Below are 70,779 nucleotides of genomic sequence, written 5' to 3' on the forward strand. Positions count from 1 at the left end.
CGTCCGTTTTTCCCAAGTATACGAGAAACTTAGAAACGAGAATTTTTCGAAAAAATGTTGGCGATTTTTTTGTGATGTTCAGGGGTTCCCCCCGTAGTAGCCCCCGAGGGAGGCTTAGCTTTGCCTTGGGTAAAGCCAAGCGTACCTCAGTGTTCGTGCGCGTCCGAGCCCCCGACGGTCCGGAAGGTTCCCAAAAAATAAACAAGTAAATCATACTCCTTTATTATTTCGGGAAATCGTAAATACGAGTACAAACGATGTACAAATAGCTTGGAACTCTAAGGATAGAAGCGACGTTCCTGTTGTATGTTCCAAGCATTGGTGAAGACTTCGCCGTTTTCGTTCGCCAGCTTGTACGTGCCGGGCTTGAGCACCTCGACGATGATGTATGGGCCTTCCCATGGTGGTGAGAGTTTGTGGCGGCCCCTATTGTCCTGTCGAAGCCTCAGCACCAGGTCGCCCTTGTTGAGGTCTCGGCATCGAACTCTCTACGCTTGGTATCTTCGCAGGGCCTGCTAGTGTAGGGTCGAGATGGCGGACTAGAGGGGGGTGAATAGTCCTTTCTAAAATTAATTGCGCCGGCTAACCGAAACTTATGCGGAATTGAAACTATTCGCGTAGCCAAGACTTCACCCCTGTAACTATGACTCTAAGGCACCTCCAAAAAGATCCTACACAAAGCAAATGGAGTGCCAAGCTAGCAAGAGCTCTCCTAATAATTCTAATGCCAAGTCACACAAGCCTAAGCACTAGTACTTCACAAACCGGGGGAGCTCCTACACAATTCTAATGAGCAAAAGCACAAAACCAAACTTAAGCTCACTAGATGCTCAAGGACAAGGATACACAATCCAAATCCAAGAGCTCAACTTGCTTAGCTACACAATCTAAGCACGGGCAACTAATTAAGCTACACAAGCTAACTAGTTACACTAGGATCTCTACTTCTAGCTACACAAGCAAGAAGATGATTAGCAAGCTACACAAGCTAACTAATCACTAGGGAGCAACTACACAAGCACAAGATATAGATGAATATAAATATAAGGCTTATGATTTGGAGAATGCAAACCACCGAGAAGAGTAGACAAGATTGACACGGTGATTTTTATCCCGAGGTTCACTTGGTTGCCACCAAGCTAATCCCCGTTGAGACAAGCTCCAAGGTTGCCGCCGATCCTCTTGCTAGTGGTGACTCTCAAGTCACACTCCCCCACGTGGAGTGCTCACACCGAGCTCTAGCACATGATCCGGCCGGACCACTTGTTGCTCTTCACGTCTCGCTCAACTAGAGTTGCTCTTCGCGGCTCCCGCGGGGTGAGCACAATACCCCTCACAATCTCTTCTCCGGAGCACCGCACAATCTTCTTGCGGGCTTCAACGGAGCCTCTTGCCACAAAGCCGTCTAGGAGGTGGCAACCTCCAAGAGTAACAGGCACACCGGCTTGCAACACGATCACCTAGTGCCACTCGATGCAATCTCTCAAAGCAATCGCACTAGAATCGCTCTCTCACTCGATCGGATGATTACTATCAAGTTGGAGTGAGTAGAGGGCTCTCAAGCACTCTCACACATGGACACCAAGTCCCCAAGGTGCTCAACACCTCAAATGGCCGGCCACACCCTCTATTTATAGAGGGAGGCCCCAAACTAGCCGTTACACTCAAATCCCGTGAAAACAGAGATTTCGCGGACTGTCCGCCTCACAGAGACCGGACCATCCGCCATTCAAAACCAACGGCTAGAACAGCAATGATTATGTGTCAGAGTCGACCGTTAGAGCCCCGGGCGGACTGTCCGCACTCCTGGGGCGGACCGTCCGCGGTTCAAAACTTCGAACCAACCGATTTGCACACATCTCTGACTAAACATGGAAGTGACCGGCGGACTGTCCGCTCCCCAGGGGCGGACCGTCCGCCGTTCAAAAAGTTAGCACACACAGAAACCGCAGTGTTTCTGTCCCAGAAATTTCAGTAGGAGGCGGACCGTCCGCCCCCAAGGGCCGGACCGTCCGCAGTACATTTTGGACACCCAAGACAAAACTACCAAGTTTCTGCGCCCGTTTCAGCTTTTAAAGGCGGACCGTCCGCCCCCATGGACCGGACGGTCCGCAGTTCATTTTGGACCACCAACAGAGCCAAAAACAGTTCTGTTCGAGCTCATCCGAGATAACAGCGGACCGTCCGCCCCCCATGAGCGGACCGTCCGCATGTCTATTTCCAGCAGAAATGTACCTCGGTAAAACGGCCATAACTCTTAGCTCCAATGTCCAAATTTGGTGATCTTGGACTCTATGGAAAGCTTATTCAGAGGGCTACACAACCCAACTGAATATTTGATCCAAAACACAATGGATCAATGCAGTATTTCACTCCAAGAGCCAACCTAATCTCCGAAGAACACTGAGAAGCCTTTCTTGCTTCCCCAAGTTGATAAACATCAACTCCAACTCTTTCTCTTTTGCAAATGTGCCAACAACACCATGTGAACAACACCATGTGCATGTGTGTTAGCATTTCACAAACATTTTCAAAGGATTTTAAATTGATCTCACCACGCCACTCGATCCTAGCAACATCGTAATGTTAGATCGCTCAAGTGGCACTAGATGACCGATATGCAAACAAGTTTGCCCCTCTTGATAGTACGACCATCTATCCTAAATTCGGTCATGCACTTCTCTACACAACCTTTGACCGGTGAAATGAAATGCCCTACAAGTCATACCTTTGCCTTGCGCATTCCATTTCATCTTCCCAAATGTTGATGTCACACAAGCACCAAACTCCATCAAGCCTTTTGATCATCATCATGAGTCAACACTTGGCTTGATGTTTCTTAAATGATATGATCCACTCCATATCATCACATGAGCGGACCGTCCGCAGGTCTATTTCCAGCAGAAATGTACCTCGGTAAAACGGGCATAACTCTTAGCTCCAATGTCCAAATTTGGTGATCTTGAACTCTATGGAAAGCTCATTCAGAGGGCTATACAACCCAACTGAATATTTGATCCAAAACACAATGGATCAAAGCAGTATTTCACTCCAAGAGCCAACCTAATCTCCGAAGAACACCGAGAAGCCTTTCTTGCTTCCCCAAGTTGATAAACATCAACTCCAACTCTTTCTCCTTTGCAAATGTGCCAACAACACCATGTGAACAACACCATGTGCATGTGTGTTAGCATTTCACAAACATTTTCAAAGGATTTTCACTTGATCTCACCACGCCACTCGATCCTAGCAACATCGCAATGTTAGATCGCTCAAGTGGCACTAGATGACCGATATGCAAACAAGTTTGCCCCTCTTGATAGTACGCCCATCTATCCTAAATCCGGTCATGCACTTCTCTACACAACCTTTGACCGGTGAAATGAAATGCCCTACAAGTCATACCTTTGCCTTGCGCATTCCATTTCATCTTCCCAAATGTTGATGTCACACAAGCACCAAACTCCATCAATCCTTTTGATCATCATCATGAGTCAACACTTGGCTTGATCTTTCTTAAATGATATGATCCACTCCATATCATCACATGACCTCTTTGGTCCATCGATCTTGACCTTGCTCGCTCTTCACCGTTGCCTCGGTCCATCGGCGCCAAATCTTGCCCAAGCTTCACCGCCTCGCGGTCCCTCGGTTCAAAGCCTTGACTTGCCCTTCTCCATTGCAACCGGTCCATCAAGCAAAGCCTTGTCTTGATCTTCTCCACTTTGATCACATAACTCCATGTCATGTCTCATATGCAATGAGCTCCTCGATCACACTATATGAGCATAGCATCAACACTTAACCATTTCTCCTCCATGGCACATGTTGCTCATACTAGTGTCTTTGTGTGGACTAATCTCCTGTGTATCTCAACATAAACACTTATTAGTCCACCTAAGTTGTCACTCAATTACCAAAACCAAACAAGGGCCTTTCAATCTCCCCCTTTTTGGTAATTGATGACAACTCTACAAAGATATGGAAATTAATCATATTCCAAGCTAGCACTTCACACACGTGTAAATAGCTAACTTGGTTTGGATTTTATGTTTCTTATCCACCATTAAGACCGCTTGTAAAAGATTGGATAAGCACCATAAAAATCCGATTTGGTAGTGATAACCCCCCCTACATGTGTGCTCAAGAGATTTAGTTTTAAACTCACACACATGCATAAATATGAAATTTGTGGGATTGTTATCACTACTAAGTGATGCTAAGGTATATAGGATAAACCATTGAAGCGTGATACCAATTTGTGTTGTATATTTGAAGTTCATTCCTTAGCATCAATGAGTAACTAGACATTCATCAAAAACTCAAGATACCTCATAAGATCAACAAAATTAGCAAGGCTCTTGATTCACTTGTAAAAAAAATGTCTAGCTACAATCTATGCATGCTAGTTATCAAATCATCAATCAAGTTCTATAACTAGCATACATCACACACAAGCAATGCATATATAAATTTTAAAACTTATGCAAATGCAAGCAAGCACATGAATATGCACATAACAAAGTCAGTGTCCATGGGCTCAGCCTCATCCGCCGAGGGGTTCCCGCCGGGGGGCTCAGCGTTCGAGGGGCCCGGTTCCGCCGGATCCTTGAAATCGACAGAGGGCTTGGCGATATCGTGAGCAAAGATGTTCGGGGGGACGGTGGTCCACCCTGATGCGATCTTGGCAAATTCGTCGGCATCGTCGTTGTACTTGCGCGGGACGTGGTTGAGTTCTAGGCCGTCGAATTTCTCTTCGAGGCGGCGTACTGCGTTGCAGTATGCCTCCATTTTCGGGTCATGACAGCTAGACTCCTTCATCACTTGGTCGATGATGAGCTGCGAGTCACCGCGTACGTCGAGGCGCTTGACGCCGAGCTCGATGGCGATGCGGAGGCCACTGAGGAGGGCCTCGTACTCCGCCATGTTGTTGGACGTAGGGAAGTGTAGGCGTATTACGTACCACATGTGCTCTCCGAGGGGTGAGATGAAGAGGAGGCCGGCGCCGGCGCCGGTTTTCATCACCGACCCGTCGAAGTACATGGTCCAGCATTTAGCTTGGATTTGCGGCGGAGGCAGCCGAGTGTCCGTCCACTCAGCGACGAAGTCGGCCAATATTTGGGACTTGATCGCCTTGCGAGGCGTGTAGGTGAGAGTTTCTCCCATCAGCTCCACGGACCACTTGGCAATCCTACCCTCGAAGTAGTGGCGCAGCTTGCGCCAAGCCAAGACCACCGCGTATAGCAGCTTCTGGATCTACGGATAGCGTGTCTTGGTTTCAGACAACACTTTGCTGATGTAGTACACCGGCCGTTGGACAGGCAGAGCATGTCCCTCCTCTTATCTTTAAACAACGATCACCGCGCTGACCACTTGGGTCATCGCAGCTACGTACAGATAGAGGGGCTCGCCATCTATGGGTGGTGTGAGAATGGGGGCAAGAGTGAGTGATGCCTTTAGCCTGTCGAGGGCTTCTTGAGCCTCGAGGGTCCACGAGAAGCATTCGGACTTCCTTAGGAGCCGATACAGAGGCAAGCCTTTCTCGCCGATGCGCGAGATGAATCGGCTAAGGCACGCTAGGCATCCCATGACCCTCTGTACCCCCTTTAGGTCCCGGATCGGTCCCATCCAAGTGATGGCCGAGACTTTCTCAGGGTTGGGTTCAATGCCCCGCTGGGAGACAATGAAGCCCAAGAGCATGCCTCGAGGGACTCCGAACACGCACTTCTCGGGGTTGAGTTTTACCCCTTTGGCCCTTAGGCAATCCGCCTTCCTGGACACTTTCGGGGCCCTGAGGCAATCCGCGTTCGGGGCCCTGAGATCGGCTACCAGGTCATCTGCCTTCCTGGATTTTACGACGATGTTGTAGACATATGCCTCTACATTCCGCCCGAGATGGTCCCCGAATACGTGGAGCATACACCGCTGATATGTAGCTCCGGCGTTTCTGAGGCCAAAAGGCATCGTGACGTAGCAGTACATGCCGAAAGGTGTGATAAAAGAGGTCACGAGCTGGTCGTACTCTTTCATCTTGATTTGGTGGTAACCGGAATAAGCATCAAGAAAGGATAAAAGTTCGCATCCCACAGTTGAATCAACGATTTGATCAATACGCGGCAAAGGAAACGGAACCTTCGGACATGCTTTATTTAAACTAGTGTAGTCTACGCACATCCTCTAATTTCCATTCTTTTTCTTTACTAACACAGGATTAGCTAGCCACTCGGGATGGAATACCTCCTTGATGAATCCGGCCGCCAGAAGTTTCTGCAGCTCTTCGCCGATCGCCCGGCGCTTGAGCTCGTCGAAGCGTCGCATGCGCTGCTTCACCGGCTTGGAGTTGGGTCGGATGTCAAGGGAGTGCTCGGCGACCTTCCTCGGTATGCCAGGCATGTCCGAGGGGCTCCATGCAAAGATGTCTGCGTTGGCGTGGAGAAAGTGGACGAGCACCACTTCCTATTTGCTATCGAGGGTGGCGCTGACCTGCAACGCCTTGTCGTCGGGGTGATTCGGGTTGAGGGGCACCTTCTTGATGCCTTCGGCGAGTTCGAAGCTGCCAGTGTGCCGGTACGTGGAGTCCAAGGCCTCGCTTGCCATCTTGTCGAGGGTGGTTGCGAGGGCTTATGAAAGCATCTAGGCCCCTAATTCAAGTTTTGGTATCTAATGACAACGGTTTGTGGATTAACGGTTTCATTTGAGATAATGAGTATAGGTTGATCCACGGATGAAAGAGATTTGGGTGTGAACGTGTGGAGTTTTGGAGATGATGAGCAAAGCTTGGGCTCAAGGCAAAGGTATAAAATAGGGGGTTTGTATTTTACCGGTCACAAGGTGTTTAGAGGATGAAAAGTGACCGGATTTGTTGGATAGATAGCCGTACTATCAAGAGGGGTCGAGTACTCGTGTTTGACGGGTCCTTAGTGCCATTTTGCTCAAAATGTCTAGTTGCATGCATGAGGGCTAACGGCGTTTTGAAAAGATTTGAAAAAGACTAAGTTTGAGAGCTGACTGAGTAACGGAGGACAGTCCGCACCCGAGGGGAGGACTGTCCGCGCCCATTCCAGAGAGCTTGCAGAGGCTCTGGTGGGCTGGCGGACAGTCCGGACCAGGTGGGCGGACGGTCCGCCACTATATTTCAAAAATGTGCCAGAGAGGGTGTCTCTCTGGTGGGCTTCAAATTTGTACGACGGACAGTCCTCCCATGGGGCGCGGACGGTCCGCCGGCTAATCTCAGATTTGTACCAGAGAGGTTGTTTCTCTGGTTTGGGCTGAAAAGTGAACTGCGGACGGTCCGCCCTTGGGGCGCGGACGGTCCGCAGGCTAATTCGAATTTGTACCAGAGAGCACATTTGTCTCTGGTGAGTCAGATCTCTTAACTGCGGACGGTCCGCCGGAGTTTAATGGCTAGTTCTGACACGCATTAAATGCACTCTGACTCACTGGTTTATAACGGCGGACGGTCCGGTTTTTGAACCGCGGACGGTCCGCGACTTCGCAGAAAAGAGTGTAATGGCTAGTTTTTGAAGGGTTGTCTATATATACCCAATGCCCGGCCATTGGGTGTCTCTCTTGGCCATTTGGACTGCATTCTTGACACCATAGAGCTAAGACATCCCTCTCTCACACACACTTGCTTAGAGATTGCATTCTTGAGGGTGTGAGGGCTTCCTAGTGCATTGCATCAAGAGTTTGAGCTTTGTGGCACTAGGGAAACTTCAAGCAAGCGTCATCGACTTGTTACTCTTGGGAGTTGCCGCTCCCTAGATGGCTTGGAGAAGAGGATTTCGTGGAGCTCCTCCAAGGAGATTGTTGTGGAGCCCCGATTTCGATTGTGAGAGGTCTTGTGCTCACCTCACCGGAGTGGTGAAGAGCAACTCTAGTGGAATCGAGGTGTGGAGCGGTTTCTTGATTCAAGCTGGCTCAAGATCAAGAGGTTCTTGATAGAGGAGCGGTTGATTCTTGGAATCCACCTCAACGTGGATTAGGGGTGACCGGCAAGTCATCGACACCACGTGATAAATTCTTGTGTCAAGTTTGGTTACTTCTCTTGCTCACTTTAATTCTTGTTTTTACATTGAGCAATTTACTTTACTAGAGCTTGAATTGTATCTTGTCACCCTAGGTTGCAAACCCATCTAGAGATAGTAGTAGCATGACATAGGGCTTTCCTTTGTTACTAATTAAATTTCTCAAGTGTTGTTGGTTTTAGTTTTTAAACCGTCTATTCACCCCCCCTCTAGTCGGTGTTCTTGATCCTACAAGTGGTACCAGAACTAAGTACTCCATTAATTGTGGATTTAACCATCTTGGAGTAGAACAATGACTAGTAATCATGGGATTCATGTTGGGAAGCCACCGTTCTTTGATGGAAACAATTATGGCTATGGAGAGTAGTAAGTGATGGATATGTCATTTTGGACCCAAAGAGTTTGACACCCCTAGATGAGGAAAATGAGACACTAAATGATCAAGGGGTTAACGTGCTCTTTAGTGCTCTTGATGTGACTGAATTTAATAGAGTCAAGAGCCTCACAAATACAAATGACATATGGAAGAAGCTCATGGAAATTCATGAGGGCACATCAAGTGTGAAGGAGGCCAAGTTATATTTGCTTAAGGGCAATTTTAGTGAATTTACCATGAAGAAGGATGAGAGTATAGCCGAGATGTTCAACCGGCTAAATGACATTGTGAATGACCTCAAGGGACTTGGATTTGAGGTACCGGATGGGGATTTCAACCACAAGTTTCTTAGATGTCTTTCGGAAAGATATGACACAATTGTGACCTTACTTGTAAGGTCAAATGTGAAGACCGCAACTCCCAAATAAATATTGGGAGAAATTCTCACCCATGACATGTTCAAGAAATCTCAAGATGAAGCTCATGGGGGAGAAATTGATATGAAAAAGAAAAGTGTGGCATTCAAAGCTCAAGATAGCAAAAATGAAGAAGAAAGTGGGTGCCAAGAAGAAGAATCGGATGAGGAGATGGCTCTCTTTGTCAAGAGATTCAATAGAATGATGAGCAAGAAGAACTTTGGCAAGAGATGTCAATCATCAAGAAAAAATCCTTTTGTGGACAAGACTTGCTTCCAATGTGGTGAAGTAGGTCATATCATTGTCAATTGTCCAAATAAGAAGGACAAGAAAAATGATGAAAAGAAGAAGAAGTTCATCAAGAAGAAGAAGAATGGCCAAGCTTATTTTGTTGAATGGGATTCCGATGCAAGCTCCGATGATGATGATGATCACAAGCCATCCAAGGGAGTTGCCGGGATCGCCATCAAGGAGGCTCCATCATTCTTCTCTACACCACATTGTCTTATGGCAAAGGGTGGTGCGAAGGTACAACAAGACGGTGAACTTGATGAACTTTCATATGATGATCTTGTTGAAATACTCAATGATGCCGATGAATTCATGACAAAGGAAAAGGCTAAGTTAAAGGACTTGAAGTTGAAGTTTACTTCTCTTCAAGATTCCTATGAGGAGCTAAAGACTTCTCATGAGAATCTCAAAGAAACTCATGAGAAGCTTGAGGAAGCTCACAATATCTTGCTTAATCATGAAAGAAAAGCAACATTGAGCATTGGTGTTAGTTGTGATTTAATTGATGATAAACCTTGTGGCTCTAGCTCTACTAGTTCTTTTTGCACCAAAATTGATAACCCATCTTGCAATGAATCTCTTGTTATGGAAAATAATTTGTTAAAGAAAGAGATTACTTGCTTGACTAATGATTTGAGAAAGTGCTATGATAGTAGAGCCAAGTTTAATCATTGTTGGGCAAAGCAAAAGTTCAACTTGAACAAGCAAGGGTTTGGATACATTCCTAAGAAAGGGAAGAAGGCTTTTGTGCAAAACAAAACTACTTTTGTGAAGAGTAGCGGTAAGCCATATTGTGAAAAATGCAAGAAGGTTGGTCATGTTGAGAAGAATTGCACCAACAAGAAAGTCATATTCTTTGATTCAAGTTACATTCTTATGAAAATTTCAAATGGAAATGTTAGTGCAAAATTTATTGGGATACCTATAGATGGTGCTAAAAAAACGCCATTTGGGTGCCAAAAGTCTTGGTCACTAACGTTCAAGGACCCAAGAAAGTTTGGGTACCTAAAAAACTTACTTCCTCTTTGTAGGTGAATTACAAGTTCGGAGGAAGACATTGGGTGCTTGATAGTGGATGCACTCAACACATGACCGGAGATCCAATGATGTTTTACTCTCTAGATGAGAATGTGGGTGGCTATAGTGACATCATCTTTGGTGACAATAGCCGGGGCAAAGTCAAAGGAGTTGGTACAATTCCTATCTCAAGTGATCATTCTCTTTCAAAAGTATTGTTGGTTGATTCTCACAAGTTTAATCTCTTAGCGGTCACTCAACTTTGTGATTTTGGATATAAGTGTAGTTTCACTAAAGATGATGTTGTAGTGACTAGCTTGGATAGAAAAGATCACATCTTTATGGAATTTAGACATGAGGATGTATATCTTGTGGATTTTGCTACTAAAGAGGCAAACTTGTCCACTTACTTATTCACTCAATCTTCTTTGGTTTGGTTATGGCATAGAAGGGTTGGTCATGTTGGCATGAAACAACTCAACCGACTTTTGAAGCATGATTTAGTAGTTGGCTTGAAGAATGTGAAGTTTGAAAAAGATAAGTTATATAGTGCATGTTAAGCCGGAAAGCAAGTTGCAAATACTCATCCCACTAAGAGTGTCATGTCAACCGAGAGACCATTGGAATTATTTCATATGGATTTATTTGGTCCTACAATATATAGAAGTATTGGTGAAAATTGCTATTGTCTTGTGGTAGTGGATGATTACTCAAGATACACATGGGTTTTCTTTCTTCATGACAAGGCCGATACATATGACACATTCAAGAAATTCTTGACAAGGGCCGAAAATGAATTTGAGCTCAAAGTGAAGAAAGTGAGGAGTGACAATGGAAGTGAGTTTAGAAACACAAGAGTTGAGGAATGGTGTGCTGAGAAACGAATCAAGCATGAATTCTCAACCAAGTACACTCCGGAACAAAATGGTCTTGTTGAGAGGAAAAATAGAACCTTAATTGATATGGCAAGATCAATGCTCTCCGAATACAATGTTTCGGATAGCTTTTGGGCCGAAACAATCAACACGGCTTGTCATGCCTCTAATAGATTGTATTGCCATAGATTTCATAACGAAACCCCATATGAGTTGCTCATTGGAAGGAAGCCAAATATCTCATATTTTAGAGTGTTTGGTTGCAAATGCTATATTCTCAAGAAGGGAACTCGGTTATCAAAGTTTCAAAGCAAATGTGATGAGGGTTTTGTTCTTGGATACTCATCTTGTAGCAAGGCTTATCAGGTCTACAACAAAACACATGGCATTGTTGAAGAAGCATATAATGTTGAGTTTGATGAAACCAATGGGTCTCATAATGAACAAGAAAATCTTGATGATGTGAGAAGTGATGGTTTGAGAAATGCAATGAAAAATATGTCAATTGGTGATGTTAGACCAAGAGAAGAAGATGAAGATGAAGATGGTCTTTCTATCTCTATTAGAGTTAATCCTTCAACTTCTATCTCAAATGATCAAGCACAATAAATTGTACAAGATTCAAGTAATGATGATTCTCAAGTACAAGATCAAGTTGGTTCATCTAGTGCACCTTCTACATCAACTCAGGAACCCATTGTTCCTCAAAGAATTCATCATACTCTTGCAAAAGATCATCCGGTGGATCAAATCATGGGTGATATTAGTAAGGGTGTTCAAATCTCGCATTGCTTCATTTTGTGAACATTATTCTTTTGTATCTTTTCTTGAACCTAACCGTGTAGATGAAGCATTGAGAGATCCGGATTGGGTGAATGCTATGCATGAAGAATTAAATAATTTCTCCCGGAATCAAGTTTGGGATCTAGTTGAGAGGCCCAAGAATTATAATGTTATTGGCACTAAATGAGTCTTTAGAAACAAGCAAAATAAAGATGGAATGGTTGTGAGAAACAAAGCAAGATTGGTAGCTCAAGGCTTCACTCAAGTCGAAGGTTTGGATTTTGGTGAAACTTTCGCTCCCGTTGGTAGATTAGAAGCTATTAGAATTTTATTAGCTTATGCTTGCTCTCACAACATAAAACTTTTTCAAATGGATGTGAAAAGTGCTTTGTTGAATGGCAAGATTAGTGAACTTGTTTTTGTTGATCAACCTCCCGGTTTTGAAGATCCCAAGAAGCCAAATCATGTATACAAACTATCTAAAGCTCTTTATGGTCTTAAGCAAGCTCCACGAGCTTGGTATGAAAGATTGAGGGACTTTCTTATCTCTAAGGGCTTCAAAATTGGTAAGGTTGACACTACTTTGTTCACTAAAGAAATTGGTAAGGATTTGTTTGTTTGTCAAATTTATGTTGATGATATTATCTTTGGTTCAACTAACCCAAGTTTTTGTGAGGAATTTGGTGAAATGATGTCTAGGGAATTTGAGATGTCCATAATTGGTGAATTGAGTTTCTTTCTTGGACTTCAAATCAAGCAACTCAAGGAAGGCACCTTTGTGTGTCAATCAAAATATGTGAAGGATATCTTGAAAAAAATTGATATGGAAGATGCAAAACCAATCAAGACTCCTATGGCCACCAATGGGCATCTCGACCTCGATGAGGGAGGTAACCCGGTTGACCAAAAGCTTTACCGTTCTATGATCGGTAGTTTGCTTTATTTGACCGCATCTAGGCCCAACATCATGTTTAGTGTTTGCATGTGTGCACGATTTCAAGCCGCACCTAGAGAATGTCATTTGACTGCCGTCAAAAGGATCATGAGATACTTGAAATATACTCCTAATATTGGCTTATGGTATCCCAAGGGTGCTCATTTTGATTTGGTTGGTTTTTCGGATTCGGATTATGCGGGGTGCAAGGTTGATAGGAAGAGCACTTCCGGTGGTTGCCAATTTCTTGGAAGATCTCTTGTTTGTTGGTCTTCAAAGAAGCAAAATTCCGTGGCTCTTTCAACTGCCGAAGCGGAATATGTCTCGGCCGGAAGTTGTTGTGCACAATTGTTATGGATGAAGCAAACTCTTCTCGATTATGGTGTGAAATTTGATGAAATTCTCTTATTGTGTGATAATGAAAGTGCCGTGAAGATTGCTACTAATCCGGTTCAACATTCAAGAACCAAGCATATTGATATCCGCCATCATTTTCTTAGAGATCATGTGAACAAGGGTGATATCAAGATTGATGGTATTGGCACGGATGATCAATTAGCCGATATATTTACCAAGCCTTTGGATGAATCTCGGTTTTGCAAGTTAAGAAATGAGTTAAATATCATTGACTTCTCAAATGTGGTTTGAAAACTAGCACATGTGGCATATGGTTCTTTCATGCACTCTTTGTTTCATTTTTCTGAATTTTTGAGGTATTTTTGAGCCATTTATGAGTTTTCATGATTTTACTCGATTTATTTTTGAATTCTTGTTGTAACTTGCTCATATGAGTCTTTTAAAGGTTTCCATGCAAGATTTGAGATTTTTGGATTTTTACATGAGCAATGATGCCAAATTGAAGTTGGAATTGAGAAAGTTGGCAAAATTCTGGGCTGTCTGAAATTTGGTACAGCGGACGGCCCGCAGGTAAGAGGCGGACAGTCCGCCGAAGGACAGCGGACGGTCCGGTGTAGATCTGCGGACAGTCCGCCTGTGTTGGGAAGAATTTACCAGAGGCAGTTTCAGTCGGGTGGTAGTGTAAAAATTCAAAGGCGGACGGTCCGCCAGGATACCGCGGACAGCCCGCGACTGGACATAATGGTGGGGTCGGCCAGACTTGACTTATAATGGGTGTCCTTCTCACTCCCCCCACCAAACCGCACACATCATCCAAAAGCTCTCTCTTTCTCTCAAGCACGTGGGGGAGACGACAAGTTCAATGTTTTTTGGCATGATTCCCGGACGGTCCGAGAACATCCCCGGACTCTTCTCAAAGATTGTACATCATGTCCTCCCGGTATTTTGACGAATCCCTAACTCTTGTTCTTGGATTTCTTTATTGGAAAGAGTTAGGGTTAGATGCTCCGATCTGTTTTTGGACCATGGATTCTTGAAAATACATGGGGGATCTTGTTCCTAGTGATGAGGAAATGTTATAGTTAAAATTTGGTTATTGGATTTGAATCAAAACTCAAAACATGGGTGAATCAAAGTTGAGGGCGATTTTGTGTTCCTGCACAGAACAGATGGGTCGCGGACAGTCCGCCCGCTAAACGCGGACGGTCCGCCGTGGTGGTTCATGAACCGCGGACGGTCCGCGTTCAGAAGAGCGGATGGTCCGCCAGTGTCAGATTTTTCAGATGCCAGCTGAACTGACTTATATCATTATGGATTCGTTCTATTGCTTTAGTAATTGTTCTTATGGTTAAATCTTGATCTCAGGCCACCCCGGAAGATCATCAAGGCCACTGCTTCCAAAATCAAGAAGGCTATGACTTCCAAAAGACAAAGAGACAGTGATGACTCTGATGATGTGGACTATGCTCCCAATCTCAGTGAGATGGCTGCAGCATCTTCAGTAGGTGATGTTGGTGATGAATCCTCAGAGGAAGAGACTGAGGGAATTGAGGATGATGTTACAGATCTGATGGGGCTAGATCTTCCTAGCCGACAGTGGACTGCTGAGAGCTATGCCAATGCTAGAGCAGTGAATCAATTCAACTTGCCTCGGGACATCAACATCCTCTTCTTCAAAACTGAGGTACAAAAAGATGTTTACTTTGGTCATCTAGTTAAGAAGAATGTATTCAAACATCAGACCATTGACCTAGGCTATATGAGACAACAACAAGTCATGTCTGATCTAGTGGATAGATTTGTGCAAATGGGGTTAGCAAATTTTCTACAGCATAGGTGTGATTGGAATGAAACAGTCATACATCAGTTCTATGCCACTCTAGAGATCAACATGGTTGAGGAAACATTTTGGTGGACAACTGGCAAGAGAACATATTATGCTACATTTGCACAGTTTGCTGAGGCTAATCAGTTGGATTATGATTTCATCACTAGTGAGCAAAGTGTGAATGTTGTGTTCGAAAACCCCCTAGATGAGAATGACTACCCCATGTACTATGAGCCTGCACATCTTGGTATTGCTAGAAGCTTTGGGGGCACTCAGGGTTTGAGGCATCATCCTGCTATGATTAATAAGATTGTCAGAGTCACATTCCTGCCTAAGAGTGGCAACAAGGACAAGATTAGAGGGCTCTATTGGAATGTGATATCTCATATCATGAACGGAAATAAAATAAATGGCATTGCTCTTATTATGGATCAGCTTGCAGATTTAAGGCTTAACATGGAGATGAACCTATATTTTGCTCCATACATTATGTCCATTATCAAGGTCAAGTCTAGCTTCAGAGGGATATGTGAAAGCAAGCACACCCCCTTCAGGCCATTCAAGAATGACAATACTTTTCTTTTGAGACCTTTGACTCCTTTCTCTGGAGATGATATGGATGCTGAAGCACAGGGGCAGGATGATGATAGTGATGATGATGCTCATATGGGAGCAGCTGCAGCTCAACATGCCATGCCACCACCGCATCCTCCAGTACAGCAGCAGTGGGCTCCTCCAGCTGGCTACTTTGACCCTTACTTTGCATCCATGCAGGAGAGCATGTCCTCTCAGATTGTGGGGTTGGCTGATCAGATGCAGAATCAGATGAACCTCAACTTCCAGAACATGCAGCAGCAAATGTTCCAGCCCATGATGGCTCAGATGCAGAGGGTTCAGCAGAGTTTACACTCAGACATAGCAGCTCTTGATTCACGCTTTGAGGATTTGCCCTCTTCTGAGCATTTTGAGCAGCTTGAGCAAAGACAGGAGCAGCTAGAGCAGCGCTTTGATACATTCAGCACAGCCTTCACCGGGTTTTCTGACCACTTCTACTCAGTATTTCCGGCTCCAGTGCCGCCTCCAGAGTTCTACCCGCACCAGCCGTTCTACCCACCACCACCTCCTCCGCCGCCGATGGGTTGACTTTCTTGGCAATTGATGCCAAAGGGGGAGAAGGAGCTTTGGAGTGCTTGGATCTAGGGGGAGCTCATGGACTTCTTATGGACTTCATTCACTTTTGGCTTCTGCTTGCCACTCATGATTATTTGTGTTGAACTATTGTATTACATGTTTATGATTTGTGTCTTGCATGAACTCGGTTTGAGACTTGTGTTTGGATTTGAACATTTGGTTTGTAATGTGTGATGAACTATGTTGGTTTGTGTTACTCTTATCTATTCATGTTCATCTTGTGGTTGTGAGGTTGTGCTAACCAAGCTAAAATTTCATATATATATATATATATATATATATATATCTTGTATCTTTTATGCCTCGATTTCCACTTGTAGGGAAAGCTCCGTCAAAATTTTCAAATATATAAATGTGCTCTTGGTATTCATGCAAATTTATATGCACATATCAAGGGGGAGTTCTCTCTACTCATCGAACTTGGTGAATTTATTCATACCATATTCTGAAATTTTCAAGAAAAATGAGTAAGTTCTTCCAAAGTTCAATTCCAAGTCCACCTTATGCCTAGTGTATAAAGTTGACTTGAACACATTTATCACTCCAAAATTTAGTGTTGTCATTAATTACCAAAAAGGGGGAGATTGAAAGCATCTAGGCCCCTAATTCAAGTTTTGATATTTAATGACAACGATTTGTGGATTAACGATTTCATTTGAGATAATGAGTATAGGTTGATCCACGGATGAAAGAGATTTGGTTGTGAACGTGTGGAGTTTTGGAGATGATGAGCAAAGCTTGGGCTCAAGGCAAAGGTATAAAATAGGGGCTTTGTATTTTACCGGTCACAAGGTGTTTAGTGGATGAAAAGTGACCGGATTTATTGGATAGATAGTCGTACTATCAAGAGGGGTCGAGTACTCGTGCTTGACGGGTCCTTAGTGCCATTTTGCTCAAAATGTCTAGTTGCGTGCATGAGGGCTAACGGCGTTTTGAAAAGATTTGAAAAAGACTATGTTTGAGAGCTGACTGAGTAATGGAGGATAGTCCGCACCCGAGGGGCGGACAGTCCGCGCCCGTTCCAGAGAGCTTGCAGAGGCTCTGGTGGGCTGGCGGACAGTCCGGCCCAGGTGGGCGGACGGTCCACCCCTATATTTCAAAAATGTGCCGGAGAGGGTGTCTATATATACCCAATGCCCGGCCATTGGGTGTCTCTCTTGGCCATTTGGACTGCATTCTTGACACCATAGAGCTAAGGCATCCCTCTCTCACACACACTTGCTTAGAGATTGCATTCTTGAGAGTGTGAGGGCTTCTTAGTGCATTGCATCAAGAGTTTGAGCTTTGTGGCACTAGGGAAACTTCAAGCAAGCGTCATCGACTTGTTACTCTTGGGAGTTGCCGCTCCCTAGACAGCTTGGAGAAGAGGATTTCTTGGAGCTCCTCCAAGGAGATTGTTGAGGAGCCCCGATTTCGGTTGTGAGAGGTCTTGTGCTCACCTCACCGGAGTGGTGAAGAGCAACTCTAGTGGAATCAAGGTGTGGAGCGGTTTCTTGATTCAAGCCGGCTCAAGATCAAGAGGTTCTTGATAGATGAGCGGTTGATTCTTGGAATCCACCTCAACGTGGATTAGGGGTGACCGGCAAGTCATCGACACCACGGGATAAATTCTTGTGTCAAGCTTAGTTACTTCTCTTGCTCGCTTTAATTCTTGTTTTTTACATTGATCAATTTACTTTACTAGAGCTTGAATTGTATCTTGTCACCCTAGGTTGCAAACCCATCTAGAGATAGTAGTAGCATGACATAGGGCTTTCCTTTGTTACTAATTAAATTTCTCAAGTGTTGTTGGTTTTAGTTTTTAAACCATCTATTCACCCCCCCTCTAGTAGGTGTTCTTGATCCTACAGCTTCGTCCTCCGCTTGAGCCTCCGCGTGCTTGACACACTCGACGTCACACTCGTAGGCGTGCTCGAATGAGGAGCCGACGGTGACGACACCCCTCGGGCCCGGCATCTTCAACTTGAGGTAGGTGTAGTTGGGTATGGCCATGAACTTATCGTAGCAGGGACGACCAAGGATGGCATGACAGGCTCCCCGAAACCCCACCACCTCGACGGTGAGCACATCCTTGCGGAAGTTGGCTGCTGTACCGAAGCAGACAGGTAGGTCGATCTGACTGAGGGGTTGGACTCGCTTCCCCGGGGCAACGCCATGGAATGGCGACTTGCTAGGGCGGAGCTTGTTCAATCCAATCCCCATGAGCTCCAAGGTGTGGGCGTACAAGATGTTGAGGCTGCTGCCTCCGTCCATGAGCACCTTGGAGAAGCGGGTGTTGCTGATGATGGGGTCGACAACAAGCGGGTACTATCCCGGGTGTGGGATGTAGTCGGGGTGGTCCTCGCGGCCGAAGGAAATGGTGTCCTCCGACCAGTCGAGGTAGGATGGCGTGGCCTTGGTGACGGAGAAGACTTCCCGACGCTCACGCTTGCGCTGCCGAGAGGTCATGTTTGTCGTCGGCCCTCCGAAGATGAAGAAGGCGTTCTCCACCGGGGGGAACTTGTCATCTCCACCTTTGTCGCCAGCATCCTTCTTCTTGTCCTTGCCGCGATGCGTGACGCGGTTGTAGTATTTCCGGAGCATCTCGCACTGCTCGAGGGTGTGGTTGACCGAGCCCTTGTGGTAAGGGCACGACTTCTTGAGCATGTCGTCGAACAGGCCGCCACCGCCTCGAGGGGGGCCTCGAGGTCCTTTGCGGTTCGGGGCAGCAACGAAGGCCTCGTCGGAGTCTTCCGCCTGTCCCGGTCCACGCTGGTTCGGTGGGGCCGGCTTCTTTCCTTTCTTCCCCTGCTTTTGTTTCTTGGCGGGGGAGTTGGTCTTGGTGTTGCCGCCCTCTGCGGGCGCATCTTCCTTACGCTTGTTCACCTTGTCGTCAAAGATGGTACCAACTGCCTCCTCACCTGCGGCGTAGTTGGTGGCAGCATCGAACAGCTCGTTGGTGCTGGCGGGATGACTTTCGCGCAAGCTCGTGCACCAGGTTTCTGCACGTCGTGCCTTTGAGAAAAGCGTTGATGAACTCGACGTGGGTGACGCTGGGGAGCTCGGTGCAATTCTTGGAGAAGCGCCGCACAGTCGCGCAGGGACTCCTTGGGCTTCTGCCGACACCCTTTGAGGTCCCAGGAGTTCCCAGGGCACACGTAAATGCCCTAGAAGTTGCCCACGAAGATCTTGACTAGGTCGGCCCAGTCGTGGATCTGGTCCGTGGGCAAGTGCTCGAACCACGTTCGCGTGGCGTCAACGAGGTGAAGGGGGAGGTTGTGGATGATGACCGCGTCATCCGTCGCACCGCCCAGCTGGCATGCTAGGCGGTAGTCGTTGAGCCAGACCGCAGGATCGGTCTCGCCCGAGTACTTGACGAGCATGGTGGGCTGTCGAAAGTGTAGGGGAAAGGGAGCGGTACGAATCTCCCGGCTGAACACACGGGTGCCCGGAGGCTCCGGTGACTCGCCCCTGTCATGCTCGGGGTTGAAGCGGCCACCCCGTCGAGGGGTGTACTTCCTGCCATTGATGATGTTACGGGCGTCGCCGTCGCCGGCGTGCCCGCGCGTGTCGTGGAGTCGCTCCCTTGCGGGAGTCCTTCCGATGCAGTCGTGCACCAAGGGTGCCTTCGGACCGTCTACTGCGACTGCCTTGCCCTTTCCTTCTGGGGGAGAGTGCGCTGTGGCCTCGCAGCCCTGGTGTGCTGCACCTCTGTTTTTTGGGACTGTCGAGCGCATGCGAGACGCAGAGCTCTCGGCCTGCTGCACAACAGCCTGCTCGATGAGCACCTGTGCCTCGTGGCGCAGGTTGCGACCCGAAGTCGTAGATGGCTCGGGCATTGCTTGGAGTAGGTAGACCGCAGCGATGAGTTTCTCACCGGTCGTTTTCAGTTCCGGTGGTCTGTCGACGTTGTCGTCGGCTAGGATCCGTTCCCGGGTGACGCGCCCCGCCGCCCGGGCCTACGCGCCACACGCGGTGCGCTGCTGTTCGAGCACAGTGCGCAGTTCCTGTGTCTGCCGGCGCCGCTTGTCGAGCCTAGCATGAAGCTCTTTGAGTTGCGCCAGCTATGCCTGCCGCACAGCCAAGCTTGACGAAGAAGAAGGGTTCGCGACAGGCACCACTGCTTGGTTTGCCTGTGCGTCTGCCCCACCGTTCCTGTCATTGCCTGGAGCGCCGTCGTTTTGCCCGTCCGCGAGCTGGACCATGAAGCACTCCCAAGTGGGATCGTAGTCCCCCTCGCTGGAGTCCTCAGAGCAGGTGAGGCAGTAAGCCGCCGTGAGCTGGAACGAGCGGAAAGCGTCGGGGTCGCGGACGCCGGAGTAGTCCTCGGCCTCCTCGGCCGTGAAGTTGTCCATGAAGAAGCTAATGTCGTCGGCGATTGAACCCGCCGTCTAGGGGTAGGAGTCATCAGGAGATGATGCGATGAGGTCGCGGATCGAGAGGAGGTGATGACTCGGCAGATCCTCATACTCGGTGAAGTTGGTGCTAGACGAAGAAGCATAATTGACAGTGTTGCACATCCCGAAGGGAAAGGGCGACGGTGCAGTCGCGCCCTCCCTGGGAGGCACTGGGGCTGCAGTCGATGATGGTGCCGGCGCAGACGGCGTCGGAGCACATGATGACGAAGTGGTGGCTCCGTCGACCGCGACGCTGAGCTGCGACATGCCAACCTCAACCCACGTGGGGGAGTTGAGGCATTCCGCCCTGCGCCGCTCCACGCGCGCCTGTCGCGAGCGCTGGCCCGAGCGCCTGTTGTGCCGGGCTGGTGAATTCGGAGCGTCGGGGTTGTGTCTGGGCGAGAGGAGCTCCATGAGGTAACCGTTGCTGGTTGCCCTGAACTCAAGACTCCCGAACCGAATCTCGTATCCCGCTGGGAGCGGATCTGGTTGCCATCCCTGGAGATCAAATGGGAACAAAAGAGAAATGTCACGCAGCTGCCCCTACATGGCGCGCCAACTGTCGGCGTCCTGACCCGGCGGTCCGGACCCAACTAGTGATGTTGTTGCGTGTTCCTCGTCCCAGATGTTGATGTAAGAGGTAACACAGTAACACACGGGTTTATTCTGGTTCCGGCCGTGGGGCTGTACGTCCAGCAAGGTAAATTTTCTTTTGTGGTATATTTATGAATGTGCTCTGTCTATTAAATATTCATATATTGTGATTATTGTTCTTATTTGTTTTGTTGTAGTAATGGGTTGTCTGTTTATAGTATTTCTGAATCCATATATATGTTCATCTTTACATTGATTATAAACCATCTGTTCAGATTTGTTATCTTGGTATGCATGTGTCTTCTGTTCTAGAATGATAGGACAAGCTAATGTTTGAAAGATGTGTTGAGATAGCTTAAGAAGCTAAGATGCATTTTTCTGATTTCAAACACAGATATTCGAAAAACAGATGAGGAAATGGATGGTGATGGAGAAAACATTGGCAGCAACAAAGGTGGATCAATCGTAGATGAGTCTTCTTGAATGAACATTATGGTTAGCATGGCTGCTAGTACAATAACGCCGCTGCTAGTATGCTCGTACTCGTACATAAACAAAAGTCGTTTACACTAGTAGAAAACAAGCCATAGGTCCGCTTCAAAAGTACCAGTTTGAAGAAGACCGGGGTGGATGGAAGCCTAAGGAGATCTTTTAGCACCAGGTGATAACACCACCCTGTGCCAAAAGCTAGACATAGGTACTAATCCTTTAGTACCGGGTAATAACGCCACCCGATATCTTTGTCTAGCCTTTGGTACTCCACAGGTTACTTCAAAAGAAAATATCTCTTTCTCAACCACAACTGTTGTGTAGGTGAGATGGTAAGGAGCTACCCATGAGGCAAGAGGTCGTGGGTTTAAATCCTAACCATGGCATGCCGCGCCTCTTCCCAGGTTTCATATATTTTGACCAACAATACTTTGGGACCGGGTGAAACCTTCACCCGGTACTGTCGGCGTCCTGACCCGGCGGTTCGGACCCAACTAGTGATGATGCTGCGTATTCCTCGTCCCAGATGTTGATGCAAGAGGCAACACAGTAACGCACAGGTTTATCCTGGTTCCTGTCGTGGGGCCGTATGTCCAGCAAAGGGGTGTGCAAGAGCATTGTACTGTCTTGCACCGGGGGTGCCTGTAGTAGGGGGTACAAGCGAGGCGAGAGAGGGAGGGAAGCTCCCAAGTCTCTGCTAGAGGAGGAGTTGATTGAGGCGAGTGCCAATATCGGGGCTCAGAAGAGCGTTTGGGCTCTGTGAGTAGTGTTGAGTGTTGTTTTCTACCGGATGGACCGGCCCCCAAGACAAGGCCCGCCTCCTCCTTTTATAGACACAAGGAGGGGCTGTGTACATGCACAGGAGATCGTGGAAGTCGTCGTCTTCTCCCCGAATTACGGGGACGCAGTGGTCGAGCACTGTGAAAAGTATACTGTGGGGTATGGCGTCTGGCGTGGCAGTCGTCCTGGGCGTTGTCCTTGGCCTTGCAGAGATCGCGCCGGCGTCCTTGTAGCTCCAGCGGGCGGCGTGGTCGTTGCTGTAGAGGGTACCGTCCTCCAGGCGTGGTGTGGCGATGTTCCGAGGGTCCTGCAGGCCAGGGTCTTCTGGTCAAGGCCGGAGCCGCTTCCGAGGGTCATGCCCATGCCGTTCGAGGGCTCCACGGAGGGAAAAGTTTGAAGGAGGTATGGGGAGGTGGCAGCACAGTGGCTGGAGCAGTGCCGAGCACGTCTTGCACTGCGTCGCAGGTTCCCACAGTATCGCCACAGCGTCCGGAATGGCGGAGCAGTGACCGGAGTTGGCGGACGGGACTCCGGTCACAGCCACTGTGGGGAATGGCGGCCTGACGCCGTCTGACCCAGGCGCTGTGGAGGAGTGGTTGGCATTTAATGCCTCCGTACGGCGGGCGGGTGAGCGGAAGGGCCGTACTGTGTATGTGGGCCACGTATTGGGCTTCTTTGAGTCATTTCCGTTCTTCCAAATTGAAAGGAGGCTGTAGGCCTTAGTGGGCCCGGTTGCCTAACATGTGTTTGCGTTTTTAGGGTGATTTTAGTCCCCTAATTATGGTGCCCCTAATCATGGTACCCGACAGGTATCAAAGGAGGCCTTAGGCTGGGTTCGAATCCTAGCCATGGCACGCGCACGCCTCTTCCCAGGTTTCATATATTTTGCCCAAAAATACTTTGAAACCGGGTGAAATTTTCACCCGGTACCAAAGGTGACCGGTCAAAATACTCGGTGTCCTAGTCGCCCACATTTAGTTCCGTTTTCGTGGTACCATGTCCAAAATCAGTACCTAAGGCCAATTTCAACCAGGTTTCGTGGTACCGATAGGCCAATTTCAACCGGCACTTATGACTCTTTCTCTAGTAGTGTTAGGTGTGCGAGCAATTAGGCAATTGACTAGTGGTTTATCGATTGCGAGTTGTTGTAACGCTCTTCAGCCATTCTGATGCGAACTAGCCTGCTTTCGCCCTGTGAGCATGTCACGGCTCACGACAAGGGCAACATGCTTGTCGAGTGCCTAATTAGTTTTTGTTTCGTCTAAATTTAATTCTCTGTACAAGTGCCGCAACATTCTTTTCGAATGTTAAATTTTGGATCTCAACAAGGCCTAAAGCCCCCAAGTAAAATCTTCGTTAGTGTCTGGTGCCAACTAAAACGGGAGACGAGCAGGGGCGGAGCTGCCCATTGGCATTGGGGTCACAAGACCCCGATAAAATTTTGTAAATCCTATAGAAATCTACTATTTATTACTATTATTGACCCCAATATATAAACGTGGCGACCCCGGTGACATTTGTGGCCGGCTTCGCCCCTGGAGACGAGGAGGTGAGAGGAACCGTCTCCCCCTGAAATCATTCGATCACGTGCAATGCACTAGAGCGCGAACACCTCTCGGAAGTCTCGGCGGGGCCTACCAGTCAGGGGGCGCGCCAAGAGCCTGCCCTTGCTGCGACCTGCGAGGCTGCCAGCGAATCCTCGGTTCCCAACGAGCCAATCATTGAGCCGAGCACTGCAGAGTGCAGTCGTCCACCAGAGCAAAGTTCAAATTTTCCCGCTCGTTTTCTTCCCCAGCAGGCAGCAGCTTGCCTGCGGTCTGCAGCCTCTCTGCCCATCCGTGTCGCGTCGAAGCACCGGAGCCGCGGCGAGCACCGCGAGGGCGAGGCGTGCGCCGGCGGAGCGCACGATGCGCGCGCGCCTCCGGCCTGGTTTGGTTAGTTTTGATGGAAATTTTTTATAATTTTGACCATTAATTAGAGATATTAAATTAATTTTAAATACAAAACACCTCCACAACTATGGGTACTGTAGCAAAGAAGACTTTGACCGCATGATTGTAGGATGATTAGAACATGCCACTGTAGCATTACTGTATCTAATTATATATTAATTAGGCTTATTAGATTCGGCACTATATCCATCTTTAAAAAGATTTTAAAAATAGATTATATTTAGTACTCCATGTATATAAGATTTCGTGTCCGCGAAAAATTCACTGCAGAAACCAAACAAGACCGACGGGAGCAAGGGGACCGGGACGACGTGACAGGCGGTAGGCTTCCCCGCGGGCGGATTGGCCGATGCCGCGCGCGGCGCTCGCGCGGCGAGAGGAGGCAGAGCCGCAGAGGGAGGACAGCGCGGGGCGCGGGGTCACGCTGCCGGTGCAGCGACATCCAACTACCAGGTGATCCCGGGCGCCATGTGGCCCCGCGATACGGCCGCCACCTGGGTATCTGACCAGCCACGAGTCTCGCAAAGCTCGCAACTTGTGGGCCAACCGTTACCTCGAATTTTAAAACGGAGCGTCCACGCAGCACTGCTGCTCTGTCGAGCCTCGTAAATTCCCCCTCAAAACCCGGCACAAGTTTAAAATTCGAATTCGCTCGCAGTCGCATCGCATCGGCATCGCACGCCGTCCTCCCCTCGGCTCCACTGACAGGTGGGTCTGGCTGGAGTCCACGCCACCGCGGGGCACACCTGCGTCACGCGGGGTTTGACACAGGCCGCGGCAGGATTTGGAAAATTTCTCGTTCCAATTCTGCTCGGTGCACTCGAAGCTGTTGCTGTCGCCATTTCCCTCTCTTATCTCCGGGGGGGAAGAGGAGGTGAGCTGGGGGATTTTGTTGGTTAGCTAGCGGCCGCTCCGAACCCTAGCTCGCTCCGGCCGCCGGCGGGGCGATGGCGGCGGCGTTCCGGTCGGGGACGAGGCGGGGGGACGCCTTCGCGGCCCTGGAGGACGCCGGCTCCGCCACGCGCGGGCGGCCAGCTGCGGGCGGCGGCGGCGGGGGGAACAGAATCCGGCGGTCGAGGAGCCTGAGCCGGTTCCCGCCGCCGCCGTCGCCGACGCCCGAGGACGCCGCGACGCCGTCCTCGCGGTTCGTCAACAAGGTCAGGGGCGGGCTGCCCCCGGAGATCAGCCTCGACGACCTCGCCGACGAGTTCTTCCGGGCCAGGGCGGAGTCCGAGGACGACGACGAGGAGGAGGACGCGGCGGTCGCGCGCGGCCGGCCGAGGTACCCGGCGCCCGCCGAGAAGGGCGGCGGCATCGGCGGCGGCAGGCGGAGCTCCACCGCGCGGTACGCCAGGGACACGGAGTCGTCGCGGCAGCGCGAGCGCTCCGTGTCGCGGCCGCCGGCCGAGCGGCGAGGCGTAGCGGCCAATGGGGTGCGTGTCGGCACCGCAGCGAGGCAGCGCTATGCGTCGGTGGACCGGCGGGCTTCGATGGATCGGCATCGGTGGTGCGATTCGGATGTAAGTATATCACCAGAATACTGCTAGTTTTTCCAGTCTATGTTGATTTTTTTTTAAAAAGTTGTTGAATTTTCATAATGGCATTTAATTTAGGCTTTAGGGGTGAATTCAATTTTAGATTAAACTACTGAAGTTGCTTAGGGATAATTGAATCCTATTTTTGTGGGTGCCTGGGAGTTGCATTGCTCTGTTAGGAAAATAGAAATACACATATCTTGTACTGGCAAAATAGGCAAAACTTTCCATGTCCATTTTGGGACAACTGTGTGAAAGACAGCTAGGCGCTTGTTCACAATAAAATTTCTACCTGCTGTGTTGTGCAACTGTTTCTCCCTCAAAGCTCTGGTCATGATCATTAATGTTCAGTACTTGAGTTCTAAAAAAAATTATCATTAATGTTGACAGATAATGTTATATTGTTGATATCCTGAAATCAGATTGGAAGGGTAGTGAAATTGGGTAACTGGTGCATTTCAGACTTGATACCAAATTACCAATACAATATCTGATAATGTGCTAACATATACACAACACTGTGTTTCGTTGTCTATTGTTGCACCAGTTGTTTGGTACTTTGGTTGATTATACTCTCTGTTTGATTGTTAGCTTCAATAGCTGATGTTGTCTAGCATTCCAGTATGAAATTATTCCCTTAAGTTCAAAAGTCAAAACTGTTCGGCTGTGATTATGCTTACCAGTGTGTCAATTATACATCCAGTGTCTCACATTATTTTTTTCTGTTAGTATTATCAATTATGTTTGGTTACTAAGCTTTTTATGCTTTGCTCTGATCCAGCACTACGCTATTCCTGTTCAATTGCCCAAAGTTTGTTCCTTTCGGAAACCCAAAAGTACTTATATTTTAAGCTTGTTCCATTTCCGTGTTTGATGGAAATATTTATCACAGTTCTTATATGTACAATTTTATTATTTAATCCGGGTTTATGTTTTTTGGGTGCAGAATGATATGGAAGTTTCTCACCGGTATGTTTCTAGGGGGATACATACCAAAAGTAGTAGCGGCAATAGCCTGCAGAATTCATTCAATAAACCATCTAAAGCAAATCATGCTTTGAAGAGGTCTACAAGTCAAAAGGATTTCTTTCATTCACGAGATAGCAGCTCAGTGAGTACTTTTTGGCTTCTTTAATTCTTTGAACTGAATTTGAATAAGATATCAAATAACTCCCCCTTTATCAAAAAGTTGTGCTACAGTATCCTAGTACCAGCTTGTACAATTAACTCTAGTGTTCTATTCATAGATGCTTGATAGAATTAAATCTGTCCTTGTCTTGCTCGTGCATACTAAATTTGGCTGTATGGTGGGTTTTTGTAGCCTCAACTCAAACTTACGTTCTGTATGATTGAAATTTCAAATGTGCATTATTATCATGACTTCTGCAGAGCCATTCTTCACTTACTGATGATGAGTCTAGGAACTCTCATTCTTTCTATATCAGGAATCAGAAGGCAGCCTGTGCAGTTTATGGTCTTGACAAGGTGATTTCACAATCTTCATTCTTTTTTTATCAAAACTAGATAATGCAAATAGCAAGAGTTTATTGGCTATTGCTTTATATATTGTAATTTGATAGGAGCACCAAATTGGTGATGAGGCTGGAAATGTATTGTATGATGTTATGCGGAAAGAACTTAGGCAAGCTGTTGAAGAAATCAGGACTCAGCTTGAAAAGGTATTTTTTACATAGTGAAGCTCTTGATCGTCTATTCGCCTTTGGTTATCTCCCCTTAGCTTAGATGATTTCTCTAGCTTCTTATGTGTACAAAGTTTTGATCGATGTGATAACATGATGAATATGGCAATTGAAGAATGCTGTGTTTCAACCAGCAAATGCAAGGGACTTTTCTTTATGAGAAATATTTCACTGGACGGGTGGAGGTCTTCAATCTTCATTGACCACTTACCCTATCATAGAAAGCTTACTTGGATAGTGTGCTGCAGATTAAGTCTTTAGTATTGGGGCACTAATGCATCAAGTCTGATTTATATGTACAGAGATAGGAGTTCAGTAGTTAACAAGCTGAGACATACTGGGAGCAGAGTTCTAAGCTAATGATCCAGTTCCTATCTAGAGAGTAGACACCCTAGAAGAGTTTGCACTTTACTTGTGTTTCTTTTTTTTATGCTGATATGTCGAAATTAGCACAGATATATGCTTCTGTATGGTATGATCGTGGACAAAATGTTACGTGCCTTCATTTGGAGTGTTTACTTAATAAATTCCTTGCCATCAGATCGTCTTTCTATTTTTATGAAGAAGTATGATCTTAATTTCTGGAGTACTTATCCTAAAACTGTAATTTCACATCATCACTGAAGGATGTGCAGAATACTTCTGCTTCGTCAAAACAACATTGATTTCTAGGTATGTAACAGTTAGGTTGAGTAGAACAGTAGTAATTGTGCATGGTGATCCTGAAGAAGCATCTTTTTTTTTGCATGGTGTGCTCTGGAGCTAGATATCTAGAATCTATTGTTCAATTGACATCATGTCTTCTATTGAGAGCTTATATCAGCGCATCGGCTGCTTGTTAGGGGAAGAAAATGATTACATTTGGTCATTCCTTGCTACGCGTTCCAGTGTTCGCTAGAATTGTAAAGCTATGATCCAATAAATCTGATTGCCTTCTCTTTTATTTGCACATTCTCCAGACTGTGACAAAATCTGAACCTTCAGAAAAGGTTTTAAGCAGTGATGGACAACCAACACAAGTTATTACTGAGCTCCGAAGGAGCTATACTAATAAATTGGAAGAGGTATGTTTCTATGGAAACAGAATGTTTTTAATCTTTGTATTTATTCTGAATCTTTATTCAATATGTATTTTTGCTTCTTCTGTGCATCTTTCAGTCAGAAAAGCGGAAGCAGGAATTGTTAGCTCAATTGGCTGCAGAAGAACAACATGGTCATGAGCTCACAAAAATAGTTAGAGAACTGCTACCTACTCCTAAGAAGACTGCAAATCTACAAAGGCAGCCGCGGCACAGAAGAGTAAGCTATGCAGCACGGATACGGATACGCGTATCGGTATCGGAAGGATACGGATACGCGGATACGGCAATTTTCTAAAAAACCCGATACGCGGATACGTTTTACTATTTTCTTTAAATAAATAAATAATGGTGCATATTAAATTTGTGAAAGTAGTAAAGTAGTAAATTACCTTGCAATAGCAATTACTAGCCAAAGCAAAGACCAAAAGCAAAATTGACCGAAAATAGAAATAGGAGATCGCCTCAGACCTTAGTTAATAGACCAAGCCCAAATAAACCTATATGAGCCTACTCAGAACAACTATATAAAAAGAAAACTCTACTCTAAATTTCTCCACACCGTCCGCCGCCCCTTCCCTCCTCCTCCTCCTGCTCCCACCCCCGCCCCTCCCCTCCTGCTCCGGCCGCCGCGCGGGGCCAGTCCGCTCCGGATTCGGCGGCGGCGCGGCTCCTCTCCCTCTCCCTCGAGTGATGGCGGCGGCTCCTCCCTCTCCTCTCCCTCGAGCTCGGGCGGATCCGGCGGCGCGCGGCTCCTCTCCCTCTCCCTCGAGCGACGGCGGCGGCGGCTCCTCTCCCTTGAGCTCGAGCTCGGCCGGCGCTCGGGGAGGCTGGATCCAGCCCCGGCGCGGGCGGATCCGGCGGCGGAGAGGGGCCGCAGCGGTGCGGGGACGCGGTGGCAACGGCGGAGCGAGGCCGCGGCGGTGCGGGGACGCGGCAGAGCGGGGCCGGCGTGCGTGTGCAGCCATGCGAGGCGTCGCCGCATCGGGACATCGAGGCAGGGGAGCGTTGGCTTCTTGTTGGGCTGGACCGTATCCGAACTGGGCCGAGACGTATCCATTCGTGAGTTTCCGGCCCAACTAAACTGGGATACACGGATACGGCGTGGATACGTATCCATGTCGGATACATATCCGATACGGGATACGCATGCCACCTGCCGTATCCGTGTTTCTGAGAGAGTAAGCATACATGGTTGCCTTTTCAATTGTTTCCAGTCATTATTGTACACGTACAAATAAGAAACTTCATGTAAATGTCTTCCAGAGGAGCAATGATAGATCAAAGATGTCAAAACGACTTACTGAAGAGGCTGAGCAATACTTTGAAGATTTCCTGTCAAACGTTGAAGACACTGACTTTTCATCTTTTGATGGAGAAAGAAGTGACACAAGTTCAACCAAGAAGGATGTGTTACATCATGCTATGATAGAAACTCCAGTGGCTCTCCCAAAAGTAGGTTCACCTGCTGAGGCAGATGGCGTTGCCCTTCCCTGGCTGCAATGGGAAACTACCAACGATCTTCAAACCTCTCCATACAAAACCAAGGCTCAGGTAATGATGACACCATTGTTCTGTAGAAGTGGTAATCTGATTCTTAAATTATTAAACAATACTTTTAAATGGCAAGGATGTTTTATGAAATAGGTGAGCTAATATTTCCAATGTTACCTTCTCTCTGATTGCATGCTTAATTGCTCATTTTTAGGGAGAAAGTACAGCGTGCAGCACCAGCAGCCAGACTGTGAGCAGCCGTGGGAGCTGGAGCCCTGGAGACTACGCCACCTCAACTACCTCCAAAGACAAAGTAATGGCCGGGTTTGAGGGGGTTGGGGTTCGTCAAAGCAGCTGCCCTCATCTCGCTGGAACCTCGTCATTTCACATCGACGACTATCTTCACCTGCGGCAGAGCGAGGACCTCCTCTTCGAGAAGTGGAGGCAGAAGCAAAGAATCGAGTCTGGCGGCCTGTTCCTGTGCAGTAGACCGACGATACTGTAGACTATGGCCAATTATTTCTCGGCCTGGTCCCCTGGCAGGATGAGCGCAGTGTGTCGAATTAGGTAGCTGGTGAGGGGGTAGAGTTAGGTCAATAAATGTGTAGATTTACATTTGGTTACTATTTTAGTTCATACTCTCTCAGTTTTGTGAATCAGCAGTGGTTTAACCAGGACTGGATAGTGTTACCTCTGGACTCTGTAAATTTTTCCGTTGCTCCATCGCTATAAAAGTGAAAGTTTTTTTTATATAGTCTATGAAAGTGAAAGTGAAAGTTAAAGTGAAAGCTGGAGCCGGTGCCCTTCGAGCTCTCGTCCTGGATTTCTGGAGAGAGCTTTCGACGTGCCAGTAGCTTCATGGGCTGGAACTGTTCTGGGCCTCGTTTCGGCCCACGGTTCCATCCGGAACACGCACCCACATATAATTGTACGGCTCCAAATAATCAGGAAGAAAAATGCGCCAGGACTCCTGGGCTGTGTTTAGATGAGGTGAAAAGGGAGAGAAAAAGTCACATCAGTCACTGTAGCATATTGTAACACTTTTCGTTTGTTTGTGGTAAATATTGTCCTACCATGACCTAACTAGGCTCAAAAGATTCGTCTCGCAACGTACATCAAAACTATGCAATTAGTTTTTTTATTTAACTACATTTAGTACTCCATGTATGGGTTATTTACTATATTTAATGTTTCGATGTGATAGGAGATGTGATAGATGTGATGGAAAGTTTGGAAATTTGGTGGAAACTAAACACACCCCTGGAGGGATGGACGAAAAAAATCTTCGTCATGTCTTGGCCAGGAGAAATTGTTTCGGCGACGGCCTCCTGCTGCCAGCCTGCCACACACAGATACAGGTTCCCTCTGTCGGCTTCATCTGGCCCTCCTTATCCCATCGTACCCGCCACACGGCGCGCCGCCAGTGGCCCCGCGGATGCGGCCTCATCTCCCCCGGCCACCACCGCGCGCGGTTTAGATTTCCCTGGGGCCCCCTCTCGCCGCGCCGTCACATATTTTTCCGCGCCCCTTCTTGTGCGCCCCTCTCCTCCTCCCGAACCGCACGCAGACACCACAGACCGCAGGGCACCCCGTGTCGGCAGCGGAGCAGAAGCAGCGAGCGATCCATGGCGGCCCAGGCTCTCCTCTCCGGGCGGCAGCTGCTCGGCCGCCCCGTGCAGTCGGCCGTCTCCCGGTCCTCGTCGGCCAGGAAGGCGCCCTTCGTCGTCAGGGCCAGCTCCAGCCCGCCGGCCAAGGTCCCTACTACTAGCTCCGATCCTCGTGCTACCGATCCGTGAACGAATGAATTGTGAATTGAATTGAATTGAATCTTGTTTCTCTTTGCAGCAAGGCGCCGACCGGCAGCTGTGGTTCGCGTCCAAGCAGTCCCTCTCCTACCTCGATGGCACGTACGTGGCTGGCCCTTCAATGTTCTTCCGGTTACTCTGTTACTGAATCGATGACGCGCGCGTTCGATCTGAATCTCTGACCTGATCTGAAACTGGATGCTGCGCGCAGGCTGCCCGGCGACTACGGCTTCGACCCGCTGGGGCTGTCGGACCCGGAGGGCACCGGGGGGTTCATCGAGCCCAAGTGGCTGGCCTACGGCGAGGTGATCAACGGCCGGTTCGCCATGCTGGGCGCGGCAGGCGCCATCGCCCCGGAGATCTTCGGCAAGCTGGGCATCATCCCGGCGGAGACGGCGCTGCCGTGGTTCAAGACGGGGGTCATCCCGCCCGCGGGCACCTACAACTACTGGGCCGACTCGTACACGCTCTTCGTCTTCAACATGGCGCTCATGGGCTTCGCCGAGCACCGCCGCCTCCAGGACTGGTACAACCCGGGCTCCATGGGCAAGCAGTACTTCCTCGGGCTTGAGAAGTTCCTCGGCGGCTCCGGCGACCCCTCCTACCCGGGGGGCCCGCTCTTCAACCCGCTCGGGTTCGGCAAGACGGAGAAGGAGATGAAGGAGCTCAAGCTCAAGGAGATCAAGAACGGCAGGCTCGCCATGCTCGCCATCCTCGGATACTTCATCCAGGGGCTCGTCACCGGCGTCGGCCCCTACCAGAACCTGCTCGACCACCTCGCCGACCCCGTCAACAACAACGTGCTCACCAGCCTCAAGTTCCACTAGATGCCGCCGCCGCCGCCTGTTGTCGTTGTAGTGGAAGCGAGAGGTGATCGTCGATGTGCTGTTCATATGCTGGCGGGCTGGCTGGCTGATGGAAGAGGTTTGCATCGTGCATGATCTATCCATGGCCGGCCTGCTTGCTGCTTGTAACAAATTAGTAAATCCATCCTGTTAATTGAGACCAGAAATTGTATTGCACATGGTAAATCAATGTACAATTCCGATCGATTGGGGGTGATGTCATTGTATATGGTCATATGGTGGGCGACGAGCCGACGACGTCCATTTCATCTTACCATCAGTTCATGGTTGTCTACCCTCTATAGAACAAAAACAAAAAGATTATGAGCGCAGTGATTCAAGAAGAGCACGATCTTTTCTTGTGAAGATGTTCGAACGACTTTAGTTTATGGAATATAGAAAATAAAGCAAATATTATGATGTACAAGGGAAGAGATCGATTCCGTCGAAATAATCACTGCGTTCGGCAGCCTGGAGCTGGAGCTGGAGTGCTGTGAGAGAAAAACACTGTTACCTGGCTGGTGGCTAGAGGCTAGTGCTGGAGTGATGTGAGAGAGAAATACTGTAGGGCTGGAGGCTGGAGCTGGAGTCGAACACGGTGAATATGTATAGTTTCTGAGGAATGATTTTAACATGTGGTTTAGATTTTGGAAAGATACGTGTCCACTCGTTTTAGTGCCCTTCTTCAATGCAAAATTCACAAAAACACAGCCGGTGCGGTGAACGGACCCCACCGTTTTTCATTAAGAGGAAGCGACTACGGCTTCTCCCGGCCGCGGAAAAACCCCTGAATCCTGGCCCGTGCCCGAGGGAGCCAAGCCTTGCGGCGAGCACAGCGAGAGAATTTTTTTTACCCCACGGACCGGAAATTCGCTCGACACGGGAATCGAACCCCGGCCGCGGGGGTGCCACCGGACACCCTCGACCAACCGAGCTAGCGACCTCACACAAGGGGGAAAAATCAAGGTTATTCTCCCGTGTCATCGTTCCCCGCCTCCCCGGTACCGGTAGCTTCGATCCTGGCCCCACACAAATCCCAACAGCGACCATAGCGCCACTAACGAAAGGATGTGTGCATGTAACACCCGAGTGTTAAACTTGGGTTTAACTAACTAACTAGTGATCCAATTCTCTCGGTTACAAGTCGAGTCACAAATCGACTCAAAACTCAATTTCAAATTCGGGTGCCAGAGGAACCCGGATACTCCGGGTTTGAATCCGGAAATTCCGGATTTACCCGGATACTCCGGATCTTCTTCCGGATAGTTCGGACTTGACTTGAAATCCTATATCACGTGCTAGGGTCCTTTTTCTGTTTCCAAACGTTAAAACACCAACCAAAGGTTCTTTTTCTCTCCCTCAAGAGCTCTCCCTTTTCCCTTAGCCCTAAACTCCAAATCCTTCCCTCCAAATCCATTCCCAAGGCCAAAGAAGCTCAAATCGGGGGGGGGGGGGGATCATCTTCTCCAGGTATTCCACCATGGGGTGGTTTCGTTTATGAGTTTTTCTTGCAAGGAGAGCTTGCTCAAGGTACTAAGAGCTAGGGCAAAAAGGGATTGATCGATCTCAGATGTTTTAAGCAATTTCTTTTGGGTCAATCATCTCCATGGGAGTCCCTCTGCTAGGGTCTAGAAGGGTTTCGATTTTTGTAGGTTGGTTTTGCTAGAAATCAGAATTTCAGTTTTGGGGGCGCACGAGGATCTGCCGGGTTATCGCCTCATCTCGATCCACGACCTCGCGGCACAGCCACTTGACAGCTTGTACCCCGACTCCTCGGATGAGGGGTACGTCTTCGTGCGCGAACGCTCGCCCCAGACTTCTCCGGAGTTCGCGATCGCGAAGCACTGCTGGCGTTCCAAGCTGCGGCAGACTACTGCTTCGCCTGCTCCGACGACTCCAGCGAGGAGGACTACGATCTCGCCCGGAAGTTCTCCATGGTCGAGCTGGCGGAGCGGGGCAACGACGCGGCAAACGACACGGCAGACTCACCGACGAACCGACCAGTTGAGCCACTGACGAACTCCGCTGCGCCCAGAGCAGCTACTCCGACGAACCACGCCCAAAACTAACGTTTGGAACATTCAGGCTAAGCTACGTCGCTTCTATCCTTGAAATTCCAAACCCTTTTGTACACCGTTTGTACTCGTATTTCTTGGAATAATAAAGGAGTACAATTTACTTATTTATTTTCTGGGAACCTTCCGAACCCTCGGGAGCTCGGATGCACATGAACACCGAGGTACGCTCAGCTTTACCCTCGGCAAAGCCAAGCCTCCCTCGGGGGCTACTACGGGGGAACCCCCGAACGTCCCCAAAGCATCGCCACCGTTTTTCGAAAAAATTTCATATCTAAGATTCTCGTATACTTAGAAAAATAGATGCGAGGCGTAAGCGACTACGGTACGGGGCCGGCCGAGCCGCGGGACCGCCTACGCCTCCGGGATACGGCATCTCCACTCACCACCCTACGCCTAAGTTGCTTATGAACGCAAAATTCCTCGCATAAATTTATCTAAGTCACATACGAGAGCACGAAAACTTAGTAACAAAAACGGCACGCACGAACGCACAAGGCCTCGAGCGGCCAACACTGTCGGTTTACATTAATCTATCTTCTCGCATAGAAACATGTTCAAGGTAAATTGCTAATCCGACTGCATGGGCTCTACGAGCCACAGACTTTCTACAGGCCCTCCTCTCCGTTGCGTGTGCCCTCGAGGGCCACCCTTGGGGGCTACACCATCAAAGGCAAGGCGGCAAACGAGAACGGCGAAGTCCTCACTAATGCTTGGAACATATAGTAGCTACGTCGCTTCTATCCTTAGAGTTCCAAGCTATTCGTACATCGTTTGTACTCGCATTTACGATTTCCAGAAACAATAAAGGAGTATGCTTTACTTGTTTATTTTTTAGGAACTTTCCGGACCCTCGAGGGCTCAGAAGCGCACGAACACTGAGGTACGCCTGGCTTTACCCTCGGCAAAGCCAAGCCTCCCTCGAGGGCTACTACGGGGGGAACCCCCGAACGTCCCCAAAAAACTGCCAATGTTTTTTTGAAAAATTTCCGTATCTAAGTTTCTCGTATACTTGGGAAAAACGGAAGCGAGGCATAAGCAACTACGGCACGAGGCTGGCCGAGTCGTGGGGCCGCCTACGCCTCTGGGATACGGCACCCCCCTCACCACCTCACGCCTAAGTCACTTATGAATGTGAAATTCCTCGCAGAAGTTTACCAAAGTCGCATGCGAGAACACAGAAATAGAGTAGAGAAAACGAGGGCTCGAACGAACAAGGCCTCGATGGGCCACACTGTCTATTCATAAGTACGAATTACTTAATGGAGAAGTACTATTACGATAAAGTACTAACTCATTACATGGGCTCCGAGGCCCAGACTACCTACAGGTTATCATCCCCCCTTTGCGGGTCTTCAGCGGCATCGAATTCGGCTATGGGGGGATGTCGGCTTCCAGCTTCGCAGCCAGGACGGTGGCGAACTCCTCGGCGGCGGCGGCGGCGTCATCCATGATGGTCGATGCAGCATCCGCATCAGCATCGGTTGGGACGACGTACCCCGACGACACCCTCTGGAGGTCCATGATGTAGTGCGTCGAGGCCACGGCGAGGGCTCGCAGGACACCAAGGCGGAAGGTGCTCTTGGCGTGCTCGGCGATCCGACCACCTCGCGCTCGCAGGCGGCTGATCACCGAGCTACCAGACACGGCGCCCTCCCCCTCGAGCTCCTGGCACACACTCACAGCGGTCTGCTCCAGGTCTGTATATTCAGCCTGCGCCGCCATGAGCGCAGTGTTGACTGCCTCCTTCGCCACAGTCTCGTCCGCCACTCTCTGCCTCAGCTCTGGTCAAAAGAACCAAGATAAGTTGCGATAAATTAGGATCCGACGACAGCGAAATCTCGAGCACTCACCCGTGATATTCTTTTGCGCTTCCTCCTGCTGGACTCGGGCGGCCTTTTCGAGCGAGGACAAGGAGTCCTCCTTCTCCTTGAGGGTGGCCTCCGCATTCCGGATGGCCACCTCCTTTTCCTCGAGGGCTTTGCCCTTTTCCTTAATGGTCCCGGAGAGCGTGGCGACGGTCGCCTTCTCGCGTTGGAGCTCAGCCTCCTTGCCTTGGAGCTCGGCCTCCTTCTGCTGGAGCTCGACCTTCTTCTGCTCGAGCGCCGCCCTCACATGCTGCAGCTCGGCAGTCCGCGCCTCGGCCTCCTGAGCCTTCTGCTCCGCCGCAGCCCTCTGGACGTCGCGCTCGCTGGCGGTTCGTGCCAACTCTTCCTCTAGCGCCTACTGACACGCCCCCAGATCTATCATCTTGGTGTTGGCGTCGATGTTCTTCAGCACTAAGTCGGCGTTGTGCTGCCCAAGCCAGCTCATTTGGGAGTACAGCCGGTTCAGCTTGTCGCTCTTTTTGCGCGAGATGTCCCTCAGCCACTGCAAGTGGAAGAGCGTGAATGATACGAACAAAATCAAGGCCAAACACAAACGATTCCGGGGAGGGAGCCACCTACCTGGCTGATCTGGAAATCCGTCGTTCTATGGAGCTCCAAGGTGTGGTCGAGGTGGCCCAGAATCTGAGAGCCGGCCTCGAACTGCGCCTTCCAGATGGCTTTATCCTCCTGATCGCTGCGGAGAAACTCCAGAGGGACCCCGGACTGGACGATCGCCCCGTGACGGGACCCCTCGGACGTCCCCGCATCGAGTACCTCCTCGAAGGCCGACGTGAACTCGGCAATCCGGTCGGCGGCGCTGGTAGCAGCAGCAGTAGGGTCAATGTCCCTCAAGTCCCCGTACTCCTCGCTGCTCTCCGGGAGTTGCACCACTGGTGCCACGTTCTCCGGCGCCGCTTGTGCCGTCACCACCGCAACAACCCCGTCGTCCCGGGCCCCCGCAGACTCCGGGACGTAGTTTTCCTCCTTTGCCGGTGCCCCAGGCGCCGACTCCTCCTCCGCGACACCCTCGATCCCAGCCCTCGGGGGCTCGAGGACGAGGGTCTCCACCCCTATTTGGCTGGTGGGGCGTTCCTACGCGCCCCCACCAGCTTCCCCTTCTCCTGCGACCGGCCGGGCGGCGCTATCCGCGTCGTCCCGACCGGCCCCGACTTTGACGTCCGGCCGGGTGGCGTCATTTGCGCCGCCCCGGTCAACCTCCCCATCGGCGCCAGCCTGAGCGGTTGTTACAGCGCCGCCCTGGCCAGCGTCGCCCCCTGCTCTCCGGCGCTCGAGCCTATTGGGCCTTCTTGGCCCCTCGAGCCATCACCTCCTCGAGCTTCGCGGCCTCCGCCACAATGTCCACGACGGGCAGGGGCTGCGGTGCCGTGTGCGGTGTGTCACGCGCCTCGGTCTTGAGGGCCTTGGTCGGCGCAAGTAGGGCTGCATCCCTGGCGATGGCCCCGGAGCTGGTAATCGGGGAAGAAGCACTGAAGTCAGCAAGATTGGGGGCCAATTAAACGAATAAAATCAAAATCACTCACCCTAATCGGGCGCTCATGCTGCGCTTGCCCGAGCCGCTCCATCGGGCCCGCAGCACACTGACACCTCTCGACGACTGACCCGAGGGCGCCGTCCTCGGATCGGCCTGGAGCCTCGAAGCCGTCTGCGCGGGCGTCTCCGCATTCGCTGCGGACCCACCGCCACCCATCGACACCGCGGGCATGGGAGTCCCCTTACCCATCGCCGGTAGAGACGACCTCTGTCCTGTCACGGGCGCAGACGGCCTCCCGCCCGCTGCCGGCGTGGGCGACCTTCGTCCCGCCACTGGCGTGGGCGATCTCCGCTCCGCCTCTACGAGGGATGGATTCACCAACGACCCTGGTGTGAGCCTCGCCTCACCCAGCGTCACGGGCACCTCCTCGTCGCCAGCCCCTCGATAGACCGGTGGGGAACCCGCGCCTGTCGCTGCTTTGTCGTCGTCCGAGAAGTTGATCTCGGCATCCGAGGAGCCCTCCTTCTCCTCGGTGGACTCGGGCGTAGTGGGCCATGGCTTCCCCTCCGCGTGCGCAATTTTGCACGCCTTATCATGCTTTTCCTTCCGCTTCCTCTTCCTGGCGGCGGCCGCCACCGCCGCGTCCTTCTGCTTCTTCACCGCCTCTACGTGCAGGCGGTTGACTTCGCGCTCCTCCGGGACCGGAGGCCTCGAGGTGTAGCCCCTGCGGCTCAACCACTGCGAAACGCAACCAAGTTAGAATCAGGGAGTGGGGAGAGGAGGAGCACAAATCGGCAACGAATTGAAACTGGAACTCACCACAGAAAGGTACCCCGCCTCGGGGCGCATCTTGATCTTCCAACGATCCTCGGGGTTGTCGGGAAACTCCGCCACCGCGTTCCTCGCCCTCCGGGCAGCGACATCATGGGGGAGCAGCACGGGTGACATCCTCAAGCCCGAGGCACGGGCCTCGGGTGTGAGATCCAAAATCGACCGGCTCCTCTCCGTGAGAGGAATCACCCTCTGCCGGTGAAAGTTCGCGATGACGGCTGCCGCCGTCAACCCCTTCCTCGCCAGGTGCCGCAACGCCTCGGTGAGCACTTCGAGCCTAGCCTGATGTGCTGGGGGCGATACCCCCCCCAGTCCCACTTCTCCGGCCTCTCCCGGAGCACCTTATTGGTGAACACTGGGAGCCGGTTGCCGAAGTTGCGCATGTAAAACCACCCTCGAGTCCACCCGGCGTTGTTCGTCGTCATCCTGTTGGGGATGTACAAACTCCTCCGGGTTGGGCACAAGTGGAGCATCAGACCGCCGGCGCGGACGAACCTCTTCGGCTGGCCCCGCACGTTCTCGATGAAGAGCTCTCCGCGGAACAAATGGATCCACAAATCCCAGTGCGCTTCGATCCCAAGATACCACTCGCAGACAGCGACGAAGACCGCCGCCTGCGAGATGGAGTTGCGGCCGAAGTTGTGTAGCTCCACCCCATAGTACTCGCACAGCGCCCGCATGAATCTGCCGACGGGGACGCTGAATCCCCGCTTGTGGAGTCGCACGAGACTCACGACGTAGCCCTCGGGGGGATTCGGTTCGGTCTCCTCTGGCCGCGGGGGGATCCGCGCCGGCCGCTGCGAGTTGATGTTCACTGGCAGCAGCCTGTCGTCGACAAGCTGCTCCAAAACCGCCTCGGTGGCGGTGGACTTCCCCCACGACAACGGCTCCTGGACATCCGACATCGCTTCGAACCACTGGGGGTGCAGGAAGGCAAGCTTTACGGCGGCTAAGGTGCGCTTTCGCTCTCTCCTTCTTCCTCCTCTCGCTCTCGGCTCTGGGCTCAGGATGCAGGGGAGGCGGAAAAGGCAGGGGAGACGAAGGCAAAATGGCCAGGTGAGTCCAAACAATCCCCCCTTCCTTGTTTTTATTCATCAAAACGGGCGGATACGCCACCGTGGCCTGAATCCGCCGCATTCAATGCGGTAGATTTTGCCGTCGCTGATAGCTGGGCCCCACGACCGCAGAGTCTCCCATGCGCGCACTTGGCAATAATTACGGTGCGGTAACCGACGAGCGCGGCGCAACTGTAGCACTGTACTATCCGTCAGCCGCCACCCACGCCTCTTCGCCTACCTAAGGTAGCCGCCTGAAAAGGCACACCCGCACTGCACCGCACATACTGGGCTACGTCGGACACGACCAGCGAAAGACCTGTGTGCACGACCTGCGACTCCGCACCGTTTTCGAACCATGACAGAATGTACCTTTAGGGGGCTCTTCACCCTCGAAGGAACCTCATTCCGAGGCCTTACTGATCAGGGGTTCGAAGCCTGGCCCGTCGAGGGTTCGACAAACGCCCCAGATCACCAGAGTTAGGGACTCCATGGATGTGCCGTACAAGCTACCCTCGAACGCGGAGTTCGATACATCCTACGCAATGTTCAAGGCCAGTCGAGGGTGCCTAGCAGGGGGATCCCATCGAGGGAGAGCATCGAGCCCTCGGACCCTATTGAATGGGTCCGAGCCCCGCCTAGCGAACCTTTGCGAGTGCTTTATGTGATGTGTCCACGGACCACGAGCCGACCCTTATCGAACGGGGCACGGACGTCCACTTGAACTACCCGATAACAGCTCACTGAAGCAGCCATAGCTCGCGGCCCGGGCATAGGTAGCATGGTGCGCTTCACCCCTCCTCCCTGCGGAAGGGCGACGAGGGTCGTAATAAAAGTCGAGGATTCCCCGAACGCCTTTACGTAGGCCGGGGCTCGAGGGCTCCTCGCACACAGCGGCTCAGGCCGCACCCTCGAATGGATCGACGACCGTCGATTATGAAGTTCCATGTATTTAACCAAAACTCCCACTCTTGACGCGCGCCTGCCAGATGGTTCAGCTGGACACTTGGTCGTTGTGCCAGCACGAAAAACGCCGAGAGGTCGGCTGAAAGGAGTGCCGATGTCGGCTGAAAAAGACACTGGGCGGCCACCTCAGTGAAGCAACCGAGCAGGGCGACGTTTATAGCCCTTGGACGAGTGCAAACACTCCTCCAAGGCCTCGAGGGCTACACCCGCAGGTGCGCTGACGCGCCCCAACGGAGGAAATTTCACACGTTCAAGGACCAAAATCCCCTGTAGGGGTGGTGCCAACCCATACACTTTCGGTCGTCCTCTCCGCGAAGGAGAAGAAGACTTCATTGCTCTTTACAAACAATGATTGCAAAGGGCTACCGGCTCGAAGCCGTCGAAAAGTACAAATGCGTTGCCACCTATGTGGCAATTTTCCCTGTCTTGGGGAGGAGCAAGCGCCGACGAAGAGCACCAAGTCCTTGGCCGACATCGCGACCAAGCTACTCGGGATTGCAAGGAGCAGCCCCCAGACCGCACGGGTCCGGCGGGATGCCCTCCTCGCAAGCTTTCTTCTAGCGTCTCCTCCACCGAAGACCTTGCGGGGGGTCGAGCTGGCGGACAGCACCCTCTGCACCATCTCCCCGGGAGCGACGTTGTCGCCAAGAGGGACGATGCGAAGAACGGCCACCAAACCTGGCGCCGACGCCGTGGTCAGGCATCTCAACGCCCCTTCAGGCTGAGGGACATCGCAGAGGCAGGACCCCTTGGGCCCAGTGTTCTTCTGCTAATCCCACTGAAGCTGAGGGATGGTGAGCACGCCCTCTCCAGCTTCCCACGCCCTCTCCAGCTTCCCCCCCACCGCTCGCAAGCATTCTTCTAGCACCAAAGCCTAAAGAAGCCAGGCCACCCCATCCGGAGGACGACCGTGAAAGGCAAAGGGAAACATTACTAGACTTAGGCGATGCTAGAAGTAAGAGCAGGGAAGTTGCAGAGGAAAAGGAGTCCCACGATCTCTATTTATAGCCGCATCGGGCGCCAAGCTTTAAGCCTGTCGCAAGGGGAAGGCTTGGACCACCTGTGATGGTGCGACACCCCACGAGCAAAAGATGCCCTCGGTTACCGTGCCGAGACGTGACCAAACAACACAAAGCCGAGCCCCTGGGCGCTGAGCAGCCCAGCATCAGCACTGGCCGACCGCCCTCGAACGGCGCGTTGTAAGGTGACCAGGAAAAGCAGGGCTGAGACCTTGAGCACGGGACAGTGTGGCAATAGCACCAGCTGCAGGGCAGCAGGCGCCATCATGGCCCTGGTCCGCTCAGCGCACTGACGCGTCTCGTCACCGAAACAAGACAAGAAGGCGTGCGCGTGCCTCGGAATACTCTTTCCGCAGGCGCATTACCCCGACCGGCGAGTTGTCACGTCCGCCAGACCAGCACCCGAATGCGCCTGGCGGGAACGCAACGCCGATCGATCACACCATGGGGTAAAATCGCCGAAATACCCTTTGGCCGAATCCTCTGACTCGACCAAAGGCTCGGGGGCTACTGTCAGGTACCATGATTAGGGGCACCCTAATCAGGGGACTAAAATCGCCCTAAAAATGAACGCATGTTGGGCAACCGGGCCCACAAAGGCCCGCAGCCTCCTTCTAATCTGGAAGAAAGGAAAGGACTCAAAGAAGCCCAGCACGCGGCCTACGTCGCAGTACGGCCCGTCCGCACCCTCCTCGGACCCGCTGGGTGATCTCCGCCTCGCACGAGGGCTCCCCGCCGAAGCCCTCGACCGCGCCCCACGCCTCCGCCTCGCTCGAGGGTAGCGAGCCTGCCCTCGAGAAAGCGGATCGTCTACGCCCTAAGGAGCTGAGCAGCCGGACCCCTGGGGTCCGACTCCATCTCATCGGACCAACGGTCCCGGACCCACTTTCCCGCTCGGGGACGGGTCCGGTGTCACAACGTGTCCCAGAGATGGAAATGCTCGGCACCTATGGCCAAGGACCCGGAACCCCGCAGATGGGTCCGGGACTCCCACGTGCCTATCCGGACCCCCGTGAGCTCTCGGCTCAGCCAGCTGCTCGGGAGGGGTCCGGAGACGCCATGTGTCACGCGGACGCGGGCGCGGGCACAAGCCTTCTGCTGGAAGCTCCCTCACCAACCCCTATTAAGTGCGAGTGGTTGAGGCGTGCTCTTCTGCCGCTGGGCAAGGCCACCCCTCGGCAGAAAGGACAAACGGCCCTTCCGCTCACCCGCCTGCCGTACGAAGGCATTAAATGCCAACCACTCCTCCCCAGCGCCCGGGTAAGACGACGTCAGGCCGCCATTCCCCACAGTGGCTGTGACTAGAGTCTTGTCCACCAACTCTGGTCACTGCTCTACCATTTCGGACGCTGTGACGACACTGTGGGAACCTGCGGCGCAGTACAAGACGTGCTCGGCACTGCTCCAGCTACTGTGCTGCCAACTCCCCGTACCTCTTTCGTACTTTCCCTTCCGCGGAACCCCCGAATGGCATGGGCACGACTCTCGGAAGCGACTCCGGCCTTGACCAGTGAAAGGATCGATGGACCAAGAGGGGGGTGAATTGGGCCTTTTTCAATTTCTAAAACACAATAAAGCAACCTTAACCTATGCAATGCTAGTAAGGCACCAATTCACCAACCGGATAACTAAACTACCTACACAAGCTAAGAGAGATATAAAGAGAAGTAAAGCCTAGCAAGGTAGAGCTAAGTTATGATCTCTAAGTCAAGCATATGAATAAATTGCATGAAAGAAAATGCTTGAATAAAGAGAGTGGACAAGAGACGACCGGATTTTTTCCCGTGGTATCGATGTGTTGGCACACACCCCTAATCCACGTTGTGACACTCACAAAGAGTCTTGTCACCTCCCAAGTCACCGAGACGAGGGCGCTCACTAAGAGTCTCCGTTCACCATCCCGGCGTGGTGGAGATCAAGCCACGTACAATCTTCTTCTCCGGGCTCCCACAATCCTTGGCAAGCTCCGCGAGAAACACCTCGATCACCAAGATCGCCTAGGTGATGCCAATCACCAAGAGTAATAAGCTAGGGCCTTCACTTGAGTAAGAACCGATCACCAAGAACGGATGCACACAAGCTTCTCTCTACTCAAGTCCTTAGCCTTGCTTCTTGAATGATTGAATGATCAATTTGATGGAAGATGAAGCTCAAGGTGGCTCTTGACTATTGTATTAGTGTATGGATGTTGCCTGGTGTCAAGAGTAGCAAAATGACCCATTGGAGGGGTATATATAGGCAGCTCACACGAATAGAGCCGTTGGAGAAAAAGCTGCCAGAAAACTGCGTAGCGCCGGTTAATCCGACGTACCTCCAATAGTCATCGTCGGTTTAACCGATGAATGTAAACTGCCCATTCTGAAAACTAGCCGTTACAACTTGGGCAGATTAACCGACGTATCATCGGTTTAACCGGTGAGTGTAGTTGTCCACTGATCAACTGAAAAACCAAGTCTCTAGACAACTGCACCGACGTTAACTCAAAACCATCGTCGGTTTAACCGGTGAGTACAACTTCAGAAATCCCTGGAAAAACCATCTCACTGGTCAATTGCACCAACGTCTCATTTCAAACAGCGTCGGTTTAACCGGTGTATAGAACTTGAATCTCCCTGGAAAAACCAACTCTGGACTAATGCACCGACGTTAAATTCAAACACGTCGGTTTAACCGGTGTATTGACTTATCCAGACTCTGCTGACTTTGTTTAACCGATGTATAGAAAAGGGAAAGCGTCGGTTAAACCGGTGTTAAAGACTTTTTCTGATTTTGCCTTTTCTGATTTGAGTCTTGAATGAAATCCAAATATTCTTGAGATATTAGTTGAAAGCCACTTATTTGAACTTCTAGGAACCTGAGTGACCATAGTGTGCATCCATTTTTGATTGACCATGTCCATGCTCAAGTTACTTGACCTTAACCCCTCTTAATAGTGCGATCACTACAAAACTACAAAACATATACTAACCTAAGTGTCCTTCTCAACCTTATGACACTTAGGACTAGAAAGATACTTAGTCTTGACATACATATGAGTTGAAAACCGAGATCGCCTTTTTGAACCCGTTTTGTAAAACTAATGTATCTAAACTCGTGTTGTAAAAGTTATGTTTTATCGCCTTATGTCGTTTTGTCCCATAATTTTAAGTATTTGTCGTGCTTGTACCATCTGCGCCCGCCTTCGCGTGGGACTTCCGGTGTTGTTTCGATCGGACCGTGGGTTGAGAAAGGATCGCCAAATTAAGTCGTTAAGCTAATGCACCCGATGTTTTCAAATGTCAGCCATTACGCTTAATTAGAGTTTTAATTTGGCGGTTCTGTCACAGTGCAGCTATGAGCTATCCATCTGCTTACAAAATCTGATCTTTTACCCAAGTTTGGATAGGATTAAAAGCATTGTTCCTTGGCATATACTAACACAAAATTAAATGGCTGTGTTTGGTTAGGGGTGAAAAAGCTTGGATGGAAACTTTTTGCAACTTTGACCACTAATTAGAGGTATTAAATTAAGTCTAATTACAAAAGCACATCCACAACCATGGGTTCTGTAGCAATATTGTACCTAATGAGGGCTTTGACCGCATGATTTGGTGATGATTTGAGCATGGTCACTGTAGCATTACTGTATCTAATCATGTATTAATTAGGCTCATTAGATTTGGCTCGCAAAGTTGCATCCATCTCTAAAAATGTTTTGCAAATAGACTACATGCATACAAGATTTTCTTTTCGCAAAATTTTTACTGTTACAATCAAACACTAGGTATCTATCATCATGCATCCATGATGAGCTTCATGACCATAATTCATACTTCCACTTATTTTGTCCATTTTCGTTCATAAATCAAGCCGTAAACTGCTCTAGCTAAATTATACCTTCCCCACATAATCTGCGCCATAGACGTGTCATCCATCTTTATCCCTTTTTTTTCAGATTGTATAATCTGCTTTCTCATTGAAGCAAGGAAATTATGTCCTCCAAATTATATTCGGGCGCTATTTGGATGGGCTAAAGTTAGGTGCTAAACTTTAGCACACATGAGTGCTCATGTATTTGATAGAGTTTTTAAGTCTTGTCTAAAGTTTAGACCATCCCATTAGCCCTCATGTTTGGATGGACAAGTGCTAAATTTTTAGCGTTTTTGAACATTAGTATAGCATTTGGATCCAAACATCCCATCGTACTCGGTTTCCATTGTACTGCACTGCAATTGTATGTTTTCTTTCAAGATCGTATCAATGCAATTGTACTACGCTGCAATGAATTGATTGATTGGGTGAACACGAGTTGATCTGTGCCCGTACGTCCCAACCCACAACAAACACTATCTGATCGGCATGCACGAACTGCTCCCTAGTCCCCCGGGCCCCCTCGGGCGTGCCCCGGCGAGGTGTAGTAGAAGGAGACGCCCCTGCCGTTGGACTCCTGGATCGGCCGCGCGTTCCTCCTGGCGCCCTGCACGCACAACCAAAAATTTTCTTGTCACCGTCCTCCGCATCTCTCTCTCTATATATGCAACAACTGAGGGGCGGTGGACGGGATGCACGGCCGCCGGCGAGGTGGACGAACGGTGCTCACGTCGTGGACGGCGTGCCGCAGCAGCCTGACCTGCCGCCGCGTCACGTGCCTTATCTGCAGGGGAAAGCACGGTGGCGCCACGTCACGGATCAACAACTTAGGGCTCCGACGACTACATACAGGTACACGCCGCTCATGGATCTCATCACTCACCTGCCGGGCGACCACCCAGGTGACGCCCTCCGTGCAGGGCGGCGTGGTGAAGGAGCCCGCGTACCTGTAGTACACGGTGCTCCGGCTCACCGGCCGACGCGGGTCCACCGTGTCGTCGATGAGCTCCTCGTGGTCCTTCCTCCTCGCGATCCTCCTGATGTACCGCTCCAGCTGCACATCCACGATTAGTGTTAAATTAAACATCCATCATATCGCTGATTTGAGGTGGAGAGTCTAAGAACTTTTGTAACTCTCTTTTCGCGGTAGCCATTCGCATGTGAATGATCAAGGCCGCCGGAGCTTTTTCCGTAATCTAAAATCAGATCGCCGATCTGGCTGCTGACTGACCCTGTGGATGGTCCTGTCGCGGCGGCGGCGGCTGAAGGTGTAGAGCTGCGCGACGACGGCGTACTTGCTGCCGCCGCCGGCGTCGCTCTGGTGCAGCATGTGGAGCTCGAGGGCGTAGCGGCGGCCGTTGACGGCGTGCTCGCTGGGCGAGTGCCAGTGCATCTGCCGGAGCCGGTACGCGACGCCGTCGATGACCACGCCGCCGGGGTTGCTGTTGAACCGCACCATGACGTCGTGGCCGCGGTTGACGATGGACGCGGCGGCGGGGCGGTAGGACCGGCCGAGCCGCCCCGGGCGGTCGGCGAGCCCGGCGACGGCGTCGGAGAGCCCGATCGGGGACTGCAGCCGCCCAGCCGAGCACGCCGCCCAGTCCCGCCGCACCAGCCCCCACCGCTCCGGCCCGTTCCCGGCGTCCCGCCGGTAGCTGAACTCCACCTCGTCGTCTTCACCCCGCACCGGCCGGCAGCAAAGAGTGCCACGACGAGCAAGGGTCAGAACTCAGAACGCGTGGCGCAACGGCTCGCCGCCGTCAGGCACCCAACCGGCCAGAACATTTTCCAAACTAATTGAAGCGCCACTACTCACGGTGCCGTGGGCGTGCGCGTGGGAACCCGAAACGCCTACCGGTCTCCTGCGCCGCGCCGAAGGGGGCGAGCAGCGGCAGCGAGAGGGAGACCGCGAGGACGGCGACGGCCGCCGCCGCCGCGCAGCTGCTGCTCCGAGGCGCCGCGTGCATGGCGTCTCGGCCGGCCACCTCCCTGCCGTGCCGCGCCGTGTCGACGAGAGAGTGTGTGTGGGCGCGCACGCTAGGATCTACCGGGATGAAGCAGGGCTGGTGTGAAGTAGCCGTGCGCGAGCGCGGGCGTCGGGGCCGGGGACAAAGCGCGTGACCCCCGGGAGCGCCAGGTGATTTGTGTGCCGCCGTGCAGCGGGGTGGCAAATCTTATTTTGGAACGGGCAAAAGTTTTAAATTTTTCTGGAACAAAAGATTAAAAGAAGCATGCACGCCTGATGAAGAGGAAACGAGCAAGTCCTTGATTCTTTTTAAATCGATTTTTTATTACATCTTTTTAAATCGACTGAAAAAAAATCCCCAACGAGAACCATGTATTGGGCCTCAACCACATATTGGGCCTCTTTCAGGTTGGCCCAACCACTCAGTACCCTGTCGAGCCCAACCCAACAAGTGGCTGGCTTCCCGGGCCCAGAAGAGAGACGACCGTTTGTCTCCGCGGTTCCACCTGTCGGCCGCACCGCCTGACCACGCCGCCCTCGAAGCGCTGGCGGCGGCGTTGCGGTTGAGGGTCGCGATCCGATGGCCGGGACTCCGGCGAGGCGCTGCACATGGGGAACCGTCGAACCGAGGAGGTGTCACCGGCGAGATGCCGCCGGTACGGACCAATCAAGCCCTCCAGAATTTAACCCATGTCGCGCTATTCTATCTAGCACTAGTTTTTTGCGCTTCTAATTTGAGTTTTATTCTGAACCTCTCATTAAACTGATCAACAAAAACAAACCGGCCCCCAGCTCCCACTTCGAATAACAAGATTTACTTCCTCTTGTCATGAATGGATGAATGATTGCCAGTTATTTACTTCCTGTTGAAGAAAGGTTACCACTTATCATGGCAAATACTGCAGATAGCTAGTCACTTCTGCTTCATATCTGAATTCAGTACTTCAGTAGCATTTGAACCTAACTGTTTGCAGGCATAATGTGAAACAATGCTGGCTGTTTGCCAAATACTACCCTGTGTGATAGAACCGTCCAGCTTAGCCTGTTGGATCCTATGGCAAGCCTGTTCTGTCGTGCCCTGTCGCATTGTGCGTGATCCGTTTTCTGAAATGGGCACGATTCCATGGCATGCCTGTAGCTGAAACGAGTAGTGGCCTCACCAGGGAGTGAATGGTAGTTGCAACTATTGAATGTCTAGCGCGCGATTCCTTTCACTCGCATTGGTTGCGCTTGTGCATGGTTTTGGTTTCTTCCAACCGCAGTCAAAAGTGGCCTAGACAGTCTTGGACCAAGTACTTCAGGAATATGGTCCAGCCGGCCACGCATGGGTGAGTTTACTTTGGTTGTTCCTTGAATGGCATCTACGGGTTTATGTGATCCAGTAGGGAAGGTAATTTGGAGAGCATGGCATCTATGCCTTTGGACTGTGGCTTCTGTAGTTTACTCTGTTCTGTATCTGTGTAGTCAAAGGGGACCATCAACTTATTAGGGTCAAAGCAATCTTGCTTTAGTTCCCTTTCACTTTTCTTTACGGGAAAAAGGTTCCTTGTATCCTAGCCGATGTTCCTTTGAGAAAGTGATAGCGGCTGGGACATGAACCTGAAAATGGACCGTGACATGTGCGCATGGAAATCCCATGCTGCTAACCTTTTGTTTCTTTCCATAGGCATACTGTTCAGGAACAGAAGACATAAACCATGTACCTAGTCATAAATTACACAAATTCAAAGTGACAATTGCAAGATAATTGTGTCAAGGCAAGCTTAATTTGGTGATGTTGGGCAGAGAAACTAACTCATGTACAGGATCTGGAGGCCATTAAGAATCAAACAAAGACTGACTGGTTGTTTGTGATGGAATTATTGCTTGAAATGGTAATATTATTTTGGTGTGCTTTCTTTTAGACTGAAAAGTATAAGTATTTGACGATGTGGAGTTGATTACTGGGTCGGTGGGTGTTTTGGACGAATCTTATCGTGTTTTACCATACAAAAGGTTTGTTCCCCTGATATATACCTTTGCTTTTATATGTACAGACCGAACCTCTTTAAGTACATAGTAGGATCAATGGTACTGACCGAAAGAGGGAAAGCATGCAACCCAATTTAAATAGCTTGGACCCTAAGGATTAGGCAAAAACATGATTAGGCCAAGATTGGACTTACTCATATATTTGCAGAATATACCCGTGGATATTTTTGTTTTGGCTCATGCTGATACTTTTTTTTTTCAGGGTTATATCATACAAAACAAAGGTTTGTGAAGATCATAACTGGGGCAAAAGGTAAATTTCTCTGCTGATATTTAGCTTTTCTACATTTACATTTGTTCAGTTAAAATTTTGGTGCATAGCCCATAATATCAGAAATCTCAGTTACGGGTTTGCTTTCTGACCTACTGTCCTAGGATCTCCTGCCACCTCTTACTTTATGACGAGTTTCTTTAGGTCTTGATTCTTAACTTTCCTAACGACAAATGTTAATTATAATCTCCAGAGTTTACGATCAAGTGGATGGTTCCTTTACGTTTCTAGTGACAATTAAAGCTTGCAAGCGTGATGCATCTACCGTGCACAGAGTCCACTAATTATTAGTAGTGGGCATTGGAGGATTTTGGTGCAAGACTTCATCATTCTCCTCATTGCATTTGTAACCTTCCTAAAAATTCCTTCTGATCAATCGCAAGACACATACAATTCACTATTTGATCCAATCTTTCCTTTGACCAAATAACTCGATTTTGTGAGGTAATTCTCATTTGGTACAGTAGTTTAGGCATCATACTGCCATTCCAATTTATAAAAAATATCGTCAATTTGTCTGCTGTCAGTTGACCAAAAACTACGCCTTTGGTGAGTGCTTTTATTTTTTTACAGACAATTGCAATATGCCTTCTAATATATCCATATATGGTGGCCATGGGCACCCCGACCTTCCAAGATGCTGCAAGTGCTGCCGGTTCAGCTCTCTACTTCTTCCACTAAGCATAGAAAGCTTCATGTCACCATCAGTTTTATCCAGAGCATCTTGAGCATGATCATCCTTTGTTGGACTCTGCTTTGTTCCATTCAAATAATAGCCATTAAAAGTCCAATACACTTTTTATGCAAATATATTCTCACAGCTAGAGCATGAAGAAAAGCCAAAGAAGATTTGAAGTATAGGAATGATCGTTGTCTCTACGATTAAGACTGAAAAGATTAACTAATCGATAAAAGTGGCCTGGGATAAGGGAATCTTTGTAAGTTGTCAATTAAAGACTGATTGCTAGGTTGAGAAAATTTTGAATTTAGTCTATTCTTATCACATCAAAGTTCAATAGATTATATGACTAGTGGTACGGGAAAGATCATGTGAAGCAATAAAGCCTATTCAGGAAGTTCAATGTATGCACAGCCTGCACTTGCCTGTGGGGGTGGGGTTAGATAGAGGATATGTCTCTAAGCTTGATGCTCCCATAGCTTCTGTTAATTGTCCTCTTGGGACCATGCATGTTCTGTATTGTTTATGATGTTACATATATGTAGTATGTAGCTAGGTTTAAGTCTATAGGTTTGTGGATTGATTCGACAATGCTGCCGTCCATTTCTTCCATAATGTGCTTCTCCTTGTGCCATCCGAATGATGGACTCCTTTATATTTGTAGCATAGGGTTGAGTGATTGTAGGGGGACCAAAACTGCAATTTGGTACAACTTGTATTTCTCATTGGTGCTAAACCAAACTTATAGTGCAATACTTCCTACCTTGGGCTTTGGATGTGTGAAATCCCTTCCTCACATTCATCCTTTTTATTACCTTTTGACGTTTCTATGAATCAATACCCCTTTTCTTTTTTTGATGTGAAGGGGGGGTCCCCACCATATATTGGCAGAGCCTCTTGTAGGCTCATTAAATTCGGAGGGCTCAGCAACAGTTTACAGGTGAAAAAACAATACTATGATCTTAGGGTTTACATATTGGAACAAAACACATGACACCAGGCATCGGCAACTTCTTTGTCTTGTCGCAGCAGTCTGTATGACCAAAGGTGTGCTTCTTCTTTGCAACTGAGTAGCAGACGTAGGAGGGATGACTCCTGGCTTCTAAAGACAACATCGTGCCTATGCTTCCAAAGTTGCCAGGCACACAATAGCAGAAAGGTGGAGTAGTGTTGAGCCGGCACGCCGGGGGGCCTGTCCAACTTCCAGAGTTGTGATACTGAAGCTTGATGCACACTGATGCCTAGCTTGGCCCAAAATTGAGTGGCAATTGTGCGGTGGAGGATCAAGTGGTAAGGGCTTTCGACAGCTACCCTGCACACCTCACATTCGGCATCATCGACAACGTTCTTGAACCGCAGGTTGGTTTTGCACTGAATCTTTTCCTGAACCAGGAGCCATGCAAAGAAACGACCACGAGGAGGCGCACAGTTTGACCATACAAATTTGTAAAATGGGCATGGTGTATTCTCCTGTAGGCTCATCCTGGCTCTATAAATCGGCCCAGCGCGGAGGGTACCATCTTTCTCAGCCAGGGGACATTTCCTGCAGTCCGGCATATCTTGTAGCACCACTTCTTCCACTATCTCTTCCAGCATTGCAAGTTCGGCAGTAGCTATGTGAGAGAGTCTATAGGCAAAATGACCCATCAGTGGTTGCGAGCACACTTTAGCTACAGATGCATCAGGTTCTTTAGCATGGGTGAAAAGTGCAGGGAAGGTAAATACCCCTTTTCTAGAACAGTATTCTATCCGTCGTCCATGCATGGTACATTCATTTATCTCCTTGGGCTAGGTACTCGCAGCATTTTCTCTCCCTAAAGGAGATAGTCTTTTCAGCACAAAGAAGAGTAGAAAACTAGTGTAGAAATCATCTATTCTTTGTGAAGGAATCAGAAAACCATTTTGAATGCTTTGTTTTCAGGCAAGGACAAATCTGAATGCCCGAACCACTCGTTCCAAGTTCCTGTCCTGTCCAACAGCTGGCAGTTGGGCCCGCTAGCCACCACGCCTACATTGCATTTTGGGGGCAGGTAAATAGCTAGCTAGCCTTCCTTTATTTTTTCTAGAAAAAGATTCTGGATCTCATTTAATTTTTGTAGGAAAACTTTGGTTCTTAAGACTAATTTATTTGTTTGCAAAGAATTAAGAACGTATGGCCACTTGGGAATATTCAAGTCTTAAGCTAACCCTTGTCTTTGTTTTCCAGAAAATAGGCAGACAAGTTCAGGGGAAACTTACTCGTTGGAAGGAATATGTTTTTGTTGAGAGAAACAAGATCTTGAGTTGCTTTGCTCCGTGCTTAAGTCTTGTCTTCAAAATCCAAAAGCTGGTTGACTTTTATATTCATAGACAATGCGAGTGGACAGTGCAAGGTGCCCAGCAGGGATCTTCTATGAAGTGTTATTTGTAAGCAGGACTGTGTTGCAAGGTATTGCTACCTGCCATACTTAGGCCATGTTTGTTTTCGCTTTTCTCAGACATACTTAGATTACAAGCTAAGGAAAATTTTCTCGATTCGTGTTTTTCGCTTCTCGTAATTCAAATATCTAAAGCGGATTACCATATAAGCGAAAAAAAACAAGGCATTTGGTGAGATTTTTTGCTTATTTCTAACGACAAGTTGATTATAATCGGAAACAAATAGTTCCGGATTACCACAGAAGCGGAAAAAAAACAAGGCATTTGGTGAGATTTTTGCTTATTTCTAACGACAAGCTGATTATAACGGAAACAAACAGTCCCTTCGAGCTGCATTCAATGGCGATTTCTGACCACTATCACGTGATGCTCTTCACAATTTTCAAATTTAACTACTTGCTCCATTTGACTCTGAAAAATGGTTTTATCAATGCCATGCCTGTCAGCTGATTTTATTTATATATCTTATTCTTTTCGATCCAGTCCCATAAATATGGTGGGCCTATGGCTGTGTTTAGTTCCTCCAAACTTTCCGTCACATCAAAATATTAAATATAGCAAATGACGCATGCATGGAACACTAAATGTGGGTAAACAAAACAACTTATTGCACAGTTTGGATGTACGTTGCGAGATGAATTTTTTGAGCCTAGTTAGCCTATGGTAGGACAATATTTACCACATACAAACAAAAAAGTGCTACAATACCTTTCAACTTCACTTTTCGCAAATTTTTCACATCTAAACACAGCCTATATTACATATTACAGCCTGCACGGACATGACATGTCAACTCTATCAATTCCAGACACGGCAAAGAGGTATGTTTCCTCTCGTTCTAAGGAATACTATTATTCCAATATGAAAAATAAATGAACTATTCATCATGTCTGTGATAAGCATTCAGTGACAATTTTATTAATTAACTTAATAAGCAACAAGCTCTATCCACAATCGAAGCAATTTGACTCTGACACACATACATTGTTTACACGGCCTAAGTTGACAAATCCTCAAATTTCTAGGAATTTATCTTCTTCATTTGATCTAGCTTCTCTGGTTCCCTCAAAATAATTTGAAACCTCGCAATAACTTGAATACAGTCAGGAGAACCGCATAGCATTATATTAAAAAGGAGTTGGAGTCTAGACAATTCATAATACCCCTAGTGGGGCAAAGTTACTCTAGTAGTAACTGCTAACAAGTAACAACACTAAATTAACGCTGCTTGCTTATCTCCGTGGGGCTTGAGTGCCTCACACAAGGCACACAAGTTTCTCCTAAAAGCAAAACAAGCGCAAGGGATCCTCTGCTGTTTGTACGACGACAAGGGCAGGTTTTAATAATTACAGCAGCAGGGGACAACGATCAATCGGCTGTGAGGCTGGCTGTCCCCTCATCTCACCTGGCCTGGCCACACCGTGCGAGTACTGGACAGCGTGGGCTGAATATGATATAGAAGTAACTTCCAGTCTAAACAAAAAAAAAGCAAGTTTCGCTTTTGGGGGAGTCAATCAATTTTTTTTAACCAAAGGAGCCAAGCAATTTTAAAGTTACATAAAATAGTATCAATTATTTATATTATATAAAAATAAATACTATTGAATTAATCATGTAATATATTTTTATATTAAATCCATTTGAAGATATAAATGTTAGTATTTTTTTACAAAATTTGATCAAATTTAAAATTATTTGACTACTTGAGACTTGAGAAGCGAGGGTTGTATTGTTTTACGATGGAGGAAAATAAAAAATTTCCGAAAGATTTGACATGACCCTGCACTTGAAGAATTTTTATATTATTAGCTCCCTACTGCTAGTACACCCTCTGAAGGGACTCCTAGTCGTCCTAGCTCACCACCCCTTGTGCTGGCTGCCTAGGAGCCTGGCAGCTGCTAGGTTCTTGCTGGGCAGCTTCTGTTCCTTTTTCCCATTTCCCTAGCAGGCGGCCTGGCTAGCAGCAGCAGCAGCATATGACAATTCTGTTTCAGCCGATTGGTCAGATCCATCGTAGTTTGGAGCTGTACCTTTGTACGGAGTACACCTACTGTCGTGTACATGAGTTGCTCGGTAGATGATGATGGTAGTACATGTTGATAACCGATACTGACGGCCTCGTTGTTTGTGCTTGCATGGAGCTACTTGTACTTGAGCATTCAAGAGTGGCTGTCTGGCTGACACTCTATGCATGAGCCTCTGAGGCTGGTAGCTAGCTCGGGTATGCAAAGCTTCTACTCCATCCGTCCCAAAAAAAAATATAATTCTAACTTTCTACCAAGTTAATTTGTATCTCAACTTTAACAATAACATATTAAAAAATAAATATTATTTTATGATAGCACATAATTATTATTAGATTAGATTTATGATTTATCATAAACATATTATCATAATATATACTTGTCTGGAGTCATAGACGTTAATATCTTCTATAAATTAGCCGAAGTTAGTAAAGTTTAACTCAGTCCAAATTTAATTAGAATGCAACTTAATTAGAATTGCAATCTGTTTAGGACATGCATTTTAAACATAAGCCACATGCATGCACGCCAAGAGTTGTGTGCCTTGGATACCAAGACCATGGAAAAGAAAGGCCGTGTCATCATGCGCCACCAATATTTTATGCAAAAGAACTTTGTGCATATATATATGTGAGCCGCATTACGTTCATCAGGTGAGCGTGGACCGTTGAGCAGACGGCCAATGATAGATTTACTCCAACAATAACAGCAGAGCATCTCTTTTTCTTAGTTATCCTGCGATTCATATTGAAAGTTAGTGGATATTCGCGCTGGTGATGATGAATTGATCTCGCTCATGACCACGTTAATTTCGATGCTTCTACACTTCAAACCAAGTACAGTATGTACTCGATGGGCTATGTCTATAAAAGTCTATCTAAAAAGAAAAAAAATTAGCCTACTGCTCACAGTTTTATTATCATGGAACAATTTTTTTTTGAACTGCACGCATGAGAATACAAGTTAGGTTGAAGTCTTTGTTTCATGCTTATCTTCTGGTATGGTACATATATTAATATAACTTCCTGTACTGTATTATCTAATATGCTGGGGCAGTATTATTGTTTATTAGAATAATAAGATTGTATTTTGGTGTTTCTGGCTAGTTTCTTGCCCCTTAAGTGAGGTTTCCTAGGTTGTTGTTAACTGGCCCTACTACTCCGGGTGAGTGTGATAACATATCACTTCAGCCGTCTAGTCTATATTATCTTGTTCCGTTGCAGTTTTATTTCTTTATTAGATGTTTGTTTTCCATGCGTTTCCATTAAATTAAAGAGCATCCTTTGTGCTACAAAAATTGCATGCTTTTTCTTCTTTATATTTCTAAACATGTCTTAAAGCTTGTCCAAAAAGGTAATTACCTGCATGACTAATCCCACACTTGAGTGCATGCATACTCCTAGCTGTATAGGTAATCTCACTTTTGGACATGGATGCTGACGTCTTCATAAATATAGATGCTCCTATATATATAATTTCTTCATGCATGCTTTTCATTCTATCTTTTGTTTTTGACTCTTTCGAGTTCAGTTTCACCTCTCTTTCATGCCTTGTTCTGGTGTGCATGGTATATTTCACCATGCGCTTACAAGATCTGGTCCTTCTCTCATGTGTTTCCGTGAGACGACTGTGACCCCCCTGATGCGCACATTGGAGAGCATGCTCTGACCCTTGACTTTAGAGCCCTGGAGAAGATTCTGAAAGATGTTTGTTCGTTTGACTTTTGCCTCATTCATGTGTCGTGGTTTTGTTGTTGGGGACTGGGCGGAGTTGTTGGGTGTGATCTGATGGGATCGAACTGGAGTGTGTGAGGTTTCGTTCGCTGCATCTGTCTTTGCAGAGAGCAGAAAGCTACAAGACCTCTCTCTCTCTCCTCTCTCTCTCTCTCCTCTCTCTCTGCAGAATAAATCAGGCTATTGATGATGCATGGCTATGCAGTTACCAATGGTTTCAGGTGTGCTGCAAGTGTTAAGAATTAAGAAGCAATCCTTCTACTGTTGCATTACATCAGATGTCAAGTCTCTCTGGTAGGAACCACATGGAACACTTTGCAGTTTGCACTCATAGCAAGTTCAAACATTGGCTGGCTACATAGGATTAGGAGAGAGACAGAGAGAGAGGGGGGGAGAGGGAGAGAAAGAATATAGAAAAGGCTATGCAAAAAGGTGGCAGCAAAAAAACAATATGAGTGGGGCAATATACCTTTGTAGATTTGTTTTGTGTTAGCTATTACCATGTCCTCTTTGGGCTAATATAATCCTTTGTTAATTTATCTCTCCTTTTGGCATGCATGGACCTTTGGTCCCCATCTGTTCTTGAGTGCTCCCCCTCATAGCCGGCCTGGCTTTTCCTTCCTTCAACTCCACTCAAGAGTGTGCTCCTAGAGCTACTTAATCTTGATCCCAAGCAACAATTCCTCTCCAAACATCGATCAGCTTCCTCTTTCTCACTCATTCTCACACAAAAACATACTCCATATTAGGAGCTGTTCAAGAGACCACTCAGGATAGAGAGAAAGAGAGAGATGATGTAAGACAGTAAGAGGGGGTTAGATTTTGGAACATGCATGTCAAATCACAGCGTTTGATGCACCAGGAGGTAAAGTCACAAGTTTTTCCTTCTTTTTTTTATTTCTACTGGGTATAGGCGCATGAGAGAGAGTGAGCTAGCCGCTTCTGCTTGTTGCCTTGCTCACTTTGGGCATTTCTCACTCACTTTCCTGCCCACAGTGACCTCACGCCAAGTTTCCCCTTCTCTTGATACTACTGCATGCCTTGCAGAGGTAGCATGCTGCAGCACCACCAGGGAGGATGAGGAGAGAGTAGATTCCTTTGCTGCAGAAGTTTTACACAAGGGAGAGCTCACAACACAATCACAAGTAGTGCCAGTGGTAGTCTAGGCCTTGCACACACATGCAAAGATCTCTTCCCTCTTGCCACAAGGGATAAGATCTCTCCCCTCATCCTTTGTTTCTTTTGGCCACTGCTGCTCTCTCTCTCTCTCCTCTCTGCATATATGCATATGCATGTGTATATACATCTGATCCTGATGAAGGCACATATAAGGATTTGTACAAATTTTTTGTGCAGAGTTGGAAGCAAGGGGTCGTATCTGCTGCTTGACACAGAGGCACATGTCCCTTTTGGTGGGTAATGATGGTGTGCAGGTGGATGTGATGATAGATTGCCTCATCCGGGCACTGAGACATTCCATCCAAGGCCGCCCAGTGTCATGCGGCCTCACATTCACAGCTATCACCCCTGGCTGCTGCAATATTCCATTTGTTTGCTAATGTCTTGTGTCAAGATGCCTCGGATGTGAGTCTTCACTGCCCTCTCTCTCACACACACACACCAGCACGTTTACACACCCTGCACTACTGTAGCTTGGGCTAGGATTGCTGGCATGTGATGCTTCGTAGTAGCCAATCCAGGGAGGAGTGTAGCTGCAGGTTACTTGTGGTTACAACGCGTGCTAGCATGTGTGTGCAATGAGCAGCACTGACACGGCGAGGGCCAGGTGAGGGTGTGGTGTGCTCTTCTTCTCGCAAGAGAGTCGTCGCCTACCACAGGGCCGGGCCATCAATGGAGATCCTACCATGGGACAAAACATGATATGGTTGGAGAGTCGGCTCTGTCTAGTCTCTATTCACCCATTTAAAGCATTGCGTGTATGTACACACTCTCTCACACACATAGAAAGAGAGAAGCATGGTAGCCTGACCCTCCAAATCGTCAGAAACTATAATATTACTGGTGTGCAAATCTTTTGGAAAGGGAGTCTCCTGAGGCTTCCTAATGATTAAAGGGTTCCAAATTGGCTATACTATCCAGATCAGCAAGTGTTCTCACACTAAGCAAGGTAACTGAGAAGAATTGCTGGTGTCAAAAGCCATGCATTCATATGCTAGTGCTACTACTTCCAACTCAATGCTAAACCTTTAGATGATAGCGTGGAGAACAATAAAAGCGTGGAAGATCAGTGTGATCATTAGGCACAAACAGATCGATAAAGCAAGCCTGCTCGGAGTAGTTTCTTAACTGTCTACTGACCATAATATATGTAGATGTGCTTTTCGTAAGCCTTTTAATTAGAATGTCAAACTGGATTATATTAGGGACATTTTTAATTTTGTAGATGGCCATCAGGTTTGGAAATTGTTGCCCCAAAAAATATGGTCAGCTGTCCAATTTGTTTGGTCAATCAAAGGTGGTCAACTCGAAGTGATTGACACAACTCTGTTCGTCTGGCTTGTCAGCCAACCAGCCAACAGTGTTTTTTGCTCACACCAAATCAGTACCGGCCACCAACCAGTCAACAGTGTTTTTCGCTCACACCAAATCAACACCGGCCACCAACCAGCCAATAGTACTTTTTTCTCACAACAAATCAGCACCAGCTACCTCTTTACTCATTTGATTATATGTATTGCAACTTATTAGCCAGCCCAACAAATCAACAAATAGGCTTAAGGTCCATGTAGTTTATTCGTTTGATTATATGTATTGCAACTTATCAGCATGTCCCACAAGATGGGAGCTACCGGTTTTCTCTCACCATGTCCCGTCCACAGTAATAGATAATTTGTATTTTGTAATCATATTAACATAGTGATTTGTCTACTTGAAATATTATATTCTTGTGTGCATTGCAACATGAGCTGCTGATATTAAGGTTCCTTTTTTAAAGGTTTACATAATACTTATAGTTGAAAAAAAAACTCTATGTTTCACAATTCTTAAGAATCCATGCATGCTATGACTGAGGTTGAGATACATAAATCAACCGGTAATAAGGCGGTAACCATATCTTTATATTTATAAATGTGATGATTTTCTTCAGCATGCTTGTAATTGATTCAATTTAGTCACCTTAGAAAAGAAATAAGAATGTGTAACTGCTACAAAGTTAATGTATACAGATAGTGGATATTGCAGTAGAGTGGCTTATTTCGCAAAGATTTCGGAGAAAAATTTGCTCTGTGCTTATTTTTTCCTCTTTACATGCTAATTTAATTTAACTTTTTCGCACATTGTCCATCAGCCGCTTTTATATACACAATTTTTCTATGTTTGACAATCCATATTTTTTTCATTCATATCAAATATGTATTGCATTTGCATTCACGATGCCTAACTTCATTGTCATAACAATTCATAAGTTTTTGTATGCTCCGATCCGCTGACCCTGCCATGGCGTATTGGGCGCCGAAGAAACATATAACCACCTCATCAGAACCTGTAAAACCTACAAAATACACACGAAATATTGCATCTACATGTTTAATTATATATACTCACAAGAGCACACGAGGGACGCCAATGATCATCGCTGAGGTCTCATAGGCATTGGATCCAACGTACACGCACACAGATGTACAATGCTCATCAGTCCATCCACCCGTCCATCTGGCAACTAGTTTTTCTGTATCTACAATAATTCTACATATAGAGAGAGTAGGATTAGTAGCTCTTCATATGATTTTTCCTAGAGAGAGAGAGAGAGTAGTGGTATTAGTATCTTAATTAGCTCTTTATATATGAATCTTTGGTTCTTTAGGCCCACCTCACCAACACCAATCCTTGGAATGTTTTAGATTCCACTTAGCCTCCCCAATGATACACACCACAGTCCACGGGATAAAAGACAACTCCCAGCACACTCGCTCGCCCCTTGCATTGCTGCATGCCACCTTTCCCCTCCCCCCTTCCATTCCTAGAGAGAAAGCACCCCCTCTTCTCTCTCTACCAGCTCACCCTCTCTCTCTCCCTTCTCAGAGTTTGCACAGTGCATCTACTAGCTAGTAGCTACTACTAGCTCCCTAGGCCATGGCTGATGAGTAGGTAGTGGCAAGCTACTGTGTACTAGCAGCTGAGCTGCTGCAATCTCTCTCATCTCTCACTCACACTCGCCCTGTATTTTTGGCAGATGAGGATGTCCTGTCACGGAAGCTGCAGCTGCGAGCCCAGATGCTGCCGCCGCTACTGCTGGACGTCGTGCTCCCCTATTAAACCCGCCAGGAGATGCACGCCCTCCTCCTCCTCCACCCCCTCATGCTCCTCGCCTGCCACCGCCGCCGACTCCGGCCGCCGCTCCTCCGCGGGCTCGCGCCGGTGAAGAAGCAGAACGAAGCTAGCTGCAGCCGGGAACCGCCGAAGCTATGCTCGGCTCACTCCACCACCACTCCTCCTCCTCCTCCGACACCGACAACAACAATGACAACAAGAGCAGCGGCGGCGGCGGCGGCGGCGTCCTCGCGGCCGCGGCGGCGCCCTCCGCGCGGGACCTCGTGCTGGCCTCCGCCGACCTGCTGCAGCGCGGGGACCTCCCCGCCGCCCGCCGCGCCGCGGGGGTCCTGCTGTCTGCGGCGTCCCCGCGCGCCGACGCCGCCGACCGCCTCGCCTACCACTTCGCCCGCGCGCTCGCGCTCCGGGCGGACGCCGCGGGCCGCGTCGTCGCCCCGGCCGGCCTGGTGCCCGCCGCGCGGCCGGCGTCGTCCGCCGCCTACCTCGCCTTCAACCAGATCGCGCCTTTCCTGCGCTTCGCGCACCTGACGGCGAACCAGGCGATCCTCGACGCCGTCGAGGGCGCGCGCCGCGTCCACATCCTCGACCTCGACGCCGCGCACGGCGTGCAGTGGCCGCCCCTCCTCCAGGCGATCGCCGAGCGCGCCGACCCGGCGGCGGGCCCGCCGGAGGTCCGCATCACCGGCGCCGGCGCCGACCGCGACACCCTCCTCCGCACCGGCAGCCGCCTCCGCGCCTTCGCCCGCTCCATCCAGCTCCCTTTCCACTTCACGCCGCTCCTGCTCTCCTCCGCCGCCACCCAGCACCAGCCGGTCGCCGGCGGGAGCACCACGACCGCCTCGAGCGAGGCCACGACGAGCCTGGACCTTCACCCGGACGAGACGCTCGCCGTGAACTGCATCATGTTCCTGCACAAGCTGGGCGGGCAGGACGAGGTCGCCGCCTTCTTGAAGTGGGTGAAGGCCATGGCCCCCGCCGTGGTGACCATCGCGGAGAGGGAGACGGTCGGCGGGGGCTACGACCGCATCGACGACCTGCCCCAGCGGGCCGCGGTGGCCATGGATCACTACTCGGCGGTCTTCGAGGCGCTCGAGGCGACCGTGCCGCCGGGGAGCCGGGAGCGGCTGGCGGTGGAGCAGGAGGTGCTCGGCAGGGAGATCGAGGCCGCGCTGGGCCCCGCCGGTGGGAGGTGGTGGCGCGGGCTCGAGCGGTGGGGGGCCGCGGCCCGCGCCGCCGGGTTCGCGGCAAGGCCGCTCAGCGCGTTCGCCGTGTCGCAGGCGCGGCTGCTGCTGCGGCTGCACTACCCGTCGGAGGGCTACCTCTTGCAGGAGGCGCGCGGCGCGTGCTTCCTCGGGTGGCAGACGCGGCCGCTGCTGTCCGTGTCGTCGTGGCAGTAGCCCAGCGCCGCCGCCGGCGGCTACCTGCTGCATGCACGGATTCATGCCGGCGGCGAAGACGAAGGCGGCGGCCTAGGGTTTGCTTGCTCACAGTCGTCACTGCCGCACATATAGAGCTAGCGTATATATGAGCATTGCATTTTGTTGCAATAATATTAATTGGCTTCTTGTAGTAAGATTATCTCATGGTGATTTTGGAGGATGCATGATGATCATTCTGTTGGGTTAATTGCAAGGAGTAAATCCTAACCCTAGCTAGCTGCATGGTTAATGGCTTGCTGTTAATAATCTTTAATTAGCTGCTTGGATATGGAAGGTTGGCTGATCACTGTTGGTTTATAATTTGGGGAGCTCATAGCTCCGCATGCATGGGGTGGCATTGGAATCGAACAAGCTAAGGGATATGAAGAGCTTGGCTCCTAAACTTGGTGAGGCTAGCAACTACTTCTTCATGTTTCTAGAATCAGGTCTGTTTGTTTGGTCGTGTTTAGATAGAACGCAAATTTTTTTTGCGACGGAATCTTGCTAATTTGAAGACTAAATAAAGTCTATTTACAAAACTTTTTACACAGATGGGTTGTAAATCGCGAGACGAATCTAACGATGCTAATTAATCTATGATTAGTTCATAATTAGCGGATGGTTACTGTAGCATCACTGTTGCAAATCATGAATTAAGTAGGCTCATTAGATTCGTCTCGCAATTTACAGCCCATCTATGCAAAAAGTTTTGTAAATAGACTTTATTTAGTACTCCATACATGTGTCAAAACATTCGATGTGATGTTTTTTCGTTACGGTAAAGATCTAAACAGGACCTTTATCCTCTCATACTTTTTTTTGTTTATTTATTTCCCTCACTAGCTAGTTCGTACTGGGCATTCTATAGCTACGGAGATTTTGTCTATATGTTGGAGACCTATTGCACTAGTATTATTTGTTTAATTTTGATGTGAGAAGATCTGTTACTATTGCCTCTGTCTTCTCAATACACGCATGCATTTGATGTTTTGTTTAAGCAGGGCGTGTGATCTTGCAGAATGTCCTCCTCTGACCGTGCTCCATTTTCTATTCATGTTTGTACTCTATTTTTATATATCTGCAGGGGCATGGAGGAGGAGGATCTTCTAGCTCCTATAACTCGCTGCTTCTTGCAAGGCCTCGATCGTTTTAATTATATTCACTTGCTTGTTGGCGCTTGATGCCGTTGTTTGTATTATAGCTAATCATGCGTGCTTTGGCCAGCAATAGCCATAAACTAATGGCCATTTTGGGAGGCTGTTTGTGTGGGAGTAATCATCACACCTGTGTGGTGTTGCAACTTGCAACAAGCCAAGATATAGAAGTATATATAGATGCTAAGACACCTAGTGTTTTTCTAATGAGCTCTTAGTAGAAAGAAAATCGGAGTGTCTCCTCTCCTGCCCAGGGAGAAGGGGTTTTGGGTTCTTGTTTTCTGTGCCATGCCCCAGATATGCTGGTAAGCTGTCTTTGGGAGGGCATGGCAGTTGGGCATGATCCCATGCATCAATGCCAACCCTAATCCCTGCCCCCTGTCCCCTCAAACAAAATCATGGGATTTCTCAAAACCAGGCCAGGCCACCCCTTTTGGTGGCCAGCTTGCTCCCCAGCCTTAATCTCTCATTTTCCCTCTCTCCTTTCTCCTCTCATTCTCTCTCTCCTTTCTCCTCTCCTGGCTATGCCCCTTAGCCCCACCTCCCTTCTCTCTCTCAGAAAAGATCATTCACTTTTGGAAGGGCCCATGTTCTTCTTGGTTCTTCCTCTCCATTAACTACTTGGGATCCTTGCATGCTGCATGCTTTCTTAATTTGTTCCTCAAAGAGAACTTATACCCACCATAATTAATTGTTTGCATGTAGGCACTAGGGAAAATTGAATAAACAGAATGAAAAAAATACAATACAACATGGATACAGCAAGAGCTTCAAAAGCATCAGACCAGTTTATCAATTTAGAATTCGATCTGTTGGCTGAAAAATAACAATATAACTACATTTATAATAACCTTTTGCTTTCCTTTAGTGTCACTTTATTTTAAGAATGATAATGGAGTATCGTCAGATCTTTCTTGACTCTAGATGTATCATCCATATCCTTTTCAGCTTATCTTCATTAGAAACATATCTAGTTGGTGCTCAAGAGAATAAAAATAAAATTGGTTGTTTGCAAGCATCACTTTTGACTTTGAAATTATTTTAATTGCTACTTTTTGCCAGCATCAAATTCATTGTTCTGTTTATATATATATATATATATATATATATATATATATATATATATATATATATATATATATATATATATTAGCATTTCATCGATCCATTGTAGAAAGTAGGAAGAAATAAAACAAAATAGCAAAAAATGTCCAAATATTTTCAATATATAGAGTTCCATGCGTGCTTTTGGTAACTTACAACTGTATTACTATTTTTTTGTGTCACACCGATACTATTTAGATTTAATATTATGCGTGCATAAGCCTAATGTGTAATAGTCAACAACAATATACATATTTTGCAAATGCCTCCTTTCTGCATCTTAAGTGGCCCAAGACACGCGTTTCACAATGATTAATTAATAGAGAGAGATGCAGAATTTTGGGATGTATGTTTGCACCTTTTTTGAGCCCCTAGCCTACTTAATCTCAATTTGTCTCTTTTTTTAAAAAAAATAAACTTTTAAGTTTTAAATTAGTTTCAGAATTATATAGTAGATATTCTTATTATCTGGTCATATATATGTTCTGCAGTTAGGTCTACGTATCCTTTTGCTAGTGACAAGGGACAGTATATTCTTAGTGATTCTTGCTTTTGTTTTCTGCATGACCATGGCATCTTCGTCTCTATCTCTACCTTCTTTTCATTTCGAGAGACAGAAAGGCATCTCTTATTTCTAGTAGTATATATATTTGATGCCCCAGCTATATACATCCAACGGGCATACGGATACCAGAACTATTTATAAAGTCCATGCCAGCTCCTATGTAAAATCACATCGACCGCTAAATGTCCAAAAAAGTCATGCATGCATGGATTCCTAGCTAGCTTGGTTATTAGAAAATGAGGAGAGAGAAAAAAACAGCAGGACAGCACTTGTAAAAAGGAGTGGCTGTAACAAAAGAAAACGCATGCGTGTTCTTATCCTTACTGAAAAGAAGGATCAAACACAGAAGAACAAAAAAGATGTATTCCCTCCGTTCCAAATTATAAGTCATTCCAAAAATCTTGGAGAGTCAAACTATCTTAAATTTTGACCAAAATTATATAAAGAAACACAAAGATTTATGACATCAAATAGGTATACTATGAAAATATAATTAATAAAGAATCTAATGATACTTAATTGGTATCGTAAATGTTATTATCTTGTTGTATAAATTTGGTCAAATTTGAAAAATATTGAATCTCTAAAATTCTTGGGATGACTTATAATTTGGGACGGAGGGAGTAGGTAGGACTGGATCGGATGAGAAGTAATGCGGCTGTCGTCGCATAGCGAAAAGTTTCACAGAATTGTCACTCGATCGGTCGATCGACGATCACACGCATAGGCTTCGATTACTGCCTGGATTTTGAGAGTTTGAGGGGGAATCTTCAACTGAACTTTTCGACAGAGATATGGATGTTATGGGACATCGATCGGCTTCGTCAACGTCCAATGAATCTTTATCAACGCATACCTTTGTAAGCTTCCTAAATGATTGCCATTCTTACTGGCTAGCTAGACGTACGGAGTAGATGGATAGCACGATCGAGATTGAGATGGCTCATCAGCTACGCAGCTAGCTTCACCATCTATCTGCAAATGTGTCACATGCATCAAATCCTTTGCAGCTGTGGCGTGTGGTTCATCATGAGGACATTTGGCCTCTAGCTTTGTAAGCTCATGATGAGGGAATTGTTCTTCTGTTACATTTTGAGGGCAAATAAATAATTGTTCTTCTATTTCTTTATATTCGTCTGGAAAGAAAAAAAATACTATTGGTCATAACTTTTACTCCTTACTTCCTGAAGAAACGTTCCCGCTACACCAACTGCAATACAACTTAAGCCTACTTTGAGGGCAAATTTAAACATTATATATATTTCTTCGCGTCAAAAGCAAATTAGAAATTAGTAGTAGGCTAAATGTGTCAGAAAATTATCGCTGATATGAACGGGCCGGCCAGCAAAATCTTCTCAACAAAACTATACGCGTGTTAACAACATATGTATATAGGCTTTTCGATATTGTCAGCTACTAATTACTATTCAAAATATGAATTGCAAAATACTACTGTAAAAGCTACTTTGGCTGTGTTTGGTTAGAAACCATGGTTTTACTGTAGCACATTTGACCAAAAATTTAGAGTAGTAAACGAAGTCTAATTACAAAACCACATCCACAACCCCCGTGTAAATCGCGAGACGAATCTAATGAGGTCTTTGACCGCGTGATTAGAGGATGGTTACTGTAGCATCACTGTAGCAAATTATCGATTAATTACCGTCATTAGATTCGTCTCGAAAAATTACACTCATCCCTGAAAAAGTTTTGCAAATAGACTTCATTTAGTACTCCATGCACGCGAGATTCTCTTCTCGGAAAACGTGCCTGTAAAAAACCAAACACGGCCTTTCTGCTAGCTTGTCAGCCAACTAGCCAGTAGTGTTTTTCTCTCACATCAAATCAGCAACAGCCACCAGCCAGTTAGCGATACTTTTATCTCACAACAAATCAGCACCAGCTACCGGCCACTGACAGCCGAATAGAGTTAGGAGGTAGTGCAATTAGTTACATATAGAGAGCAGAGCACATTGCTCGGACATTTCCTTACCAAAGAAACAGACGCAATCCACAGTGGTTGTCCTGCTGGTTAAGGCTGCAAAGCAGCAAGGCCATAAATTTTGCAGGCTAGTACTGGAAGGTAATGCTGATCTCCCTTGTCATAGGATGCCATGCATTAATTCTCTCATATGGCGGCAGCAGTGACGACAGTGCATGGAAAAGAAGAATGTTTGTGTTCTACACTTCTAGTGTACCTCAAAACCGAAGGAGATGCCACACCAGCTGCACACATACACAGGGTGAGACCAGTGGAATCAGCTAGCATGACCGTACCAGGCATGCATCCCTGCTCCTGCCTAGCTAGCTAGAGAACTCCAAAGATGATGCCACATGCATAGTTTTCACAGTATTTCTAGAATGTGGCATTTATTAACAGGTGAATATATACTTATTCTCGTTTGTGTGCATGCAGTCTGTTACGGATAAACATCATGACTCAGTGGTTTAATTTCCAAAAGTGAGCTAGAATTTATTCAGGTGTTTTATATGGGTGTGATGGGACATTACATGTGTAATGGCATAATGTGGATGGTACAAAGGTGCTATGATTTCAGTAAGCCGCAGCATCTACACCATAGATAGTAGTAGGCTGCTTCCATTTCTCTCTTTCAGCACAAGCTAATTAATGAGTGCAAGAAGGAAATGAAGCACATGAATGGGTGTTGTGCAACAACAGCCGTTCAGCCAACAGGGTGGTACTCACAGCATTCACTGCAACGATAGGAGGACAGGGTCAGCACACATCATATGGAGGGCTGATAGAGCAACTGTGTGCAGCTGTAGAACAGCCGGCCAGATCTCTGATGATTGGATTCTGCTAGATTTCTAGAGGAGAGCTAGCTCTAGCTGCTGCTTACATTCATTCATGTTTGATGTTTCCATGGATGATGGATCTTTGGGGGAGGCATCTGTACTGCCGGCATGGTAGAATCTTCCTGCTCTGCTCTTTAATGCCTTGCTCATCTGAATCTGCATGCACTCCATGGCTTCACTCATTGCTGCAGGTTACACTGTTGATGAGTGCTGAGTGCTGACTAGCTGAATGTCACTCTAGCTGCACATCAGCTTTGCTTGCATCAGTAATGGCGTCTGCGCATGGTCTTTGTAAAAATTTGGGAATTTTAACCTTGCCAAAAGTTACTATATGTTTATGTGTACAGAGAGAGCAAACAGAAGATTGGATGCTTTAATTTTAGGGGCCCATATATGCATCTTTGTCAAGGGCAAAGTCAATCAGTGCCCTGTATATATATGCACCGGAACCGAACCAGATCTTGGCGTCAATTCAGATGATTTAAAAATGCCCTAAGCGTCACATAGGTTTCGTGTTTCATGCATGTGGCGGCGACGTGCCTTCGAATTCGTGTGTCGGCGATTGCTGCATTCCTCTCTGTTATGACGACAGTTTGTTCCTGCGACTCTCTTGAGTGCCTAGGATTGACTTTTTCCATGACCTGAATTTGTAGAGATTATATGAAACAATGGACGGCAGATCCTTAACATACATCTGATGATCCATGGTGATGATATCAACAACAACAACAAGCAAAGCCCGATTAAATAAAGTCATGTGTATCCGGAGCAAGCTCCTCGTGGTGACTCACATGAATAATTCAGAACCCACGAATTTTACAAACACTTGCATAGTTTCAGACTGCAGCTAGCTAGTTTCATTCAGCTGATCTTCTCGTGAGCGGCGATCGAGCTCGTTCTTTGGCCCATTACCGCGTGGCAGAACAAGATGATTGAGTTGACATTACAAACGTGAACAAGGATAGAACTGTGTCGCAAAAGTTTCATGTGATTTAGAGAGGGGTGGGGTAAAAGCAGACGAGCAAGGGGAATCGCCTGCACGTTCTCGGGCGTCTGGGAAACCTGCCCTGACTTGGCAGATCCTCCGGCGATCCCGTTGCAGCCTTGCCCCCTCTGTATGTTTTCTTATGCTCGCTCTCTCTCTTTCACCTCGCCCCTCTCTGCTACAAGAAGCTACCGATCCTATCATTGCAGCACTCTCTCTCTCTCTCTCTCTCTCTCTCTCTCTCTCTCTCTCTCTCTCTCTCTCTCTCTCTCTCAACTTGTGTGTGTCACGGGCAAGCATGCGTCCCGTTTACTATAGGCACATCATGATGGTATGGTTATGTGTTGGTGCGGTGCGACATTTTCGTACGTTGAAATGAATTCTCACATGTGAAAACTTCTATTATTCGTACGTGTGGTACCGACGTGCTGGGCGCCGGCCGGCCGGTATACATGAACAGCAAGTAAAACGCAATGGGAGTCGGCGGCAGCAGTCTTCTTGCTTGCATTGGCCACACTGACCACCAATAAGTCTTCCGAGATTGTTGGATCGGAGTCTTTACAGAGAACGAAGTGTGCTAGGTGTACCATATATACCATGCATATACACCAAATAACAATTTTGATATCTCATTTAGCAATCAAGATCTATATATACTCCCTCGCTCCATATTAGGGGTGCTAATGGGTGATCCTCAGGGCACCTCCAACTCTCTATAGTTCAAAATATTGTACTAGTTTTCCAAAATGTAATATCATTTTGAAAAGAAAAAAGTCTAAATTACTTTCCTCAACTATAGCCAAAGTTTGAATAACCCCCTAAACTATTTTTTGGTTCATTTTACCCCTCAAACTATCACATTTGGTTCAAATTACCCCTACTGTAATTTGTCCTTTTTATTTCTTCATGCATAAGTGGAGTTTTAAGTTGAAATTTTACAACATAATAGTACACACCATAACACATGTTAGAAAACTAAATCATATTTTATTATTATTATTTTGATAGGTTAGGATATTTAATTATAAATTAGTCGTTGGAGTTCAAAATTATATGAAAAATAATGGGGAACAATTATAAAACTTTTTCTAAATATGTATTGTGATGTCCACTACTACCCTGCAAAATTTGAAATTAAATTCAACTTGTGTAAGGAGAAACAAAAAAGATAAATTGTGTTATGGGTAAAATAAACTAAATGATATAGTTTAGGGGGTAAATTGAACCAAGTCATAGTTTAGGGGGTTATCCAAACTTTGGCTATAGTTGAGGGGAGTAAATTGAACTTTTTCTTTTTGAAAAACTAGTATAATATTTTGAACTAAAGAGGGTTGGAGGTGCGCCTAAGGGTTATCTACTTGCAGCCCTACTCCATATTGTAAAGGAAGTTGTTTTGAGTTTGTCTTAAGTGAAACATTTTAA

The 70,779-nt window shown here is 48.2% G+C and overlaps 3 protein-coding genes, 1 long non-coding RNA gene and 1 pseudogene across 5 annotated transcripts; 3 read left to right on the forward strand and 2 right to left on the reverse strand.

Annotated features, from left to right (window-relative positions):
• Positions 1-25,091: 25,091 nt before the first annotated feature.
• Positions 25,092-30,844, forward strand: LOC120703894. The gene is made up of 8 exons (XM_039988101.1): positions 25,092-25,806; positions 26,768-26,932; positions 27,211-27,306; positions 27,402-27,500; positions 28,481-28,585; positions 28,680-28,820; positions 29,867-30,154; positions 30,309-30,844. Exons 1-8 carry the CDS (start codon positions 25,234-25,236, stop codon positions 30,597-30,599), a joined length of 1,758 nt encoding a protein of 585 aa, XP_039844035.1. The 5' UTR covers positions 25,092-25,233; the 3' UTR covers positions 30,600-30,844.
• On the reverse strand, positions 29,796-30,395 carry LOC120703895. The gene is made up of 2 exons (XR_005687301.1): positions 30,272-30,395; positions 29,796-30,174 (listed from the first exon to the last, which is right to left on the reverse strand). It is a non-coding gene; the product is annotated as an uncharacterized LOC120703895 (long non-coding RNA).
• A 745-nt stretch (positions 30,845-31,589) lies between the features above and the next one.
• Positions 31,590-32,966, forward strand: LOC120703896 (chlorophyll a-b binding protein 8, chloroplastic-like). The gene is made up of 3 exons (XM_039988102.1): positions 31,590-31,848; positions 31,940-32,001; positions 32,111-32,966. Exons 1-3 carry the CDS (start codon positions 31,720-31,722, stop codon positions 32,724-32,726), a joined length of 807 nt encoding a protein of 268 aa, XP_039844036.1. The 5' UTR covers positions 31,590-31,719; the 3' UTR covers positions 32,727-32,966.
• A 13,264-nt stretch (positions 32,967-46,230) lies between these two features.
• On the reverse strand, positions 46,231-47,922 carry LOC120705206 (alpha carbonic anhydrase 7-like). Of its 2 annotated transcripts, none has more exons than XM_039989677.1 (5): positions 47,755-47,922; positions 47,131-47,573; positions 46,783-46,953; positions 46,630-46,683; positions 46,231-46,506 (listed from the first exon to the last, which is right to left on the reverse strand). In XM_039989677.1, the coding sequence occupies exons 1-5, from the start codon at positions 47,864-47,866 to the stop codon at positions 46,405-46,407; spliced, it is 882 nt and encodes a 293-aa protein (XP_039845611.1). In that variant the 5' UTR covers positions 47,867-47,922; the 3' UTR covers positions 46,231-46,404. The 2 variants fall into 2 exon arrangements, with proteins under 2 accessions (XP_039845611.1, XP_039845610.1); XM_039989676.1 differs by having other exon boundaries at positions 47,716-47,922.
• A 10,706-nt stretch (positions 47,923-58,628) lies between these two features.
• LOC120703897 lies at positions 58,629-62,920 on the forward strand (annotated as a pseudogene).
• Positions 62,921-70,779: the final 7,859 nt, after the last annotated feature.

This window comes from Panicum virgatum, chromosome 4K (genome assembly GCF_016808335.1).
Source record: "Panicum virgatum strain AP13 chromosome 4K, P.virgatum_v5, whole genome shotgun sequence".
NCBI classification, from domain to species: domain Eukaryota; kingdom Viridiplantae; phylum Streptophyta; class Magnoliopsida; order Poales; family Poaceae; genus Panicum; species Panicum virgatum.

Coding starts and splice junctions, on each gene's coding strand:
- LOC120705206 (XM_039989676.1), bottom strand. CDS start 47,866: ATGCACGCGGCGCCTCGGAGCAGCAGCTGCGCGGCGGCGGCGGCCGTC. Junction 46,954..47,130: donor GCGACAGGACCATCCACAGG/GTCAGTCAGCAG, acceptor GTGGATGTGCAG/CTGGAGCGGTACATCAGGAG. Junction 46,684..46,782: donor CCTGGGTGGTCGCCCGGCAG/GTGAGTGATGAG, acceptor TTTCCCCTGCAG/ATAAGGCACGTGACGCGGCG.
- LOC120703894 (XM_039988101.1), top strand. CDS start 25,234: ATGGCGGCGGCGTTCCGGTCGGGGACGAGGCGGGGGGACGCCTTCGCG. Junction 26,933..27,210: donor ATTCACGAGATAGCAGCTCA/GTGAGTACTTTT, acceptor TGACTTCTGCAG/AGCCATTCTTCACTTACTGA. Junction 27,501..28,480: donor TCAGGACTCAGCTTGAAAAG/GTATTTTTTACA, acceptor CACATTCTCCAG/ACTGTGACAAAATCTGAACC.
- LOC120703896 (XM_039988102.1), top strand. CDS start 31,720: ATGGCGGCCCAGGCTCTCCTCTCCGGGCGGCAGCTGCTCGGCCGCCCC. Junction 31,849..31,939: donor GCTCCAGCCCGCCGGCCAAG/GTCCCTACTACT, acceptor TTCTCTTTGCAG/CAAGGCGCCGACCGGCAGCT. Junction 32,002..32,110: donor CTCTCCTACCTCGATGGCAC/GTACGTGGCTGG, acceptor TGCTGCGCGCAG/GCTGCCCGGCGACTACGGCT.